General features: G+C 42.0%; 2 protein-coding genes across 9 annotated transcripts; both read left to right on the top strand.

The window, feature by feature from the left end:
* The first annotated feature begins 28,867 nt into the window (after nt 1-28,867).
* LOC131302328 (nuclear intron maturase 4, mitochondrial) lies at nt 28,868-59,659 on the top strand. Of its 8 annotated transcripts, XR_009191700.1 has the most exons (7): nt 48,103-48,300; nt 49,773-49,949; nt 50,431-52,910; nt 53,101-53,287; nt 54,113-54,258; nt 56,069-58,062; nt 58,984-59,659. XR_009191700.1 is itself a non-coding variant. In XM_058328888.1 (3 exons), exons 2-3 carry the CDS (start codon nt 49,841-49,843, stop codon nt 52,731-52,733), a joined length of 2,412 nt encoding a protein of 803 aa, XP_058184871.1. In that variant the 5' UTR covers nt 48,103-48,300; nt 49,773-49,840; the 3' UTR covers nt 52,734-53,118. The 8 variants fall into 8 exon arrangements, 1 of the variants encoding a protein (XP_058184871.1); XR_009191699.1 differs by having other exon boundaries at nt 54,113-58,062; XR_009191702.1 differs by lacking the exons at nt 48,103-48,300; nt 49,773-49,949; nt 50,431-52,910 and adding an exon at nt 28,868-29,007 and having other exon boundaries at nt 54,113-54,465; nt 54,685-58,062.
* Nucleotides 36,678-44,350, top strand: LOC131302329 (probable gamma-secretase subunit PEN-2). Its single transcript, XM_058328889.1, has 3 exons — nt 36,678-36,917; nt 39,701-40,036; nt 44,009-44,350. Exons 2-3 carry the CDS (start codon nt 39,721-39,723, stop codon nt 44,167-44,169), a joined length of 477 nt encoding a protein of 158 aa, XP_058184872.1. The 5' UTR covers nt 36,678-36,917; nt 39,701-39,720; the 3' UTR covers nt 44,170-44,350.
* Nucleotides 59,660-60,168: the final 509 nt, after the last annotated feature.

The raw sequence follows: 60,168 nt of genomic DNA, 5'->3' as shown, positions 1-60,168 counted from the left end.
GGGGAACAGTTCACGGGGGTTAAAACTATAACAAGTTGTGATTTATGTGGCAAAATGTTTATGGATGACTTGATTGCAATGCTAAATATGTAATACCCGTCTCGGATATTTAATATTTTGAATTCATGTTTTAATTGAATTATATGTTTCTGGGGTTAACCGCATGTAGTAAAACCTCGAGGGCCTTGTATGTGATTTGTGGGTTGGAGTATAAGTTGTATATGGTTTCGCTTGCGTGGAATGATTTTCCCTGTGTTAACAAAATATCCTGGGGAGAAATATCTCCCCCTTGCCCTGATCATTTCACGTAGAGAGAGAGAGAGAGAGAGAGAGAGAGAGACACGGCATGAAGAGGGGAAGAAGAGGAAGGAAAGGGAATTGCTTGGGGATGATCATTTTGTCCTGGAATTGAAGTCCTAACATGGTAATTCATGCTTTCTTGTATTTGATTTCATGTTTATTATGTTTAGTTCATATGTTTGGAGGTTGAATTCGTGCTTGGAATACTTGGTTTTGGGTCAAATTCGTGGGTTTTGGTAATCTGTCTTTTGGGGGCCCTTCTGCTAGGAATCAATTTTTGGTGTCTTCATAACTGTAAAAGTACGTTTCAATACGAAGATTTCGGTATCAAGATCATGCAAAACCGATAATCACACAATTAGTTATGAATTTTTGAATACTGGCTGTTTGCTGGATGTGCGATTCTGTGCGTGGCTGTCTTCTTTTAACTTTCTGGGCATGATGAACATTTTGGGTGGCTTTGGGTCTTTTACAGGAGCTGCATATTTAAGTTAAGAAGAGATTGGCGTTGGAATCAAGTAATTTGGTTAAGTATACAATTTTTGGTGAATTTCTAAAGCAGGGTTGGTTGACTGGGGCGAAAATGGTTGCGAATCGGTTTTTCTTTTGATTGTTGGGTTAACCTCCTCTCGTTTCTGAACCTGGGATTTTAACTGAGTGTAGGGCTTGTAGTGGTGCAACTTTGGGTGTTGGTCTCAATATTTTTGGGTTTAAGATGAAAGAGTTATGATTTTTCAATCAATTTTACTTATTCCCGCGTAGAATCTGGCAGCAGCGACAGACTTTGGTATAATGGCCATAACTCCTAGCTCGGGACTCGAAATGACACACCGTTTGTTTTGTTAGAAACTAGACACATAGAGCTTTCCAACGATACATCCCATGCATCATGGGTATGTCCGAGCGATAACAGATTTGCATCTAAAGTTGACCTAAATTCTGCCTTTGCACCAGTTTTTACTGTTTTGTTGCGTTGGGCTGTTTGGTTGAGATTGTACACTTATGGGTCTTTATATTTGATATATTTGGGTGTGTTGGAGTACCTTGGAGTATGGAAAAGATGTGTGAGGTCTCCCGGGTACGTGGGTACTCCCGGACACCTCTAGAGATTTTGGTGACTTTGTGTAATGTTTGCCCCATTAGCTAGTGTAGAAGGCATGTTATGATTTGTTAGTCTAGCATTTGGTTTAACATTTCTAGATGTTCATATGCTAATATGGGTTAACTTGTGGCTAGGTAACGAGCCGGTCTTTTAGGAGGTGCCGAAACCGTAAGTTTGGCATACTCCAATCGAATGAAAGGTGAGTGTGTCTGATATAGTTCTTCTCAATAAGATATTGCTATGGTGGTATGTATATATCTTGCTAATGGTATTTTAGCTTTCAATATGATTATCGATATGTAAATAATGCGGTGGAGGTGATTATATATCAATGATATCATGCTAATCGAGGTTTAGCTATTGATATGGATATATGTGGTGGAAATTTGTATATCATGCTATATGTTGTCTTAGCTAATGGTATGCATGCTTGTTGTATGTTGATTGTACCTGCGAAAGGATTGTGGAGTGAGTCACGCCATGTCGTATGCCATTCCGTCTAATTAACGGAGGTTGGGAGCATGGTTTGCGGGACACAATGCCTTGGGTACATGGGAATGTGGCAGACGTGTCACTGCATGCTTGTGTGATTTACATTCATGCTGTCATTAATTCAGTTATTGTTATGTGGTTGTTTATTTGATAATATTGCTATGTTTGGCGGATGTGGTGGTTATAACTAATATACTCATATGGGTATTGCAGTTATGTTGGTGGTGAATATTCTTATTGATATTCCTTCGGGTATTGTGATATCTTATCGAGCACTTCTATGTCGCACATACTCTGGTTGTCCTTTTTGGATTGCCAGATAGCAGGTGGCTTAGCGTGGGTCCACTACTGGTCAACGCCTTGGAGAGTGCTGAGACTCGTGTTGGGTGATGTCTTTGGTTAGATTGTTGTGTAGCTGATTCGTCTAGAAGTTAACCTACATGTTTTGTAATTAATTGAAGAGAGGGATATTCATTATGACTTGTGAGTTGAGTTTTTGGCGTTGACTCATTTCTATTTTATGTGAGAAGTCTTCCGCTAAGTTGTATTCTGATTGGTTGTAGAGTGTGGTGTGGTCTTTTGTGTAGAACGCCACGTGGCCGCGCCGACTCGGGCCCACTTTGGGTGTCGTTTGCGGGGCGGGGCGTGACAAAATATAGATTGAGAACAAGCACTGAGCAAACTGGACAAATTGCAGTACGCTGCCCCGCAGGGGCATGAGCAAGTTCTACCAGCATGCACTGGTCAAGCCACTGCATGTTGGTTAGACTTGCGCACGCCACAGCAAGACTGGCGTACTCCACTTATCTGGTTTCGCAGTCTTTGTTTGCAACCCTCTGGGCTCTGGAAAAGGACCAGCGCACACCCAGGACAAACCATGCAGTTTAAACAAGCAGGATATATATATTTACAGACAGATGAAATGGTTTGAAGCCATAAAAAAAAAAGGAAAAAGACAGAAAACCCCTTAAACAGAGTGGGAACATGCAGCAGGCCAAGATCACACTAAGATGCAAGGGCCAGCCACTGGGTCGTGGGACAACTGCCGTACACCAGTCATACGATGCCGTACGCAGGTGTGACCATTATCCAGTGCATGGCTTTGCATTCATCTGGGCTCTGGAACATGACCAGAAGGATCCCAGAGGCCCTCTAAACAGATAAAGAATAAGCAATAACCACTATATCTAAACAGTTCTAAACATACAGAAAGCAGTAAACTGGTTATTTAGCATGCAAGGGTGATTGACAGAAAGGTAAAATGACGGGAATGGTGATCCATGATCCCCACGCCAGTAGTGCTCGTTCTGCCATTACTGGCGTACGGCATAGAAGTACTGGCGTGCGCCATGTTCCATCTGATACGATTGTTATATTTTACCACTTTAAGGCCAGAACTAGTATTGTTTACCAGCCTGGGCCTTACTGGTTCCCCTCAGGGGTCGAAAACAGAAAAGAACGTAAAGGTGGTATACCTCTTGGTATTGAGGTTTGAAGGTTGTGTTGAGCTTTAGAGGTTGAAGATGGAGGTTGTATGGTGACTGAACATCAGTGGGTGTATGGAAGTGGACTTCTTTCCTTTCTCTTTCAATAGAAGAAGAAGAAGAGAGGAGAAGGGAGCTTTATGCTTCTTAATGAGGCTAACCTCTTGCAAATGAATGCAAGGGGGGTATTTATAGGGGAGAGAGACTGAGATCAGTCTGGTGCTAAGGCCTGTTTGGCTGGCTTAGGTCAAGAAGAGAGCCTTTCCATGCATTAAATGCATGGGACTAGTTGATAGGGGGTGTAGGAGAGAGGGGGAGCGGGCCTGGCCGATATAATCATTAGGGGCTACTGTGGCCGACGTCAGGGTGGCACAAAAGTCTCGTCCATGTGGCTGAATAAAGTTGATTTGACTGGGTTTGACTGGCGTGCGCCACATATAGACCAGCGTGCGCCAGTGATAGCTGAGTCAACGGTCGATGACTGACACGTGGCAGATAACTGGCGTACGCGTCCAATACACTGGCGTGTGCCAGTTGGGTTCTGCTGGGGCTGTTTGGCTCTGGTTTGAAAGGTTTGAAATGGGTTTGAAAAGGGGTTTGGGACGCTCAAAGCTCAAACACACCTTCGTCCTCAGACTGTTCTCGACTGTAATCATCATTGGGGTAATAAAGGATCGACAAATAACGTTATCTGGACAGTCCAGAATGGGGTGTCTACAGAAGCCCCCCTTTGACGGCACTTGAGGCACCATCGACTGGAGATAAGTAATGTCAAAGGTTTTTCTAGACACCCTCTTCGAGGCTATTCAGAATATGTGAATTTTAAAAGACCTGTTTGATTTGACGTTTGGACGGATAGATCGCCGCTTCGTTGTCTTTGATAGACAGATCACGCAATGTGGACTTTCCTAGGGAATGATCCTTTTGCAATAGCATCGACTCTTGTTTGGGAAAAAGACTGTGGGACGGGTGGACCGTCGTTGATTTGAAACTAGACGGATAGATCGTCGTTGATTTGAAATTGGACGGATAGATCGTCGTTGATTTGAAATTGGACGAGTGGATCGTCGTTGATTTGAAACTGGACGGATAGATCGTCGTTGATTTGAACTTGGACAAATGGATCGTCGTTGATTTGAAATTGGACGGATGGATCGACGCTGATTTGAAACTGGACCAATGGATCGTCGTTGATTTGATTGTGGATGGGTGGACCGTCGTTGATTTGAAATTGGACGAATGGATCATCGCTGATTTGAAACTGGACGAATGGATCGTCGTTGATTTGATTGTGGACGGGTGGACCATCGTTGATTTGAAATTGGACGGATAGATCGTCGCTGATTTGATGGGCCTCTACTTGGGGATAACTTCCACTCGGGTACCAATGGGACTCATGGCATTTTAGAACACCACTTGCGAACGGACTCCGTTGTATGGGGTGATTTGGGCCTCAGGCCCAACATGTACTGGCGTACGGGAGCATAGCACTGGCGTGCGCCACGTTTCAACAAAACCCGAGCCCAGACCCGGCCCAGATCCGGCCCAAAGCTGCTCCCACGTCGTATAAACTTCTGAGACGGTGCAGAAACCGCTCTTCTCTGGTTTTGAACTCTGGAAACTGTCAAACCTTCTCAAAATCCTTCAATCTCTTCCTCACTCTCCCATTTTTCCCAAAAATCCACACCTCTTCACCCATCTATGGCGGAACCCGGTGGTGGTGGCGGCAATGGCAATGCCGGCGAGGAGGGAAATCGGCCACGGGGTAGTGTCGAGACTCCGGAGTCTCGAATCGACGATCAAGCGACTGCCGAACATTCATCGAGTGTCAGTGTAGTGGTTGCAGGCAGCGGCGGCGACAGTGGTGGCCATGCAGCGGCGGTGGCTGGTGGCGATGAGGGGCGTACGCCAGGAGGGATACGGCGTACGCCAGGATCTGTTGTGATAGTGGGTCCACAGGTTCGTCGATTGGATCCAAGCAGTGGGGTAGAGGGTGTGGTGATTACCGGTTTGGGCTCGGCTGGAGCTGGCGGCAGCGGTAGGGGCAGTGGTGATGATGGTGGCTGACCGGGGACGCCACCGAGGGATCCGGCGAGGGGCAAAGGTCCCGTGGTTGAGGAGGGTGTATCCGGAGAGGCACCCATGGAAGGGGTTGAGTTTCGGCCAGACGTGGGGTCCTTGGTGCACGTACCCATTACTCGGGGGGACTTTGCAGAGTTTGTATCGGAGGAGGAACTCGGCCGTTTGCTCCGAGAGAACCCGGGGGTGGTGGCTGCAGTGCTGGCAGCAAGGGAGGATAGGGCCCAGCAAGTGGAGAAAGCGCAGGAGGAGGAGCTCCTGAGGGAGGAGGCCGAGAGGGCCAGGGCCGAGGAGGAGGCCTTCGTGAGCGAGACCGGGGCAGCAGAGGAGGCTCAGGGGGAGGTGTGGTCCTTTGAGCGGGCGGTGACGCTCGCAGAGTCCATACGGCTGGCGCCCCGTGCCAAGTTTGACGCAGCCACGTACGTTCTGCCCGAGCCACACGTGTTCATCCCGTCCGGGGTCGAGAGCCTTGCACCCTTGAGGGAGAGCTACGACGCGGAGCTTGTTCTGAGAGACCCCCAGAGGCACTTGTCCGTGGACTGGGCGCAGGTATTCCTTTGGACTTGCTTTGATATGCATGCCTTGTCATTTGTAACAATACGTAGCTTTGAACTGCTGTAGCTTAACTTGTAATGCATGTAGGCTAGAACCTTGAACTGTAACTTGACCGAGAAAGTAGAACTTTGAATAGCATGCCTCGACTTTTGAAACTTAACTTGAATGATAGAACACTTGAAGTAGTTGAATCGACTCGTAAAATGCCCATGATTTCGACAAAATCGTTGGTGCCCTACTTGAATGAACCATAAGCTGCCTTGATCAATAAGACTGTCCTTTGAACTTGAATTCGACTAAGTAGATTGCCATGACACGTCGAACGCCCGGATGGCATGCCCAATAGCTTGAATTGACCATATTGATAAACTAAATACTTGTGAAATCGACCGAGAGGTGTGCCTCGAGAGAAATAAAGCCTTCGGAGCCCGAAACTAGACTGAAAAATACCTTTGAATTGATTCGACTGATAGCAGAGCGGGATAAGATAATATAGGTGCCTGATAGTTTTGTTCGACCTTTTACGATACTGATGAAACTCTTTCTGTTGCCTGTCTTTGTTGTACAGAGGGGAGCAGCCAGCACTCGGGGCCATGGAGGTCCTGCGAGCTCTCTGGAGTTGTACCGGAGTTTGCCCGAGCGAGTCAGGGCCTTGGTCGACGCTGTAGGGTTCCGTCCATTTATCCTTACGCTGACACCTGTGAAGAGCGATCACGCTCTGTTAACATCGCTGGCCGAAAGGTGGTGGGACTCCTCGAACACCTTTCACTTGCCGGTTGGAGAGATGACGGTGACTCCGTCTGACTTTGCAGCGCTCACTGGCCTGAGGGTAGGAGGAGAGCCTATCCCGCTCGACTCAGAGATTCACAGGGATCCTGAGGCTCTGGCATGGTTTTTGGGGCAGGCGCCGGCGGGTGAGGCGGAGACCGTCCATTATGACAGTTCAAGCGGTATTTGCATGGGAGGGAGCCGGAGTCAGACTTGGAGGCGGAACAGATGGCGAGGGCCTACTTGTTGTACTTGTTCGGGGCTACCTTGTACCCGAACAAGCGATCCACGGTGCACCTGTCCTACTTGCCGGCCCTCTATGACTTGAGCACAGCGTCGAGGTTTGATTGGGGAGGAGCAGCACTGGGCACCTGCTATGGCTTCATGGGGGCGTTCTCGCGCGGAAAGAAGGCGACGGCCGGCTACTGGAGGGTGTGGGAGGTAAGAAACAAGGCTTGTCGTTTACTTCCCGCTTTTCCATTTCTTGCACTTTGTATTTGATTTGCATATGAATTGTATTCTATGCTTTTGATTGTCTGACCATTTGTAGTTATGGGCCTACGAGGTGCTGAAGATGTACCCGCCAGAGAACAAGCGCCCGAACCTGCGGATGCTCCCTCGTGCCATGATTTGGGGTCCCATGTATAGCGGTAAGAAGAAATCAAGAGGGAGCCTCCTAGCCTTTCGAACGTACCTTGACGAGCTGTCCGGTACTCAGGTATGCAACATGTCAAATTGATTATCCTGCCCCTTTTGAATTGCTTTAATGCTGTCGCTGATGCTTTACAATCTGTGCTATTGTCCTGCAGGTAGAGTGGAACCCATGGAGCAGCGCCGAGCCTGAGCCTGAGTACCTGGCACAGAGCAGGGTGGTGATTGGGAGCCGGGTGCTGTTGGAGTCGGCCTTCGAGTGGCGGTGGTACCTGGGTGACCGGGTGACACGGCAGTCACTGGGCGCTCTTGACTTCCAGGTTCCGGGGCCACTGCCACCTCACGCCTCTCATACGGACAGGTACACTTTGGCCGAGCTGAGGCGCTTCACTGTTCCGACCGGGCTTGCTGCTTTTCTGAGGCCCGAGCGTGACTACGCTGTCTACCGGAGGCAGCGCTTGGCGAGGCCGCTTGGGGTGTTGGAGCATGTTGCCGTGCAGAGCGAGGCGCTTGAGGCTGGTGAGGAGAGGCGGAGCCGGGAGAGCAGGGCAGCTCGCCCGAGAGAGAGGAGTGACTATGCCACCGCAACCGGGCTGCCTCGGCTTTCTTGGACCCTAGCAGTGCGGGACGCCAAAGGGGAGGAGGCCGTAGTTCAGTTCGAGCCCGCCAGGACAGACCCAACAGAAATCACAGGGCCGGTAAGACATCCTTCTTCCCTTTGTAGTTTCCGTACTTTATTTTCGGCATGTATACTTGGCTTGCATTCTGACTTTGCCCAAAATCGTAACACAGGCCCCGATGGAGTGGGTACGGGAGGCAGCTCGCCTGATGAAGGCCATGGAGAATGAGTTTCATAAGATCGCCGGCGGCGCCTCTTTACAGTTGCACTACCCACCTCCAGTTCCGGCTCCCGTTGAGCAGCCTCAGGTATAACTTTTCCCCTTTACTTTTGACTAGAATTTGCTTTCGACGTTTCCTGCACTCAGCATTTCAATATATACAATATGCACAATGTATGCTAACTTGAATTGAACGACTATGTAGGGACATGCTAGGGCGGCCCCTAGGAGGAAAAGCGTGCGGCCTCCCCCAGCAAAGAAGGCAGCTTCGAGCTCCTCCCGGCCAGCGGCAAGGGTGGAACGGGGAGTGCAAATCACTCCGGCCAGCGAGGAGCTCCAGTTCCGTCGGGAGCTGAGGAAGAGACCTGCAGAGAAGAAGCTTGCCGAGGGACCCTCGCAGAAGAAAAGGAGAGAAGAGGAAGAGGCAGAGGAAGAAGAGGAAGAGGGGACGTCCCTCAGCAGCGGCTCTGACTCAGCGAGCGACCCCAGGTTCCGGATAGACCCTCGAGAGGTAGAGGACAGCGAGGAGGACGACGACGACGAGGACCTTTTTGACGACTGAGGGCTACCACCGAGCCTTAGTCAATTTTGCCGGTACTTGCCACTTTTGAGTAGATACTTTTATACTTCAACATTTTGGATGGGGCCTGCGTGCCTCTTGACTTTGTGGGCGAGTGTGCCCTGACACTTTTTAGTTCTGCCCAGGCCGTTGCGCCGCTTCAATACTTGATACATTCCTACCGCTGGTTTTGACACAGTAGTATATAACACATGCATTTTCTGTTTATCGCTTTTTCCTTTACTTTTGATGAGACTTTATAAAGGAAAAGGATAAAACCCTTCACTAATATCTAACATGCATTGGCGAATGCTCTGAATCGACAATAGACACTTGTATATGTACATGATTGACTTAGCTCGAAGAAAAGACGGACAGAAAGGCCCTAGGATACGACACGTATCCCAGACACGCGGGGGATACGGGATTTTTGGGCGTTAGCAAGCTAAACTCCGAGATTCTTCCCGGGGAAGGAAACTGACTCTTGTAAAAGGTGACATAGGTGTATAGAGACTTGCACAAACCATCAAGACCGGCAGAATTGCCCCGGTGCGAGGAAAACACCAAAAAAAGAAGCTAAAAATGCCGCAAAAATGGACATAAGACGCAAAAGAAGACTTGATATGGTCCCGGACTGAAACCAACACCCCCATACAGTCACATAAGGCCTATGTAACACGCATGGTATGACAAAATTTGGCAAAAGCCCTGGAAACAAGTTTTGACCTCCCGTATCCTTGGTTTTAGCTTGAAACGGGCCACCGAGGGTCCAAAATCTTCATTGAGCGTGGCTTTTGGAATCCAATGCCTTGCCATAGCCTCAAATGATGTTTAAGACTTGTAGGAACCATCAAACGGCCAAAGCCAGCCCTGGAATTGAAAACGAACATGCGGAGGCAGTAGCTGTTGCAAACTGGTTTCTGGTGAAACTGACTGGCGTACGCCAGAAGTTAAGGCCCGTACGCCAGTAAGTGGGGGACACGGACACGCCAGTTATATACTGGCGTACGCCAGGTTTCTGGACGCCAGACCCACTTGACTAACCAACTGTCCTTTTTCGGGGGCCATTTTGTTTTTTACCTCCACACGGTTTGCACACGGCTTCTGAGCTCTCAGGGTGCAGTGTCCTTTGTAGGTGCATGGTTTGGAAGCTAGCATGATGCTTTGATGGTTTATTGGTGATGAAATGGCAAGGCCAAGGCCTATAAAGCAGAGGCATTGCATTGTGGTCTTCAGGACTGCATTGCTTCCTCTTTTCTCCAGTATACTCCCACACCTTTCATGGATAATCCCCTTCCAACTTTGCTTAGGCCCTGGTTGGCGCAATTTCTAAGTGTCGACTGGCTCAACTTTCAATATCACGGCCTTGCTTCATTCTGTTTTCTTCGGCATGTGCCGCTCCGCCCGGCGCTCCTACGGGCTACTCTCAGATTCTGGGACCCTGACGTCCATGTCTTTCGTTTTGGCGATGACGAGATGTGCCCGACCGTTGAGGAATTCCAGGCGTACCTCCAAACCTATTCGTCCTCTACACTTGTCGTCCCGCCTTATCAAGCAAGCATGCCTAAACTGCTGGCCAGCTCGCTCAACATTTCCCGGGGTTTGGCAAACGCTATCCTTGAAGTTGGCCAAATGAATACCATGCGGCTGATCGAGGTGTACAGTCCAGACGGCGATTTAGATAGCGACGAAGCCCAAGCGCGCCGCCGTTTTGCCTTGGTAATTTGCCTGCTTGCCGCCTATCTGCTCGTGCCGGCCCACGGGCAGGTCAGCCCTTCTCTTGTGAGCGTTGCTGCACAGATGGGGGCACGGAGGAATGTGGTTCCTTTGGTCCTGGCGGAAACTCTCCTGGGTTTGGATTTGGTGTATATGGGCCAGTCGGCCGTTTTCAGTGGCAGCCCGCTTTTGCTTCAGGTAAGCTCACTCAGCTCACCTTTTTTCGGTTTTTCACACGTTCTCATTTTACCCCGACGCTCGGCTTAGGCTGCTCCCTAGCTCCTTACTTGTCTTTTCGCTCAGGTTTCATCTGACTTCTTACTTGTCTTTTTTTCTCTCATGCAGTTGTGGCTGTCGGACAAGTTGAATCTATTGCATCCTCCGATGGCGGGTTGGAATCTCTTTCCGAAGAGGATTCATCAAAGGGAGATGCGCTACCTTGACATGGACACAGAAGGCTGGTATGAGTTCATGCGGCAAATGCAGCTTGACGAGATTGCTTGGAGGTGCCCCTGGCTGGACCTCCCGGACATGGCCATTCACTCCGATGGGTTCGACAGGGTGGTGATCGCGGGACTGTCGAGCTTTACTTTCTACATTCCCGGCCGTGTTCTTCGACAGCTGGGCGCTTCTCAAGAGAACCACCGCATCAGAATTGGGGACTTCCGTGTCCCGAATTTCAACGCTCAAACACTCAACGGTTACCAGAGGCGCTGGGGCCTTAGAGCCCTTCAGGCTGAGATGCCCAATTTTGCAATAGGGCTAAGGAGTCGCTACAGGCAGTGGCTAAGAGCCGAGGTGAATACAAGGGAAAATATTGACTGACTCCAGGCCACTCTGCTATGCTTAGAATAAACTGCGAGCCGTTAGGCTTCTTAAGCATTTTGTTCTGTTTTTCATGCTTCAACTGTTTTCAAGGCTTTTATGCTCAGCTTATATATTAGAAGTAGTAATTTGCAATAAAAGTTGAAAGACAGCGGATTTCCCTTTTCTGATTCACTTCAGTGCAACCTTGACTTGTGCTCGACCTTCTCAAACCGCGACGCGTACCCAAAATGTCAAACCTGGATCGAAATTTTGATGGAACGTGACTGAATCTCGAGGTGAGATTGCCTACGTATCCCTTTTCAGGGAATCAGGTCAGAACGTAGTTCAGGCTAAGGTTCGCTCGTGTATTTTACCTCTCCTTTTATGCTCTAACTTTTGCCTAGCACCACCTTTTCAGGTTTTCGGCCTAGCGAGCTTTCGACTTTTGCCCATTTATTTTTGCCTAGAACCGCTTCCTTAGGTTTTCGGTCTAGCAGGCTGCTCTAACTTTTGCTTGGAATCGCTCACCCTTGTGGTTTTCGACCTAACGAGCATCTCTCAGGGATAGTAACGCTTGAGCTGATCCAGGTTGACTAGGGTGTTGAATTCGTTGCCGTCGAGGTCGATGAGCTTAGCAGCACCCCCGGATAGGATGGTCTTGATGATGTACGGCCCGGATCGCCTCGGTCTGAACTTCCCGCGGGGATCAAACACTGGGGCGCGAATTTCCTTTGTGACCATGTCTCCTTCGACCAAGCCCCTGGACTTCACCTTTTTGTTGAATGCGCGGGCAATTCGACGCTGATACCCCTGAACGTGATACAAGGCTCGGAGCCTTCTCTCATCAAACAACATCAGTTCGACAAACCTCCCGCTCAACCACTCAGTTTCTTCGAGACCGCTTTCGACCATGATTCTCAGCGACGGTACCTCAAGCTCGATGGGAAGTACTGCCTCCATCCCATAGACTAAGGAGAAAGGAGTTGCACCAGTTGAAGTGCGGATAGACGTTCGGTACCCCCAAAGGGCGAGAGGCAGCTGCTCATGCCAATCCCTTGCAGACTCGGCAGTTTTCTTGATGATCATCTCGACATTCTTGTTTGCAGCTTCGACCGCTCCATTTGTCTGTGGGCGATAGGTCGTTGAATGGTGGATCTCGATACCGAATTCATCAAAAAGTTCCAGAACCCTTCCCTTGAAATGACTTCCGTTATCGGACACAAACGCCTGAGGAACCCCGTACCGATAGATGATGTTCTTTCGGATGAACTGAGCAACCTGAACCGTTGTCAGCGTCTTGTAGGATTCGGCTTCGACCCACTTGGTGAAGTAGTCTATTGCCACTAGTATGAACTTATGGCCATTTGAAGCGACGGTCTGATCATCCCAATAACGTCGATGCCCCAAACAGAGAACGGCCACGGTGAAGTCATGCCATACAGTTTAGATGGAGGGACATGTTGCAGGTTCGCGTGGATTTGACATTTGTAACAGCGCCGGAGGTAGTCGATGCATTGAGATTCCATTGTGGACCAATAATAGCCCTGTCTGAGGATTTTCCTAGCGAGCATGACGCCGCTCATATGAGGCCCGCAGACTCCTTCGTGAACCTCTTCCATTATCCTTGTCGCTTCGACGCCGTTGACATAGAGCTTGTGCATCCCGCAGTGTGACCTTCGATACCGCTTCCCCCCACAGATGATGTATTGAGAAGCTAGCCTTTGCAGAGCAATCCGATCCTTTTTCGTGGCCTCGGTAGGAAATTCGCCACGCTCCACAAAGTTCCAAATGTCGTGGTACCATGGCAGGCCATCATCGACATCATCAATGGCGTTGATATATTCGTAAGCAGGCAAGTCCCTCTGTTCAATCACAATCGGCCGCAACTTAACACCTATCGGAAGTTCGATCATTGAAGCCAAAGTCGCCAAAGCATCGGCGAACTGATTCTTCAAGCGTGGGACATGGGTGAAAGTCACCCTATTGAAGCGAGGAATCAGTTCTTCCAAGTCTTGGTGATAAGGCTTCAGCTTTTCTTCACGAACCTTCCAATCTCCATTGGCTTGGGAAACCACCAAGTTCGAATCGCCAATTACTTCCAACTTCTCGACCCCTAGAGCAATGGCTGCTTCCATTCCGACGATGCAGGCCTCGTACTCGGCTTGATTGTTGGTGACATCGAAATTCAGTTTGAAGGCGAGCGGAATGTGAGCGCCGGCGGGCGTGATTAGCAACACTCCAATCCCAAATCCCCTCTGGTTAGCAGCCCCATCAAAGTAGAGCGTCCATACTTCCTCGACCACTGTTAGAACCTCCTCGTCGGGGAAAGTGAAATCCACGTCTTCCGGGCCGTCGATCGGGTGATCGGCTAGAAATTCGGCCACAGCTCGCCCTTTTACAGACTTCCTCGTGACATGTTGGAGTTCGAACTCAGCTAGCAGAAGCAACCAACGTGCTAGCTTATGGGTGAGCGCAAGCTTCTCGAATAGATACTTGATAGGGTCCATCCGAGAAATCAGTCTCACCGAATAGGCTAGCATGTAGTGTCTAAGCTTTCTGGTAGCCCAAACTAGCGCCCAACACGTCTTTTCCAGAGGGGTATAGCGCTCTTCAGATCCCACCATCTTCTTGCTCAGATAGTAAACAGCCTTCTAGACCCCATTGCTTCTTTCCTGTGCTAGCAGACATCCCATGGCTGTCGAAGAAACGGACAGATAGAGAATCAAAGGTCGACCCGGCGTTGGCGGCATTAGTACAAGCGGGTTCTGCAAATACCTCTGAATAGACTCGAAAGCGGCCTGGCATTCTCTGTCCATTCGAATGGGACCCCCTTTTTGAGCAAATGGAATAACGGCCCGCAGGTTAGAGTCAACTTGGAGATGAACCTGCTGATGAACTGGACCTTCCCTAGAAAACTTCGCACACCTTTTTCAGACTTGGGCGGCTCCATCTCAAGAATCGCTTTGATTTTGGAAGGATCCACTTCAATTCCCCTCGCGGTGATCAGAAATCCCAACATCTTACCTGACGTGACCCCGAATGTGCACTTTTGTGGATTCAGACGCACGTTGTATTTGCGAAGCCTTTCGAAAAACTGCCTGAGCGAGGGAAGATAGTCCTTTTCCTCCTTTGCCTTTACAATCATATCATCGACGTAGATCTCGACGGTCTTATGGATGAAATCGTGAAACAAGGTCATTTGAGCCCGTTGGAAAGTGCACCCGGCGTTCTTCAACCCAAAAGGCATCTTCACATAGCAGTAAGTGCCCCATTCTGTGACAAACGTCGTTTTCTCTTGGTCCTCGGGTGTCACAGAGATCTGGTTGTATCCGGAGAATCCGTCGACAAACGAGAGCAAGGCATGCCCCGCCGTGTTGTCCACAAGCACGTCAATGTGTGGCAAGGGAAAACTATCTTTGGGGCTTGCCTTGTTTAAGTCCCTGAAGTCGACGCAGACTCAGACCTTTCCATCCTTCTTAGGGACAGGCACGATGTTGGCCACCCACTTGGGGTATTCTACAACCCGTATAAATCCCGCATCGATCTGCTTCGTAACCTCCTCCTTGATCTTCTGAACCCAATCCGGCCTCATCCTGCGGAGCTTCTGTTTGATGGGGACAGCCCCAGGCTCCAACGGGATTCGATGCTGCACTATTTCAGGATCGATGCCGGGCATATCCTTGTGAGACCACGCGAAAACCTCAGGAAATTCCTTGAGAAGCTCGATTGTTCCGGCATGATTTTCCGGGGATAGATTTGCACCGATTTGCATCATGCGGGGGTCATCCTCGTCTTTTAAATTTACAAAAATTACTTCTTCTTTTAGAGGCTGAGCACGCCTTTCGTCTTCCTTTTCGATGAGGGAACGCAACTCAGCCGGGATGTCCCTGTCGAAGCCTGTTCCTTCATCGTCAGGGTCGACACAGTTTATATAGAAGCTAGCAAAGTAGTCAGAAGTAGGGTCATGCATTTCATAAAACCCAACAGGGTTGCCAAGTACAACAGACTCGAACTCGAAGTAAAAGCTACGACGTTGAGGGCCAAGAGGCACAAACTCCGACTCTGAGCTAGACTTAGACTTGACAGACTCTGTGTCAGATTCAGACTCATCTTCAATGCATGTTAGACGCGGAGTGAAAATGCAATTATTGAGACTTCCCTGTGCCTTCACGATGAGAGAGGTAGGATCCTCGAGAGCATTTGAGGAGTCGGGCCCGAGCATCAGCACTTCAACTTCTTCGCCCTTGCCAACCAAACCTACTTGGGAGAACAGCATCTCCAGACCCCCTTGATCAAAAGCTTTCAGCCAAACAAACTCTTCCTTGGTCTAACCCAGCTGTTTCTCGAATTCCTTTTTGGCCAGTTTTTCTTCGACCGTCTCCTCATCGGACCAGGTGTCCGCAGCAAAGATTTCAAATCCCGGCAGCCAAGTGGAAGTCTCCGGATCCCAAAACAGCTCTATCTGTCCCGAATAAGCAGAGCCTCCTTCCTCTCGCACAAAGTAGCTGTCGGGGTTACCAAAAAGGGTTCGAGGTTTTCCCGTGTCTTTCCTCTTTTCGGCGTCTTTGGCCGGCGGAGTGTAACCAAGACCAAAGCGACCTTTGGTGGAAGGAAAGACAGGGAACTCAGCGATCCCTTGTTGGTTGACCCCGAGTCCTAGGCCCGGCATGAATGACATCTTCCTCATTATTTCGAGGATAGTTGAGCTTATGGTGAAGTCATCATCCATGGCGATGGCGAGGACTGAGCCAGATGTGTCGAAAGAGAATCCTCCGAAGTCTGAGTCTTCTTCCCCGTGCATAATGCCCAAGACAGGTGTGCCGTCATCTGTGAGCGGGCGGATCCCAGAGTCCGCGCAGATTGTTAAAGTTCCGGTAGGCAGCCCCAGCATGACTTTTTGGTGCAGGGTTGAAGGTACGGCCATGATGTCGGCCCTATGAAGCCATGGCCTGCCCAGCAGCAGGTTAAAGGTGGCAGGGACATCGACCACGTGGAATTCTACGTCCATCTCGAAACCTTCAGCATCCAGTTTCAGCATCAAAGTTCCTTCCACCATGCGGCGAGTGCTGTCGTATGCCTTGACGGCCAGATTGGAGGGCGTTAGGTCGCTCTTTGAGAACCCCAAACGATAGGCAACCCTCATTGGGCAAACATTGATGGCCGAGCCGTTGTCAATTAGCACGGTTGGCACCCAATGTCCCCGGCACTTGACGGTGATGTGCAGTGGGCGGTTGTGAGCGGTTCCTTCGACGGGCAGATCCCTTTCGGTGAATGTGACAGAGTGCTTAGAGAGAAGTGGCAGCACGAGGGTAATCATGGCCTCGGGAGTGATGTCGATCGGTACTGTGAGCCGGGCCAACGCGGAGGACAGCTTTTCACGATGCTCCTTTGATGACGATATCAAACCCCAGATAGAGACAGCGGCCGGAATCCGTTCGAGCTGTTTCAAAATGGCGTCTTCTTCCGGAACCCCATTCGGAAAGAGCGGATCAGTCCTTTGAGCTGCAGGAGCAGTGGCTTTCTGACCGGGCGAATTGGACGAGCTTCCAACCTAGAGGTTGGATGGCTGAAACACTCGGCCGCTCCTAGTGACGTTGGCCACATCCCACCAAGAAGATGAGTCAATAGAATCCCACAGATCGGCCGGTACTTCTTCCAGCTTGCGCTTTCCTTTGTCCGTTGATGCCACCGTTGCAGACGAGTCTGTCCCCAGAGTGTTGTCCCATTCCAAGTCCTCCATCACTAGACCTTCCCAAAAGGCAGGATCCTGTGCAGCCTCTTCCTCAAATGGTGCCCCCGGGTTAGTGACGAACGGAACGTCCCAAAATCCTCCATCGATGAGAGCAGCATTAACGGTCCACACTTCGCTCCCCATGTTTAGGTCAACAATGTTGTCGACGTCCCAAATATCAGCAGGCGGGGGGGTCTTAACGGTTTCTTTCGCATCCCAGAGGTCGGCCGGAAGCGCATCCAGGACCATGATTGAGCAGTCATCTCCGGGAGCAAAAACAATAGGGCGAGGCTGTTCCACAGAGACAAAGTCGAGAGTAGGATCAAACTCATGGATGCGACGGTCGACCGTGTCAGCAATAGAATTCACCAAAGGTAACATGGCGCCTAGTGGGCGACGGATATCGGGCACAATCTCCCCTTCTTGGAACTGGTCCCAGTACTCCTCACTGATGTCGTTTTGGTTCACATCGGTCTCGAGACCCCGACCCAATTGCCATTCATCAGGCTGTGGATCCCACACGTATTCCTCGGCTTCCACTTCGACTTGGTTTAATTCGGGCTGGTAAAAGAGCGCGAACAAAGAGAGACCATCCAGAGGGTCAGCTTGCGCCGCGTTCCATTCTCCCTCCCACTGATCTAGCCATATTTGATTGACCCGTGGGTGCGCGGGAAACCCCATGTTATACTGTTCGGTCCAATCGTTGCAAAGCTCTTCCCACTCCTTGGCTTTGTCCTCCATGGCCCAACCGGCCGCCATCATGTTAATGCTTGGTTCGGAGGGAAAGGGTACAACCAGCCTTGGGTTGATGGTTGAGGTAATATGGTCGGTGGGGTTGAATATGGTGGAGCTGAGGTTTATCTGGTTCACTTGAGGGTTAGGGTCATGTTTGGGTAAGGAGTTGGAGATGACATTGGGCTTTGTGGGTGGAGTCGGAAGGGTGCCATTGTCCACCAAATCCTGTATCGCATGACGGAGGCGATAGCAGGAGTCGGTGTAATGGCCGGGCATTTGGTGATACGCACAGAAAGCGTTGGGGTTATGGCTAGGGGGTGGATTTTGAGGAAGCGGAGTTGGGGCTAGAGGCCTGAGGTGTCCGGTTTTGATTAGCTTCTCCAATACCGAGGAGAGAGGTGCCTCGAAGTTGGCGAAGTTACGGGGTTGATTGCGGTTTCGGGGTCTTTGAGGGGTTTGAACTTGGTTGATGTCGGCAATGTGGTTAGAGCTTTGGGCAGAGGGGTTGTTGGCAAAGTTCGCGTTGGCGTAGCTGTTGCCACCGAACAAAGCAGTGCTGTTCCCGGTGTATGCACGGGGCTTTGATTTTGAGGCTGAGGTGGAGGAGGAATTGTCGCTCCTGGGCAGAACGCCGGTTTGAAGGGCTTCTTCGATGGCCAGCCCGGAGTCATAGAAGGTTTTGAAGTTTGCGCCCTGAACCAACACGAGGTTTTTGGCGAAGTCGGGCTGCAGATTACGGGAGATAATGCGGATCTGATCCTTCTCGCTTGGGCGGTCGGGCATGAGAGCGGCCTTGGCTCTCCATCTTTGGATAAAGTCTGCAAAGGACTCCTTTGCAGTCATCTTGGTGGATTCCAACTCCCGAGTGGTCATTTTGAGTTGGGCGTTGTAGCTATACTGAGCATTGAAAGCCGTGCCGATGTCCTCCCATGTCCGCCTCTTGGAGATGTCGAGCGACAGGAACCACTGGAAGGCGGGACCGGCAAGAGTTTGCGAAAACAGCTGAGCCATGGCATCCTCCCCGACGCCGTGCAGCTTCAGGGCTCCATGATAGGCCAACAGGTGAGTTTTCGGGTCTCCAGTACCGTCGAACTTTGCAAAGTCGGGCATTTTGAACCGATCGGGCAGCCGGGCATTCGGAAATGGGCAGAGGCGGTCCATGTCTAGTACTCCTGACCCTTTTCTTTCGGATTTGGCAACGGCTTCTTCCAACTTGGCCATTTTGGCGACTAAGGCTGCCATTTCTGGGCTTGGGGCGGGATTCTCAACTAGTGGCTCCTCTTTGGCAGCGGCTCCTTGCTCACGCCTTTCACCGCCTTCCCCTCCTGCTACAAGGGGAAGTCGCTCCTCGATTAGGGTTTGAAGATTGGCCATAGAGGCGTCGGCCTGGTCGGCCCTTTATTGCATGATGGCCAGGTTGCGCTGCAGATCGGCTAGCACGGTTGCGAGATTCGGAGGTGGGACATCCGCCATGGCTAGTACTTCTATTTTAACAAGCTTGGGAGATGCTGGTGGAGACGGAGTAGACGAAGGAGACTCGTGTGGAGTAGTCGGTAGTGAATCCTCTCGTGACACAATGCACGCCAGAGCTTCCGTTGCGGTCGACTGAAAGACGAACCCCAAATCAAATCCTCAAACAGACTCGACGGACGGTCCCAAGTAGGTTTGGCTCTTGATTTCGGAATTCTGCTTTGGCATTGGCGTGACTAGACAGCAAGATATAAGAGCTCAGTGACAGCCTGCAATCATTTTATTTGAAAGAAACGATAAGAACGGAAAAATGCCAACGTCGTCGGTGTCCTCCTAGACTCTAGAACTAGGGGGAGTCTGCTTCACGACACTCGGACAGTTGCCATAGAATCCTCGGATTTTCTTTTCGACGGTGTATCCTCGATTGAATCGAATGTTACTAAGAGATGCCAAAACAGCCTAAGTCTTTGACTTCTTCCCTTCTCGAAGTTTCAAAGTTTGATTTTTGGAACAACTCGGTGTAGATGGCATGATACCGTAACCGAAATGGCGTAAGCAGCACTGTGCCGGAGCCTGGTGTAAGTGATTAGCACTTTTAACCCGAGCGGTGTAAGCATCATGCCATTCTCTCTGTTGCTCCTAGTTTTCGGTTCTGAAACCTCGAATGGGGTTTTAGACAAGGACTTAGAAAATATCGATTTCCCGAAGTCTCATTGATTAAGGACTTGAAAATTTTGGTAACGTGCAACATCGAGATGCACGACTCGTCATCGGTCCAAGGCAACGCCGAATGGGCGCAAGACAGACTCGATAAAAGATATCCTAGAAGCCGCCCTAGCATGCTCCTACGCAAAAACGGTCATGAATGTATGTACAAGCATGCGATATGGAAAGCGGTAACACTTAGACAGGATATGGGGTTAGAAGCAAGTAATCCTACCCTGTGGGTTCCTTTCTTAGGTTGAAAGGTTCTAGTGCTTTGTAAACGCTGTAGAGGCCGGTTTTGGCTTAAAGGGGTTCCTCTGACTAGAGCCGCGATATACCTCCCATTGCAACGCGTGGAGCTAAGCAATGGTCGAACGGTAGTACGACTCATCATCGTCCAAGGTTGTTGGGCGTTCGAGGACCCCGGGCTCCAGTAAACTGTGCCGGTTACCCAAAACACCTCAACGGGGCTGACCAACCATCGATACGAACGGAGAATGCCGAAGAATGATTCAATGAGAGAGAAATGCAACGCTTTTGAAAACAAATGCCTTTTGAAGCTTGGCTCACTTTTGTTAATTGATATTTGGAGAAAACTACACAAGAGAACAATAGTAAAAGCCCCAGTTCGGATTGGTCGGATGCTGAGATCCTGTTACGTTACCATTCCGTTCTTCAGCAGCGCGAAGCGTGCTGTTTTGACAAGCTTTTGAGAATTGTTCAATTATGTATTAATCGCCAAATATCAATCAACGCAATGGTCCCTAGCAGAGTCGCCACTGTGGGCACGCCACCCGGAAATTTTGCTTGTGAAATTGGGTGCGGCCCTTTTGTGTTTGGAAAAGCGCGGCGAAACGCCTCGATTCAGAGTCGCCACTCGGGTTTTAGCGGTGAAAGCACCCAAGGAACCGAACTCGAAAACGTTTGCCATGTTTGTTTGATTTTGGAAAAGGCTTGTAGACTGGTCCATCGTCACCTTTGATAACTGAGGTTCGGGAGCCAGGTTACGAGAAGGGAAGGGTTTTATGGCACCCCCTCTCACCCAATTCGGAGATCGGTCTCTACTCGGGCATTTTATAAAACGTTTGCATTTTTCTCTCATTTGATCATTTTTTAGCCAGTTAGAGCGGGGGAACAGTTAACAGGTGTTAAAACTATAACAAGTTGTGATTTATGTGGCAAAATGTTTATGGATGACTTGGTTGCAATGCTAAATATAGATTGAGAACAAGCACTGAGCAAACTGGACAAATTGCAGTACGCTGCCCCGCAGGGGCATGAGCAAGTTCTACCAGCATGCACTGGTCAAGCCACTGCATGTTGGTTAGACTTGCGCACGCCACAGCAAGACTGGCGTACTCCACTTATCTGGTTTCACAGTCTTTGTTTGCAACCCTCTGGGCTCTGGAAAAGGACCAGCGCACACCCAGGACAAACCATGCAGTTTAAACAAGCAGGATATATATATTTACAGACAGATGAAATGGCTTGAAGCCATAAAAAAAAAAAGAAAAAAGACAGAAAACCCCCTAAACAGAGTGGGGACATGCAGCAGGCCAAGATCACACTAAGATGCAAGGGCCAGCCACTGGGTCGTGGGACAACTGCCGTACACCAGTCATACGATGTCGTACGTAGGTGTGACCATTATCCAGTGCATGGCTTTGCATTCATCTGGGCTCTGGAACATGACCAGAAGGATCCCAGAGGCCCTCTAAACAGATAAAGAATAAGCAATAACCACTATATCTAAACAGTTCTAAACATACAGAAAGCAGTAAACTGGTTATTTAGCATGCAAGGGTGATTGACAGAAAGGTAAAATGACGGGAATGGTGATCCATGATCCCCACGCCAGTAGTGCTCGTTCTGCCATTACTGGCGTACGGCATAGAAGTACTGGCGTGCGCCATGTTCCATCTGATACGATTGTTATATTTTACCACTTTAAGGCCAGGACTAGTATTGTTTACCAGCCTGGGCCTTACTGGTTCCCCTCAGGGGTCGAAAACAGAAAAGAACGTAAAGGTGGTATACCTCTTGGTATTGAGGTTTGAAGGTTGTGTTGAGCTTTAGAGGTTGAAGATGGAGGTTGTATGGTGACTGAACATCAGTGGGTGTATAGTAGTGGACTTCTTTCCTTTCTCATTCAATAGAAGAAGAAGAAGAGCAAGAAGAGAGGAGAAGGGAGCTTTATGCTTCTTAATGAGGCTAACCCCTTGCAAATGAATGCAAGGGGGGTATTTATAGGGGAGAGAGACTGAGATCAGTCTGGTGCTAAGGCCTGTTTGGCTGGCTTGGGTCAAGAAGAGAGCCTTTCCATGCATTAAATGCATGGGACTAGTTGATGGGGGGTGTAGGAGAGAGGGGGAGCGGGCCTGGCCGATATAATCATCAGGGGCTACAGTGGCCGACGTCAGGGTGGCACAAAAGTCTCGTCCATGTGGCTGAATAAAGTTGATTTGACTGGGTTTGACTGGCGTGCGCCGCATATAAACCGGCGTGCGCCAGTGATAGCTGAGTCAACGGTCGATGACTGACACGTAGCAGATAACTGGCGTACGCGTCCAATACACTGGCGTGTGCCAGTTGGGTTCTGCTGGGGCTGTTTAGCTCTGGTTTGAAAGGTTTGAACTGGGTTTGAAAAGGGGTTTGGGACGCTCAAAGCTCAAACACACCTTCGTCCTCAGACTGTTCTCGACTGTAATCATCATTGGGGTAATAAAGGATCGACAAATAACGTTATCTGGACAGTCCAGAATTGGGTGTCTACAAGATTACCCAAAAAAATGCACAAAGCGGGCCCACGAAGGGTGCTGGCGGAAAACCCATTCTGTCCGAATGAGCAGGACAGAATTTAATCTCTTTATAGAGCAGTTGGTGTCTCACTTATACTCCCATGCACATGGGCATGATTTAATTCCCGCAAACACCCATTCCCCTCTCCAAGTCTGCTAGGATATAATAGATTAGGTTTAACAAATGACAAAAAAAAAAAAGAAAACAAGAAAAATTATTACATGCTCTTGGAGAATCCACATGTAGTACTCCTTCCATCCCATTGTAGATGTACCCTGCGAGAATCTGTTCATTTTCAAACTTCAAAAAATACATTTTTACGTATTATTTTTTTACACCAAATTAAATAGTTCATAAAGAAAACATTAATTTAGTGTAAGAAAAATAAAAATATAATATGTAAAAATATATATTTTTAAGGGTTTGAAAATGAAAGAACTCGATATTTAAAGTGGGTCGGAGAGAGCATTTCAAAAGCCTTTTCCACCTCATATTAGTATGGCCTTCAACATGACATGTCTGACTCTACTATCTCACACTGATGTTTGGTAAAGAAAACCTCTGGACTCTGGAGGCACCAAGAGCACTGCATAATCCATATGTTTCATTTGTTGGTTGTTCTGGGGGGATTTCAATTTATTAAGAGAACATAATTATTACACTTGTTATATTTTACTTTCTCTTTTCACCTATTAAATTTTCAATAGCATATCATTTTCTTTTCGCATTGTTAGTAATAAAGATCAGTTCATAAATGAAGGATGAAAGAGTAAACTCCTTTAACCCTTCTGCTGGTAAATGTTTCTTTCTTGATGTATTTTAATACCATTGTTGCAGCAAAAAAAATTTAGTAGCTAAGAAATGGGGCCCTCCATAACATCTGGCTTATGGAAATGAACAACAATATCAATTAGGGGGTGTCAAACGAGCCTGGTCGCGGCATTTGCTACGTGTCGTATCGTGTCAGCCCGTTTACTTAATTGTGTCATGTTGATGTCGATTCATCTCGAACAAAGTTTTGTCGAAAAAAAAGATATTCATTTATAATATACGTAAGTATATATTGTAATATGCCTAGTACTAATAACAGTTTTCTATGATTAATAACATAGCAAGTCGATTTATTTAATAAATAAATAATTAGTACTTGTTTTGTTGTACACCCCGTGCTTGTGCCCGGCCGACTTCCATGTTGTGCCCATGCTCGGACCGTCTAAAATCGTGTGTCGTGCCATGTCCCATTTAAAGGTTGTGTCGTTCCCGTGCCATCCTGACTTGTTTGACACTTCTAATATCAACCATCTATGTTGTGCCGAACATGAAATTGAGAATATAACAAATCAACAAACGATAAACGAAACACAAGGATTTACGTGGTTCCGCTCAAGCACAAAGCAAGAACGTACTCCACGGGGAAAAGAGCAAGAGGATTCACTATAAACAGGGAGAGAACACAAAGAGCCGGCTATACCCATAATTCTACTTGAAACACCAAACAGATATCTAGAGACAAATCTCTGGTAGAACCCAAAAGGGAGACACAAACCCTTGGTGGAATTCTAAGAGATGAACAAAACCCTAATATCTAAACCTTTGAACAAAATACCATAATACTAGTAGCCCCCAAACCCCTTATTTATAATAGGGTACAAAAACAAGAACAACATAATTAACCAATGTGGGACAAAATATTCAAGGCATTCCCAACAATTCTCCACCTTGACTTGAATTCCCTCGAACTCAACACTATAGGCAATCCTCTCTTTCAATCGCTCATCTCCCCAAAAGCCCCCCACGGGGCAATCACCAACGGCACAAGCAAGCAAGGCTCAAGCACACCTGTTTGACCTTGTAAACGTGACTCAAGAAACCCAGATGCACATGTCTCCAAATTGAGCCTCTGTCTTCCAACGGGCACCTCCCACCCAACGCATCCCTCCTGGATACACACGAAGATCTGCTCAAACTCCACACGGAGTTAATTACTGACTCCACCATGGAGTTAAAAACTCATACAGAATCAACCTCAAATTCACCAATGAAGAACCCAAAGATGTAGCACCCACAATTGTACTACCATCAAGCACATAGAGGTTATTCGATTTCCAACCCTTCATCAAAACACGAGCACCCTTCAAAACCCTCAAGACTCCACTTTCAGCGGTATGCTTCCAACTCAAAGAGTCAAGAGTACCCAAAGAGATAAGGTTCCTCTTCAAATCCGGTATATGTCGAACACCAAACAACGTCCTCACAAACTCATCATGCATTCTGACTTTAACTATTCCAATCCCAACAATTCTACAGGGCATATTATTCCCATAAGAACTATACCACAGTTGACCGATTCATAAGTATCAAACCGATTCTTATTCGGACACATGTGGTAAGAACATCCGGAGTCCAGAATCCATTCGGTGTATTCGAACAGACATCACCAACACTCACAGAAAGAACCATAAGTAAATCGTCGGAATCCTCTTCAACAATACCAGCAACAACATTCTCTTCAAAATTGTCCTTATTTTTCAACCTAGGACAATTTCTCATCATGTGCCCATATTTCCTACAATAAAAATACTTTACTTCCTAATTTGTGGAACAAGAGCCAGAAATCCCTCTACTACCATTATCCCTCTCAAAAGGTCTTCCTTGCGCCACCAAACCATCAGCATAAACCTCACTTTCACCGGATACTTTTTTCCTTTATTCCTTTGAATATAAATTAGATTTAACATCCTCCATGGAAATCGTATCTCTCCCGTAAAGTAGGGTAGTAACAAAATGCTCATAAGACACATGCAAAGAACATAACACAATAAGGGCTTAATCTTCATCATCAATATTTTTTAAATCCATAATAATTCAATTTAACTCATCTAGATGGTCTTTTACGAGCGTACCTTCCCTCATACGAAACGTATAAAGGTGCTACTTCAAATACAACCGGTTGGTAAGAAACTTCGTCATATAGATGCTTTCCAACTTCAACCAAATACTGGCAGTCGTATCCTCCTCCCCGACCTCGCGAGGCACATCATCGGCTAAACACAACTGAATCGAACTGAGCGCCTTTACATCGAGATCCTCAAACACACTATCTTGCATATCAACAAGCTTCTTCGATTTCCCCAACAAAGTCTTGTGTAATCCTTATTGAACAAGCAAGGCCTTCATCTTAGTACGCCATAAACTAAAGCTAGTGCTCTGCCCATCGAACTTCGCAATTTTGAAACGAGTCGCTATTGAAACGATCACCAATTACACAATACAAAACGGAAAACAAAAGCCTCAGATTGAAACCCGGAGCTCTAATACCAATTTGTTGTGCCGAACACGAAATTGGGATTATAACAAATCAACAAGCGATAAACGAAACACAAGGATTTACGTGGTTCTGCTCAAGCACAAAGTAAGAACGTACTCCATGGGGAAAAGAGCAAGAGGATTCACTATAAACAGGGAGAGAACACAAAGAGCCAGCTATACCCGTAACTCTACTTGAAGCACCAAACAGATATCTAGGGACAAATATCTGGTGGAACCCAAAAGGGAGACACAAACCCTTGATGGAACCTTAAGAGATGAACAAAATCCTAATATCTAAACCCTTGAACAAAAGACCATAACACTAGTAGCCCCCAAACCCTTTATTTATAATAGGGTACAAAAATAGAACAACATAATTAAACAATGTGGGACAAAATATTCAAGGCATTCCCAACAATCTATATATCCATTCAACTTGTTAAAATCGTGTGCCATGCCATGTCACACTTAAATGTTGTGTCGTGTCCGTGCCATCTGGCTCATTTGACACCTCTAATAACAACCATCTATATATCCATTCAACTTCTCTAACGGGACCTACTGTATCTTTGAACTTATTGCAGATTATAAATTTTTAGTTATCAGGAAATGCCACAATTAAATCATATTTACTATCCACTTACTCTAAATCAAACATCATTTTACTTCCATGCTGGAGTACTTAATTAAATGAAAGTTGTAGAGACCCAAATTTTAATTAATTAAATTAGTGGGGTAATTTAATTTACTTGTGAAACTAATTGGTATATTAAAATTCCTAACATCTAGATAACTACCTAGTTTTAAAAAATATATTTGTGACGATTCAAACTTTTACATTACCTCAAAGTAAATAAGGCACCAAAATATTAAAACAAGTGAATGAAGCTGTTCTGATTTCTGAAGCCCACTTGTTAGAAATGAGCACCACTTGTTCGTTGAAAAGCTTCTTCAAAAGTACACCCCCTGTCCCATTTTGATAATCCCTTATTCCTTTTTAGGACGTCCCAAAATATATGTCCACTTTCCAAAATTAACTATTGAAACCTAGTAAAATTTTATTATTATCCTAATATTTGAATTGAGTTATTACTATCTACATGCGTCTACATCAATCAAATCATGGGCATAATTGGAAAGATAAATTCTTTTTGATGTACTCATTACGTTCCCTTAAAAAGTTGAAACCCCAAAATGGGACGGAGGGAGTTATTTTGCTTTCCACCGTAGCTCACTCTTATCTCACGTGTGTACTTGTAACTGTTATTGTTCTGGGTGTCATCTAACAGGTTATGTTGTGGGGTTGTGTAGTTTTTTATATTTCTATGGTGATTGGTCTTGAGCACTAATGTACACGTTTTAGTGTACATTACAATCCTTAAATTAGTACTTTGTTAGACCTATTTTGTATTCTAAATAATCTTAATTTTAGTTATTTTTATGTTTGCAGGTATCAAATAAGGTTGCTTAATAAATTGAAATCTAGAGACAAGAATAAATAATAAACTTGGAGTGATTTAAAATAAGAATTTGTGTAGCTCAAGTGGCAATGGCTAAGTGTACAAGAAGTAAAAGGTCTAGAGTTCAAGACAAGAGAGTGAAGCCTTTTATGCTTTTTATGTAATTCTTCTTGATTGCATCACCATGAGGAGCACTGAATCATTTTTTCTTAGTTCTAGAATCCCAGGCAGCCAACGAATTATTTTTCTAAAGACTATGTTCTCTTTGCTTCTTAAAAAGAATTTTTCAAAAGATTTTCCCTACTTTCAATCATTTCTCTATCTATCTCTCTCCACTTATTACCAATCCAAACTTAACTATTCCTCTTCCCAATTATCTCATCCCATCCTCCTTCTCATTTCTCAATAACTACACACATTTATTTCTACCCATTCCCCCATTGACCTACTTGGACTTTCCTACATCTTTAAAAGCAGAAGAAATGAGGAGGAAAGGGTGTGCTGGTTTTCCAGGAAAACCATTTTGCTTATTTCTAAAAGTGTTCTTCTTTTTACTTTGTGGAAAACCAAGCATCAAGGATATATATTTTCATTACTTGTAAGTTTATCTTCTTAATGCAATTCAATAAAGTTGTTTTCAATTATTGTCTTTCATTTCAATTATGAGTAGCTAAATTAGTTGTTAGGGCTAGGATGGAATTACATGTTTAAATATATATTTTATTTATGTGACTTAATTTCTCCAAACAAGAGCATAGTTTAAATTGTTAAGAGTTCTTCTTGTTCACTTGCCTATTTTTTATCGAGCCATTGAAATTGGATTTTCATTGTATTTTGTTGGATTCAATTTATGATTTGCAAAAAAATGGATATAAATTGTGTTTTGATGGATTCAATGAATGTTTTGATTTTATACATCTGTTTGGCGAAAGAAGAACTAAAATAATAAAAGCTAAGAAAAAATTGTCTTGTATATTTTCCACAATAAAAGAGCTTTGCTACCAACTTATTGTGTAGAAAAATCGGAGAATTGAGAAACATAAATATTATAGATATGATGCATGTAATGTATTCCAATGCCCTAGTATTTTTATCATCACTTTAAGTACTTTTAATTCTTGTAAGCTTATTTTTCTCAACCCAAACAAATATTATTGAACTAGATTAGGAAATTTAAGTTTGGATTACAAGAGCTATTCAACCGCGTTCCATCCGTAATAATCCCTATGGGTTCGACCTTGCACTTGCTAAACTATACTTAGGTATGATTCGCGCACTTGTGTGTACATTAAAATTATCAAGCACAGTGGTGGTGAAGGGAAAAAATAGATTCTAAAAATGCGGTTTGCTGACTTGTCGAGTTTTGCGGGAAAAAGTTGATAAGATGGAGCAAACTACAAAGAATCAGTCATCCTGGGATCTATTCTTCATTCACAGTTAGTATTGGTAAGGCTCTTGTCTTGCCTATCTAACTCTTGCATATTGATGGTGAATTCTATTTAACTATTGGGTGTGTGGGGAATGCCTGAAATTAGTTCAAATCTTATTTGGTCATTTTTATTCATGCTTTATTGTGCTCTACGTGATGTTTCAAGTTTGTAGTTGGGAAAGAATAGCGATTTTACTGATCATGTGTTGTAGGCTTCACATAAAGCATTGTTGGAGAAGTTATATGGGGGTGCAATATTTTAGATGGTACAACATTACAGTGTTGCTACCATTGTTGTTTGTATTTTGTATGCGTGAAGTAAAACATGTCACAAAAGAACACCTTTACATAATATCCAAGGACTCTTTTCCTTGCTTTTTTAAAGTATCAATCATACTATCCAGCGGCCGGCCGGCCGGACTAACTAATTCAGTTATACATCTCTTAAGCAAATTATAGCTTTTCGTTAAAATCTTGATGTGAATTTTTATTTCTATTTAGGAAGAGCTATTGAGGGGTTCCCAACTCACTCAACCTTTTCTACTCTAGAAGCATTTAGCAGTGTCACTGATAAGGATGTTGGGAAAGCAACTTTGGCGAAGGGCTTAGCGTTTCTAGTTGACAAATCTTCTAATCTTAATGAGACAAAACCCAAAACCCGTGTCAAGCTTAAGAGGTTACTTGAACTTCGTATAAAGAAGAGGGTGAAGGAGCAATATATTGATGGAAAGTTTCAAGACCTCAAGCACAAGGTGGTTGTCGATCCAGAAACTCTTCGGGATGCTTATGATTCTATTAGAGTGAACTCAAATGTTGAGAACGTGGATCATTATTGTTTTGTTCATTACAACACCCTTCTTGACAATGATTTTAACCAGGTAATCTATTTAATTATATCACAAGTAGGCTGGATCGAATCTAGTTTTCATGTTTTTGGTATTATTAATCCGTGCAAAATAGATTTGGTTTTCCCGTAATATTTACATTTGATGTTCAAGTACCATAAATGCTACTACTAAGAATGGTGGCCAAGTAACCATAAATGCTAGGACTAATCAACTGAAGAATGCTTATATTCTATTACAAACAGTTTTTTTGTGCAAGAATCCCATTTTTGAAAACTTTTGCAGTCAATGTCGTTGTTTGACATTCCTGATTCTCTTTCATTCGTTGCTAGCTTGTTGCAGATGAAACTATTGGCTACACACACAAACAAGAAAATTTGGGCAAAGATGCAAGGCCTTTCGACTGCAGAACAGGAGGTATATTTTAGTTTTGATTTTTAGCGAATACCTAACAGAGAGTATATCTTCCTTTATATCTATGAGGAGAAATTTCTCGAAGTTTGTCATGGCTTCATCAATGTGGTATTAAGTGCTATCAAATTGTCATTCATTTCAAAGATTAGTATGGAAATGAGTCATGATACCAACTAGGGTACAAAATGGAGACAATTAAATTTACCATAGTCTATTTTGAAGTGAACATTGTTGATTGCCCAAATTTTAAGGAACAATTATATTTGCATTGCTTTGATGCTAAACTTAATTCTATACAGGCCCAATTTATCTATGAAGAAGTTACTTTCTCATGAATACTTTGTTGGAGTTTGTCCCACATTGATTAATTATCTCTTCCAAATACTAGTATATAAGCATGGGCAGCCTCTCCACTCATTGCCAAATTGGTTTTGAGTTAGATGCTTTAACATGGTATCAAAGCTAGGGTTTCGGAGAATTTGTTCCCCTTTATTTGTGCCATTAGTCCACCGTTGTTGGTTGTGATCCATGCGTTATGGATCATTTGTTTAACCCTCTACGTGCGAGTCGGGGGTCGCACATGCGGGGGAGTGTTGAAGTTTGTCTCACATTGGTTAATTATCTCTTCCAAACACTAATATATGAGTCTGGGCAGCCTTTCTACTCATTAGCAAATTGGTTTTAAGTTGGATGCTTTAACATACTTCATGCAAAAATGATAGCTCAGTTCGTTCCCAATCACTCCCATGGCAGTTGCTCCCTTTGTAACTGGCATTTCTCTTTTGAATGCAACATAAAACCCATTCATCTATATCTGAATTCCTAAATAAACGGAAACATCGGATAAAACATATTTACAATTATTTATGAACTAGTAAGTGAAATTGAATAGTCCTCTCCTTGTGCAACATGTATTGTTGAAACCACAGCTGCACAAGTGATGTTACTGAATTTCCAAATCAGTCTCGACTCCAATTGGAGCTTCACCAACGTAGAACTCTAAATAATTTTACGTATGAATCTTCCATTTACTAACATGAAGATTCATGTAAAACACAAGAGTTTAATGGGGGGAGAGAGAGAGAGATTATCGTGGAGTTCCTATGCATCAAATGGATAGAGGTCATGATTAGGAATGATGTGTGGATAGGAAGGTAAGCATGAGTGTGTGACGCCTTATGATAGAGGATTGTTGGTTCAAGTCCAAACCTTGAGGGAGGTTCCATCTCCCATGTTCTCCATATGAAGGAAGAAACCAGAGAAACAAAAGGTAAGGTTTAAGTGAAAATTGTTATGGTAGGGTTTAGTTTCCAGATTTAGCAAGCATGATGAGTTAGTTTCTACACTATATTGCTGGTAAGAGCATCTCCAACTGTCTCATTTTTTCTTCCTTTTTGCCGCTTAGCAGAGCCAAACCCTAAAAACACTCACCCAACTGACTAGCCTCCCACCTCGGCAAAACCCCCTTTGCTACAGTAACTCACCACAACAAACGAGTTAGGAGCCCTTGCCCCCCCCCCTCTCTCTCTCTTTCTCTCTCTCTCTCTCTCTCTCTCACACATACACACATACACACAGAGTGTTGGCTCCAACATCATTGATACTGTGCACGATTTTATTGGTGTAGGTTTGATTCGTGCTTAATTTTTATGAGTTCGGTTCCAATTTGACAAAATTTCTGGATCATTTATAGGTTTGATCGTTGGATATTGCACTCAGTAGTAGATTTTGTTTAGGTTTGCTTCGATCAAGTAGGTGCCAAAATAGTCGCATAGGACTACACTCCACAGGACTTTCAATATCTCCTTGTGATTCAATTTTAGCGAGGTGGCTATAGCCTGCAGCATGTAGAACCAAGCACTGAGAGCATGCTAAAAACCAATTTACTGTTTTCCTTTGTTAAAACTGCTAGTTTTTAGTTAATATTCTTACCTCCTATATTGGAATACCCTCGGGACCTTTCTGGACATGTCCCACAATCCAAAAACATATAGAACGAAGCACTGGTTTGTTGACTCAAACCTGCGCGCAGTAGTGGTATACCGACGCGTATAGGTTTAGTCTCGACCAATGGTTGGCCTTTGCATGGGTAACTAGGTCTTGGCCTCCGTTTTTATCCTCATACTGTTTATGGGGTGTTTTGTTCATTTTGTGACTTTGTAGCCCTTTTAAACTGTCTGTGACTATATATTAACTGTCATATGAACTGCGTGGTTTGTCCTGGGTGTACACTGGTCATTTTTCAGAGCCTAGATGGTTGAAAATAAGAACTGTGAGTTTGAATCTACTGGCGCGTGCAGGTCTTGGTGTAGCGCACATAGGTTGGATCAGCATGTAGTGACTTGATCAGTGTATGCTGATTTCTTCCTGTGTATGACACTCCAAAATTGGGCTTTCCAGTCTGTTTAAACTTCCAGAAGAGTTTGTTTTCATCCTATACTAATTATTTCAATAAGCGAGCATGTCATCTATCACATCCTGCAAATTTGTTACAGTTTAAATCCCCATAAACTGTTCCCCTGCCCTAACTGGCCAAAAATTGATTAATGAGAGCGAATCGCAAATGTTTTACAAATGCCCGAGTAGAGACCGATCTCCAGATTGTGCAAGAAGGGTGCCTTAAAACCCTTTCCCTCTTGTAACCTAGCTCCTTAACCTCAGATATCAAGGGTACGACGGACCAATCTATAAGCCTTTTCAAATCAAACAACGTAGCAAGCGTTTCAAGTTTGGTTCCTTGAGTGTCGGACATTCAAACCCAAGTGGCGACTTTGAATTGAGTGTTTCGCCATGCTTTCCAAAAAGGGGGGCACCAGCTTATCGTGATCAATTTTCAGGGCGTGTGCCCACAATGATACGTTTTCCATATACAACAACTCTAAAGTTATGCTTAACGAATGTTACAGGATTGAGAATGTTCAACAAAACATTGGGATGTGAACAAACATGTTTTAGAGTAATTTAAAAATGTTTTGAGTGTATTAGAAATGATCGGAGGTCAATACAATCGAGAGGGGTTACAATGAGCCAAAATTGCCTCCAAGAGGTCTGGTATCGAGTGGTATCGATACCTAGTAGTTTCGAGTAGAACATTTCCAGATTTGACAAGAACATAAAACCCAACTCAAACAACGAAACAAGGCACGATCTAGGTACATAAACATCACATAAATGCATAACGAGAGTAAGAAATCCCTACCTCAAGTTTGGAGAGAAAAACCCCAAGATTACCCAAGTCCTAGACTCCAAAATCTTCAAGTTCAACCAAATACTCCTCCTCCAAGCAAGACCTACGAAATTCAAGCTCAATTACAAATTACGAAGATGGAAGGTAAATTGGAAGTGGGTTTGTGTACAGTTCTAGTTGTTTTGGAGAATTTTTGATTGAGAAAGAGAGAGAAAGAGAGAGATTCGGTAGAGAGTAGAGAGAAGAGAGAGCGAATGGGAGATGAGGAGAATGAAGAAAGTCTCCCGGAGAAATTATTGAGGTGGAGGAGTAATCCTCTACTTCTCGCACCACACACTCACATGTGCACCTCTCCCCTAATTACTCTTATACCCTTCCATGAACGCGCCAAACCGTATATCTGCACCGTCTATCTCGACGGGCCGTATGATTACAAAAGAAAAATACGGGCCTCAAAATACGGGTCTCTACAAATTTGCAGCGGTGGTGGCATCTGTGGTAATGTTTGGGGTGAACCTGATAGAGGCTGTGGTGGTTGGCTATGGTGGGGTGTCGATGTGGTGGTTGGTCTTGGGTGAGGGGTGGCGAAGGCACTGTGGCGGTGGAGGCAATGGGTGGCAAAGGCTATAAATTTGGGGTAGGGTTTTCTTTTCTTTTTTAGGTTGGGCTTTTGGCCCGTTAGGTAATTTGGGCTTTTGGCCCGTTAGATAATTTGGGCTTTGGTCTTGGGGTGTCCTGTTAGCTTCTTGCTAACAGGGTTTTTATGTTTTTTTTTGTCTTTAAAAAAAGTGACACAAAATGTAGTGATAGGTTGAGTTTGTTCTCATTGTATGACGCCCCCTTGTGGTTGAGCTTGTCCTCTGTGTTTGATGCTCCTTAGTGTGTTACTATATGATTTCTTTTATGTATCATTAATATTCATGATATGAGAAACTTTTTTGTCGATAAAAAAAACGTAATTATCACAAGGTTTGGCAAGCTATGTGTCAATTCATTTACGCCATTTGAAAACCCATATATACCATAATTCAAAGTTTGTTAGAATGACAAAATCATGAACCCTAATTTCATGCTCCAATCTATGGCATATGAATTGAACTTAAATCCACAGCACATACCTGAGAATGATGAAGATGCCATAGCCTTTACTGTATTTGTATGTTTTTTCTGCTACGAGATCGATCATACCAATCTCAAAATCACAAGTTTGAAAATAATGTTGTTCCAGAGAGAGAGAGAGAGAGACTCTCTTTTCTAGTGTGTCTAGAATATGTGTTTAAGTGAGCCAAACACATGTATATTGGACGAGGGTAAAATCTCCTCTAGTGCCCAATAAAATGGCCTTGCCTATTATGGGTCCCAATTAATCATATAGTACCAGGCCCACACTTAACAGAATATATACTAATAAATTAGGTGTACCCAAATAACCCATTACAAAATGGTGATTACTAACCAAATGGGTCTACTCAAATATTTTGATAGTCAAACTAATCCGGAACTTTTAATATGAATGACTATGCTAGTCCACAAATATGGAAGAAATCCAACTTTTTCCTACTTCGATAGCATATGTCATTATGTAAGACTTAAAAAGTGCTAAATATATCAGCAATATCCGGATTAGCTAAAGAGTGGCCACACCAAAGACTATCAAATGTTAGTTAGCACCATAACCCGTTCCTTTGTCCATAAGAGGTAAATAAGTATTCATGTAAGTGAATGCATCGACAGGATGCAAAGCACACAACAAAACATTTACTACTCATGACATATGTGGTAGTATAGAAATGTTGTGAAAATTACACAAGAAGTGATTAACACATCAATTTCCACAACATCCATGTGTCCGCCTAAGACACTATGCCTACTAAGATTCAGTCAAAATATCTCAGATTCTAGCACCAATAATGTCATAATGAACAAAATTTGACAATAATATATGGCAACAAGCTTATCATGGTATGCATACGTGAATTTTCAAGAATAAGATCAGCCAAATATCATCATTAAAATAGTAGCAGCTTTTACACTCTAGCCTCCCTTGTACTGTTCATCATCTTTTATATCTATAAAAAAAAATTCGTTGTTCAAAAGAAAAAAAGAAGCATAGTAGCAGCTAATTACAATATACAGAATTGCCACTAAGTAAAAACAACAAAAGACTCAACTAATCCCATAAGAGTCGCATGCTTTTGAAACACTTTAGGAGCCAAACTTTTAGTTAGTGGATCAGCCAACATTTGCTCTGTAAAAATGTGTTCAACATTTATGTAAGACGCCATAATTTTCTCTCGAACAAACAAGTGCTTTGTGTCAATATGTTTAGTGCTTGAAGAGCTCCACTTTGACTTTAACTCCATTTCCCATGTTTACCATCAACTCCCTGTCATTTGACTAGGAATTCCTGCAAGCAATTGGTATTATGAATTGTTACCTTAGTATCTAGCTACCAAAAAACTAAACAAATCGAGTTAGGATTGAGACAACTTTGACAAAAACACAAAACAACACGACAAAAAATACTATGACACAACATGATACAATGCCCACCCGTAGAGAATGTCATGTATTTCCATCCAGTCGACTAACAGTCCAATAACAGATGTGGCCCAATTTTCTAAAATAGACGGGGTACAGTGTGATTTATAGCATAAAAGGGATAATAGTATAATTTAAATAAAGTCGAGAGGGACACCCAAACACTTACACAAACTCTCCTACATCATATGTGAGCCCCCACACATATTAGAGGTATGTAATATGTGTGAACCCCATAAGTGATGTGAATGAATTTGTGTAAGTGTTTGTGTGTGATTGTTGTAAGACTGTTACCCTAAAACTTTCCCTTGAATCGAAAGTAGGAAAGGAAAAATTATATTTTTGTGGATAGAGAAGGGGAGAGTGAAGAGACCCGTGCCTAATTTTATTTTATTTTATTTTATTTATTGATGTTGTTATGTGCAATTGTAATTAGATAATTTTGTGAGCAAAGTTTTATTTATTTATTTATACGTATGTGTATGTTTGGTTGTGCGGGCTCGAGTTTGCGGCCATAAGATGAGAGTGTTGGGGGCCCACTTTGAATAGCTTTCACAATTAGTTGCTAATCATTCTTATGGCACATGGGTCACAATTGAAATACTTATTAACTAATAGGACTTGAGGGAGTACCTAAGCAACTAGTAGGGTATGGGGTGTAATTTTTACACCTAAAAGGCTAAATGGTACCCGATTCCCCATTTTTTTCCTTCCTTCTCATTTTTCTTTCCCTGCGTCTTCTCTCTCTCTCAAACTCCCCACAAACCCTCATTGTTAACTCCTTAATCGGAGCCCAAAATTCGAGAATCTCGCATAAAAGCAAGAAACAAACGTGATCTACGGACAGAGGGCTACACATTGAACCAAACGAAATCTAAATCAGCCAACTTTGGAGTTCCTAGCAATTTCGCCATTTTTGGAAGTTTCTCTCTCTTTTGAGGTAGGGTTTTCTACTATCTACTTTAAAATGCAAGTAGTGGGTTTGGGAACTAATTATTTTCATGTATTCAAGTAGTATACTGACCTATGGAAAGAAAAGCCCTAATATAATCCAAGTGTGTATGATATATGTGTATCTTGTAGTGATCGTGGTTTTGATGGGGGGTTTTGGTGATCTTCTAGCAAGAGGTATGAGATGTCTCTGTTTTCTGCAGAGACCTGACTTTGCACGAATTTTTAAGAGCGTCAATCAACCTTCAAATGATCTGATTTTTGGACTGATTATTCTCTTTATTATCTACTATGGGTGTGATTTTTCGTGAACATGACTCATTTGGAGAAAATAGATCAAATCCAACAAGTAGTGGTAGCCTGTTTTTCCTTCCTGCGAGCTGTCAACTTTGAAACGACCTTATTTCTTCTACAGTTCACATTTTTGAGTGATTTTTGCGCACAAAGCTAGAAAAATGTCTTAGCTTTCAAACCCAACTGGTCTTATCGAGTCTGATGAAGTTTTGAGTGAGTTCTGATCATTTTTCGAGGACTGGTTCGTTCAGGACCAGCACTGATGTTCCTTTCAAAAATGCGAAAGGTAGACCTTCCTTTGCACATCTGATAGTACCGTTACTTTCCTAACAAAATTTCGCATAAGAGGGGTGAAGGAGAGGTTCATAAAGTGTTATATTCTATTTTATAGGAATTTTTAAATGAGGAGATACTGCATGCTGAGTTTTGGGCAGAATGAACGTAGGATGCACCCTAGACTAACTGGAGTCTTGTGACAGCTTGCTGGACTTGTTCTCAAGAATTGGTGCGTAAATGCAAATGTGATATGTGAGTATGTTTGAGTAAATGAAAAATGTGATTTGTGGGTCATTGTTATACGCTTATAAGATGTTTGACGTAAAGCGAAAAGAAGAAGAAGAAGATAAACTCGTGCTTGTAACTAGACACCATAGCTTATGATGATTGAACTTATCTTTACCTTCTTACTTTGTTTGATATTGTTTAATCTCGATGTTTTTATTTGAAGATAGACATTGATGGATGTAGTGTTTGATTGGGGGCATCGAGAACATTATGCTTATGGGTATTTGTGATTCCTATTGTGAGGTTATGTTTATTCCTAGCTTACTTGAAACTTGAAAGCAATATCGTGGGTGCATAGATGAATTGTTAATATCTTGTAAAAAGCACATTTTATTTTTCTAGTGTCAAGTCTAGTAATGGGTAATGTGTGGAAGAGTTGTCTTGAGTCTCTTGACTAAGGAAAAATGATGAGGTACATTTAAGCCTAATAGCTTGCACTCCGATGTTTGGATTTCTTTGGGTTTTGTTAAAGTTAAGAATTTGAGAGTTGAATTTACCTATATGTAGGGTTTGGATGATTTGGAACTGTTACTTCTTATGTGGGCTCATGAGCCAAGTATTGGCGGCCGACTTTGCCATTTTATGCTTATTGTGTAGGTGGAAATATATCATGACTTTATGATAAGTTTATAATTGTCTAAGCGAATTCTAGATTATGACTTTGTTGAAATTATGATTAGTAGCCCGAGAAATTGGTTGTGAATTTGGGATGCATCTTAGAATGGCTCCTGGGGTGAGTGTGTCGGTCTATAACTCTTGTGATTTTGGATATTTGAGATGAGCTCAAGCTCGGTTTGGTTATGACTTGTTACGTGGTAATTTGGATTTGCTATCGTATTGTATCGGATTATTTTTATTGTTATTTTGGTTCGACTTGAGATAAGCTTTCTTTCGGTTTGGTTTGGGTTCAGTATTTGAAAATTTGGAGTTATAACCTATCGGATTGTTTGTTCATTTTTATTATTTGGGTTTGATACATAAGGCGTAAATGTTACTATGTATTCATTAGTTCTTTGGCATGAGGTATTCAATTGTTATCTTTTGGGTTTATTAAAAATCGTAAGTTTGCATGTACTTATTTACAACTCAAAGTGTTAAAAAGGAAATAGAAAGAGAACATGTTGGTCTTATGCAAGAAAGGTAAGGGCGCTATGTATTTAATAGTTCTCATTTGGACTTATTAAAAGGTAAGGGCGCTATGTATATAATACTAGTTCTCATTTGGACTTATTAAAAGGACAGTATCATCCGCTGGCAACTTGTTTTATGTTTGAAGGATTTTGGTTCCATTTTATTTCGGACTTGGTTTATATTTACTACGTATTTTGTTGAGCAGGTAGAATTTTGAGTTTAGTAGAAATGGGTGTAAGTGTACAGGCATTCATATTTTTAGGCATGTTATTTGCATCTTTTAGTTTCTAGTAGAATATGTGTGGGCGGTCGTGCTCACCCCTACCATACAGATTCGAAGGACAAGGATAAGCTTCGATGGACACGGTGGTGGAGCTAACTTTCGTGTTTAGACGAGTTGATCTAAGTAATGTTTTTGTAGGCTTTGATGATTATCTTTTGACTACTTGTATATATATTTTTTACTATGGGCATTTAATGATAAGTGCTAGATTCTACTCTAGAAATGTTTTGCTATGTTTTTTTTTCTTAGCAAATTGAAAAAAAAAACTTGTACTTTATAGTGTAGGTGAATTTTTTAAGAATTAAGTTGGATTTTGGTGCCTCAGTGGCGAATTGAAAATTTTGAAAGATTTGGAAGTGGATTACTTGTTGCTATTATCTTAATTTTGGTTGGACTTATAATTCAATGCATGATGGAATGAAAAGAAATCGGTTTTTTTATTGACTTGGTGATAATATTCTTTTTATTGTCCATAAAATGATATAATCGCTTTAAAACAGATTGGGTCGTGACAGAGAGAATGGAGAAGTCAGAGAACAGCGACCGATCTGAATCAGCAGAACCGATACTTCCTTGCACCCACCGCGACACAACCACCAACCAAATCAACCACCATCACCACAACAACCCCCCTAATTCCTTCCCTTCGTCATCGCGACGGCCTAGCTGGCCCACCGTCGACGGATCTCTCGGCCTGTCGGAGGAAGAATCGACTGCGTACGCCCGAAGGTTCTTCAAGTTGGGATTCTTTCTCCTTCCGTTTCTTTGGGCCGTCAATTGCTTCTACTTCTGGCCTGTCCTCCGCAACTCCCATTCCTTCCCCCTCCTTCGCCGCCGTAAGTTCCACCTCCGCACACATTTTATTTTATTTTTGTTATTTATAACTCACATGTTTGGACTTACGCGCATAACGACTAATCTTTGAGACCCACCTTCAGAGAGCCCAATTAAAGTCGGAGCTCGCTTATGTGTACCTTCACTAATCTTGGGGCCCACTTGCTGGAGCCCAATTAAAGTCGGAGCATGCTTATGAGCACCTCAACTAATCTTGAGGCTCCGCATGCGGGGATCCCCTTTAAAGTCGGAGGAATTGCTCCACTAACCCCAAAGGAATTGCTAGCAAGGTTTCGAACTTGAGACCGGAGCAAACCCTTAGGTCTCAAGCCTTGACCACCATGCCAACTCCTTGGGTAGCCCCACACACCTTCTCTATCGTTTTATATGTACTTCACACGTATCTATTATACCTGTATATCTCGTATCTACATTAACATTTATGGATTTTTATGGATCACTTGTCAGACCACTGCCGACCCTTGACTCGTATTTTTGCTCAAGTTTTCTGAAGTTTTAGCAAATGCGTCATTTGGTATGAAGCAATCGAAAGGAGAAATTCAAGTCGAAGCATAAATATAAGTAGAAGCTTTGTTAGAAACATTTGAGAAAGAGAAGTAGCCTGTTGAGTAAAAATTGGAGGTCAAAAGGGATTAAAGGTTTTCCTTAATTGGGTAAAACTCGTTTTGAGTAGTTATAGGTCCAGGAGTGGAGCAATGTTTTGGGCGGCGTATATAAATTGTTTTAATGTGGGTTAATATTTTAGTAAAGAGAAGGCATGCTCTAATCCCGAACCTAATATGGTTTTTGTTTTAATGTGGGTTAATATTTGAGTAAAGGCATGCTCTAATCCCAAACCTAATTTGGTTTTCATTTTCAAAGTTTCACCTTTGATGCAATTTGTGTTTTAAAACTTTTATATTGAGAATATGAATTGTGCTAGGAACGTAGCATTTCAGACAGTGTTAGTAGTGGGGAGATTACAGAGTTGATATTCTTGTACAATTAGGCATATAAATTCAAGAAACCATCCACTATTGAGGAAGATGATTATATAGATTTATGCAAGGAGAGATGGCATCGCTTTTGAGGTTTCAAGGTGCACCTGATAGGAATGCCCTTGCAGGGGCATGAAGCTTATTTGTCATGCCATGCAGCTCTGGGCGAGAGTATTCGGTTAAGACTTAAGGCTAGAAAGCTAAGAAGAACGGACACTAAAGAGATGGTGACGTTTCTGTGTCCGACACCGGCACTCCTCAGAAACGTGCCTGATACTCTTATTTGTGTCCATAATTAGAAAATAAAATTCTTAACTTGGACGTGTGCCCAACACTTTTTGCAAGGTGTCCTACACTTGATTTGTTTTTACGACAAAGGGGGAAAAAAAAAGTGTAAACAACACTTCTTAGATGCTTGCTAACATGTGATTATAAATAAATAAATAAATAAATATATATATATATATATATATATATATATATATATATACAGTCATTTTCAAATGAGGAGGCCCTTATTTTATTTAAAATAAGGACCTCTCCATTTCTCCCATTTTTCAATCGAATTTCAGTGATCCGAGCCGCTCAATGTGTTCAGAACGTGATTTAAAGAGTACCCACGAGGAATCAGCAAAAAAAAAGTCCAGGAAGGGCTTCATCCGAGCAGTTTTTATTTGAACCGTTCGATAAAAAACAAACAAAAACTGCTCGGATGAAGCCTTTCCGGTCAATTTTTTTTTTGCTGATTTCTCACAAGTACTCTTAAAATCACGTTTTGAACACATTGAGCGGCTTGGATCATCGAAATTCTATCGGGTGGGAAAAAGAGGTCCTTATTTTATTAAGTTAAGGTGGTCCTTAGGAGAAGGGAACTAATATATATATATATATATATATATATATATATATATATATATATATAGTATATTGGAATTTGCAATATTATATGCAAAGTTGGAAAAATAACAATGGCTATGATATAATATTTAAATCCACTTGAAATTTGAATTGAATTATTTAAAAAGATTTGTTGAGAATTCCTTGTCATGTTGTTGCCCTTATGTAGGGATTTTTTGAATCCTATGTCAATCTAGATTCTTCATAACTTATTGTATCTTATCTACTTTTGAAATTGGACATAAACTTATGATGATATATTTATGCGTAACACTCATAACAGTCTATTTGGATGTATAAAATTGTGTGTATCTCTACTTTTTAGCAAAATAATGTATCCGCATGTCTAAGTCCTGACGTATCTATGTCCCGTGTCCTATATGTGCTTCTCAGACGGAAAGTATAGTCTCTTATAAGAAGTTTGGATTTATGCTTAAGAGGTCGTAGCTATTTTTATTTTCTGTGTCGGCTAACATAGATCATTAGGTTTTGAAAAGTCTCCGTGGAATTATATGATAGTCCTTCAAGATTTGATGTCATAGGCTTTGGATTTATTGAAGCGGTATGATAAAAGGGATGTGTAATGGAGCTATAACTGTTGCCGACCTGCAACACTTGAGTAATCATTGAATAAAAATGAACTACATACTGCTGCACCCCATGTAACCCATGAATTACGCGTGGGCAGTTAGCTTTTCCTTTATCAACAACGGTTTGGGGACTTCTTTGTTTCGTATCGCAGATTTCATTCAATGGCATCCTTTTGCATCGCTCCACCATTGACGGAGCTCTTTGGATGGCCACACCATCGGCTTAGTATCACAAGCATGTAAGGTCGTGGCTGCCTCTCAGTCACTATATGGCAGCTCAACACCTCAGGTTTGCCTTTTGACATTGACGGGGCGTTACCTGTAAGTAATTGAGGCGTGCCAAGTCTTAGACACGAGTTTACAGGTGCTTGATAATTCTGCATGTTTACGCAGACTAGGCACATGATAGTTGTCCCTTAAAGTTAAATGCGTCTATACTTGGTTAAGTTTCAAGGTGCTTTCAGGGTTGTGATAAGTCTAGACTCCAAACAACGAACATCATGCCTAAAAAACTGCACTACCCTTTCAATGCTGACAACGATCTATCACAGTTGGCCCGCCCTTAACCTCACCTCGTGAGAGAGCAGCATCTTCATAGTCTTTTAAAAGATCCATGTTTTGTGGTGCAATACTTCTCGTCATTTCTCATGGGGCATGCCCTTGGACTATCTTGTTGGCTTAGATTTGGATATTCTGGTCTTTTCATATTTGGACTTTACCCCAACAGATTATAGGAGGATCTATGTGGCTTTTGAGTTGAGTGTTTTTTGGAGGAAATGGTGTAGAGCATTTTCATATGGTGATACAGATTGAATTTTTGGCATCTAGTCAACTGAGTTCTCGAAGTACAAAAAAAGTCCACCATTGAGACATACTATTTGGTTAAGAGACATACGCTTTGCTTTCTATTTTGGCTATTTAGGATTCGATTTGGTATCAACAATTCAATTTTGGTTTCCACAGCATTTGAAACCACAGCTTTCACCTTCCGAAGAGAAAAGAAAAGTAAAACCCCCACAATCATGTCATTTAAAATGAATCAGGTAGTAAATTGGTATACTAGAAAATTGCATCGGTCGTGAAATGACAAACCAAACCAAGCTTTATGTCTCAATCACTTGGGGTCGGCTACATGAATCATTTTCCTTCATTGAGCTTTGTCAAAATTTCACTTGGGGTCGTTAAATGACAAAACCCATAAAATTTTATACTTATACCATCTCAAAGCTTTTTCTTTCTTTCTTTTTCTATTTTGTCTCACAATTTTGAAAAACCCTGGACATTGTTGAAAAAAGATGGTTATATATTATGTGGCTAAAAAACTGTCGAACACATCACTCCTGATTGATTGAATCATTTACATTTTTCGGATCCATTTACTTTTTTGTCCTCCATCCCTTTATTTGACTGCAGACGGCCCTGGTCTTTATGGACTTTGATCCACTTTCTATGCCTTTAACCTTCTAGGATTTTAACGAACTTTTTGCAGATGTAGTTGGATCAGCAATTGGTTTCACGGTGTTCGCAGCTATCATCTCATCGTGGGCCCTCACATTTTCCATTGGAGGGGAGCGTCTCTTCGGCCATGTTTGGGATGACTTGTTGATGTACAATGTTGCTGAAAGATTTGGGTTGACAGGTTGGATCTAGTTGCATGCCTCCAGTATTCATATGCCTGTGATGTCGTATCTGAAGAGTTCTTGTATATTCATTCCCTGAAGCAATATACTCATTTGTACCTTATAATGAAATTGCGACAATAGTTAGAAACATATTTAACTTTGCCTGAAAGGGTACTGGACAACATGAACACGAGTTTCTATCCCGAAAATGTCTGAATTCCTTGAATTCTTGATAGCGTCCAAACCGAATGTCACAAAGCTAGCAAGTACTAGTTCTTGTTTTAAAAGGTTTTGTTGGAAATTTGAAATAAGGTGATTATTTGTGATCTACTTCAATTTGGCATGCTATACTCTAAAGTGGGGGAGGTCCGGGCAATGTGATTCCTGTGATGTGAAACACCTTGGCCTTGGGGGTGGTAATTCATCTGGGATTATCCTTAACAAAGCTAAGATAAATTTAATTTCTGCTGAGAGCTGTGGCACTCTGCTTCTAGCCAATGCTCATGCTGTGTTTGGATCATGAAATTGTAGAAGGATTTACCCAGGAAATCTAAGAAATGCTTTGTATGCTATTGGAAAATCAAGATACATTATCAAACAGCACAGTTATTGAGATGCTTCTGAAATTCCGAAGCAAATAACAACTAAGTTAATGGTTCCTTTTCTTCTATCATTCTAGAAACCAAAATAAGTATTTATTTTTTAAGAAGCTAATTTTAAATTCAAAAATCATGTGTTTGAGCAAAAAAAAAATTTAACAATATGGATTTTGTTTAATAGATCTTATTGAGATCTTTTAAACGGTGCAAAAAAGATTGAAAATTTATTTTTCATTTACTTTATTTTTTAGTTTGAAAATGTGAAATAAGTTTATTTTTTAAGAAGATTTCTGGAATGGATTGTGTAAATATTTCTGATAAATACACTTACCATCAAATTAAATCCAACGCTTCTACATATATATTTTTATTTAGGAAGCAGAAAAATAACTTGCATTAAAACAAATTAAGAAGTCTTTATATTTAGCCAAAACATGGGCTTTGCGAACAACTTGCTTCGGAACTTTTGATTACCCAATTTTCAAATACCCTCCAATATAGATGTAAAGTAATAATGGCTAAATTTTACTACCATTTCCTCCTGCATTACCATTCATTGTTCAACTATCATGATGAAACAAGAAGTGATTCGGTCAATGACCAATATAAAAACAAGTCCCCTAACATAGAATAGATTAGGTTAAACCAATGGCGAAAAAAATATATAAATAACCAATAAGAAAAATAAAAACATTTACTATTTGACCTTTTTTAAAGTTTACAATGCCTTCTTTTCAGAATTTGGTCTGATTTTTAAATATTTCCCATACTCTCATTTAAATAACTCAAAAATAAGGAAATTTTCCAACAATCACAAAATCTCCAAAGGGCGAGAAAATAAAAAATCGTGCTTTGCAGTTTAAAGAAAATTTGCTGTAAGTTTTGCTACTTTTTCAACAATCTCATAAAAATATCAAAAATTAACAAAGTTTGACCTTGAAATGAGAAAATAACAATTAAACAAAGAAAACAAAAAATTATTATTATTATTATCATTATTATTATTATTATTATTATTATTAATCATTGATGCTTTCTTAAGCTAGATCTATTTTTCATTGGCTCTTTTTTTTTTTTTTTGCTTTTTCTTATTTTTTTCACTTTATTTCACCTTTTAATTCTTTTCTTCTGCAAATTTGGGAGTCAACTACAAAAGAAAAAAAAATCATCTTTAAATTGAGCAATAAAAATTTGATGCGGTTAAGGATCGAGGTATGCATGTTGAGCATGTACACAAGACTAGCTAAACACCCAAGTTTACTTTATATACCTATGCAAAGTGAGAAAATCATGGTACACCAGAATCGGTAAAGTGCAAGGTAAAATACATTTGAACTTTTGGGTCGGTATATTTCCCGAGCCACTGTTCATAGCATTCACTAAAATATAATTGTTTCTCTCTCCTCCTCCTCCTCCTCTCTCTCTCTCTCTCTCTCTCTCTCTCTCTCTCCCCCGTTCTTCACTTATCTCTTTCCTCTTCTGCTATTTCACTCTCTCTCTCTCTCTAAAATCCAGCACCACCAACGCAATCGATTCTGCATACGACTTGATCCGGAATCTAACAATCGTCACCCGAGCATTTCCATCAACACCGAGTTCCCCGGCGTCGTTTTCTGGCTCACCACCATGAACCACCACCAGCGGCGGCGTAGAATCTCCAGACCACTACAAAACGCGCAGATCTCGATGCGGGTGTGCAGCTTCATCTGGGAGTTCAGTTCACGTTGAGCTACTATGGATTTCCCCAAGGATCCGACGCTGACTCGTGAAGAATGATCGAAACTTATCTGCAAACCCTAGCCAAAGTCGTCGGAACTAGGAAGGCCAGTTTGCCCTCTTCTGTCAACTGTTCATTTATTATAATATCAAATAAATAGATATACTCCGTATGCATTATTTTATCTTGTTTAATGGGAATGGAGAAGAGGAAAGAGAGGTTGCTGCAGTGTGGAAGGGAAATTTGGATAGGTAAAGTAAAAAAGGTGCTTTTTGGCCAGGTAGTTTACCTATTGTTGATGTACATGCTCTAGCCACCTATTTTTCTTTTAAAAAAGTTTTTATTTTATCTTCCTTAGAGAAAAGTTTTTTTACTCTGCTAATCAAAACTTATTACTGTTCTAATTTGGCTCATTTATAGCAATCAGGGAAAAATGCACAATTTTGAATGAAAAAACTATAGATGTGCTTTTATTTTATTTTATTTTATGTAATCATCTTCTAGAGACTTTTTTCAATTACATATGTAATGATCCGCGTCATTTGACATACTTAGCATTAGCCTCACTACATGGTTCAAAAATTATAACTCTACTTGATAGCATATGGTAGGCATTTCTTATACAATCATTCTACAATCACAAACACTTACACAAATTCAATCACATTCACATTGGGGCCACACACATAACACCTTTAATGTGTGTGGACCCCACCAAAAGATGTGAGTGTGTGTAAGAGTTTGTGATTATTATTTTTTCAAACAGAAGACCAAACCAGTTCATTAATATCCGTCATATGGCAACTATAGATAATTCAATTACAGAGCAAGCCATACAACGGCAACTGATAACCAACTAAAACAGAGAAATAGAAAACAACTGCCGGTCCAAATCCTAAGACGACTCCGTTGAACTCCAAAGCATAATTGAATACTCCAATATGGAGCCATTACATAAGCAGGAGCCACTACTTGCTTTACACCGAAAAATATATGGATCAGCAAACGTGGAACATGTATACAGACACCAGACGCATCGGGATGACGGAGCCATTACATAAGTGTTTATAGTTGAATAATAATTATTTCTCATATAGTACCAATCAATATTTCCATATCTAACCGATGTGAGACTAGGAATGGATGTCACAACATATATTAAAGTATGAAAAATTATGCGTGATTTAGATTAAATACATAGTAATATTAACTAGGGAAGTGATTTTGGAACTCTATTTTTTTATGATAGCATTTCAAAACTTTTCTTTTAGTGTAAAAATTACACATAGCAAGACACACTAAAAGACAAATTTTAGAGTGCTATTATAAAAAAGTGAAGTGTCAAAATCATTTTTCAATTGACTGATTGTAACATGGTGTGGTAACTAGAAGTTCATAATAATTTTTGAAAGATTACTCGGAAATTATCCTGAATTTCTAAATCAATAGTCCAAATTCACTTAAAGTCAATCTAGACCAACGATTTTCAAATTCAAGATAATTTCAGGTAATCTTTCATAGTACCTAGAATTTCCCTCGGGATATATTCTGCTCTTTCTCAAAGCGTTTTTCATTGTCTCGATCTGGGTATAGAGTTCAAACAATTAGATACGGTAGGTCCGCCAGAAAAGTTGAGTAGTAGGTTTTTTTTTTTTGAAAGGCAGTATATAGGTAGGTTGACATTGTCATCAATCAAGTAGAACTCACATCTGTCTTTGACTTGGAAACGGTACACTTAACGAGGAGTAATTTGCGAAAAGCATCAAATTCTAGGGTTTCCTCTGTAATCCTCCCCCCATATATCCAACTCCTTCGCGATTACAAACTTCCCAAACTCGAGCGGGTACGTACCTCTCTCTCTCTCTCTCTCTCTCTCTCTCTCTCTCTCTCTCTCTCTCTCTATATCTCTGTTTGCAATTTTCCATGCTTAATTTAGATGCTTAAAGGCCTAGCAAATAACCACTCCTTGAAATGATTATTATGATGTCTGATTGAAACACCAGCAGGCAGCAATGAATCAGTGAAACATGAGTAACCATTTTGGGGGGGCCCTGAAGCAGTTGCGTTCTGGGTTTTTTACCCAGGGCAGTGGTGGTTCTGATTTGATCTTTGTGGTCTCCTGAGTCATGCCTTTTAGTGCTTTTGTAGTTGCTTGCTGTTGTTGAATAAATTCTGTTTTGCCAAATAAAAAAACATAATACTACTTTTCATTTCAAAGTCATATGAACTAATTGTGGGCTTAGTAACTGTTTCTTTAAGCTTAGTGATATCTAATTGTTTCCGATTACGAGGAAAATTAGTTTTAGTTGTCATTAAACCATCTTAAGTAGTTAAGTACTTTCTGGCTCTGCCAATGATCATGAAATACGATTTAAAAGTGCACGGAAAAAGAAGGGTGTACCCAATGCACAAAGCTCATGCATAAGAGGGGTCTGGGAAAACACAGTGTTACAACATCGGTTAAAATATAAAGCAATCACATAGGCGTATGTTGTGTGTATGTATTAAGTTGTGTGTGTTTTAAGTTCTTGTAATGTTATCTATTTAATTTCGTGTACAAAAAATATGGATATCACTAGTTTTGGTGAGCAGAGAGGGCAGAGAGGCTGTTTTTGAGAACCTAACCTGTGTCCTTCAAGTCAAAATGGCACAGCTCTAATACTGCGCCAGATCCGCCCTTCAAAATGCTCGAAAGCAATATGAAAATTGGATATAGCAGAGTGTGTGTCAACATGTAACTGTTTTTTATATAGGTATAATTCATGCTGCTATGTCCCTTCGTCACATAATTTCACGTGTGTGAGTGTGAAAGCGACCTACGAGAATGTCTCTAAACTACGGATTGAGAGCGAAAGTGGTCTACTCTATGAGGATTATGTGGATTAGGTAAGGACTCTGGGTTCTTATACTTGATGCTCAGTGCAAGAACGAGGCAACAGATAAAAACAAGTGAATGAAGCTGTTCTGATTTCTGAAGCCCACTTGTTGGAAATGAGCACCACTTGTTTGTTGAAAAGCTTCTTCAAAAGTACACCCTCCATCCCATTTTGATAATCCCTTATTCCTTTTTGGGACGTACTAAAATATATGTCCACCTTCCAAAATTAACTATTGAAACCTAGTAAAATTTCATTATTACCCTGATATTTGAATTGAGTTATTACTATCTACATGAGTCTACAAAATGGGACTCTGCAAATGGGACGGTGGGAGTTGTTTTTCTTTCCACCGTAGCTCACTCTTATCTCACGTGTGTACTTGTGACTGTTGTTGTTCTGGGTGTCATCTAACAAGTTATGTTATGGGGTTGTGCAGTTTTTTATATTTCTGTGGTGATTGGTCTTGAGCACAATGGTGGTGAAAGGAAAAAATAGATTCTAAAAATGCGGTTTGCTGACTTGTTGAGTTTTTGTGGGAAAAAGTTGATGAGATGGAGCAAACTACGTAGAATCAGTCATCCTGGGATCTATTCTTCATTCACAGTTGGTATTGGTAAAGCTCTTGTCTTGCCTATCTAACTCTCGCATATTGATAGGTGAATTCTATTTAACTACTGGGTGTGTGGGGAATGCCTGAAATTAGTTCAAATCTTATCTAGTCATTTTTATTCATGCTTTATTGTGCTCTACGTGATGTTTCAAGTTTGTAGTTGGAAAATGATAGCGATTTTACTGATCATGTGTTGCAGGCTTCACATAAAGCGTTGTTGGAGAAGTTATATGGGTGTGCGATATTTTAGATGGTACAACATTACAGTGTTGCTACCATTGCTGTTTGTATTTTGTTTGCATGAAGTGGAACATGTCACAAAAGAACACCTTTACATAATATCCAAGGACTTTTTTCATTGCCTTTTTAAAGTATCAACCATACTGTCCAGCGGCCGGACTGACTAACTAATTCAGTTATACATCTCTTATGCAAATTATAGCTTTTCGTTAAAATCTTGATGTGAATTTTTTTTTCTATTTAGGAAGAGCTGTCGAGGGGTTTCCAACTCGCTCAACCTTTTCTACTCTAGAAGCATTCAGCAGTGTCATTGATAAGGATGTTGGGAAAGCTAATTTGGCGAAGGACTTAGCATTTCTAGTTGACGAATCTTCTAATCTTAATGAGACAAAACCCAAAACCCGTGTCGAGCTTAAGAGGTTACTTGAACTCCGTATAAAGAAGAGGGTGAAGGAGCAATATATTGATGGGAAGTTTCAAGACCTCATGCACAAGGTGGTTGCCAATCCAGAAACTCTTCGGGATGCTTATGATTCTATTAGAGTGAACTCAAATGTTGACTTAGCTTTGGGGGGTGACTGCATCCCTTTTGAAGCCTTGGCAGAGGAGCTCTTGTGTGGCTGTTTCAATGTTAATGCCAATGCTTTCTCTATCTCGACAAAGGGTGCACAGAAAGAAGTACTTGTCCTTCCTAATGTTAAGCTGAAAGTTGTTCAAGAAGCCATTAGGATAGTTTTGGAAGTTGTTTACAGGCCCCACTTTTCTAAAATCTCGCATGGTTGCCGAAGCGGAAGGGGGCATCTCTCGGCCTTGAAGTACATAAGCAAAGAAATCTCTAATCCGGACTGGTGGTTTACATTGCTTATCAGCAAAAAACTTGATACTTATGTCCTAGATAAACTTGTTTCCACAATGGAGGTTAAGATAGAAGATCCAAGCTTATTTGCTATCATCAAGAGCATGTTTGATGCCCAAGTACTCAATCTTGAGTTTGGAGGTTTCCCAAAAGGCCATGGTCTTCCACAAGAAGGGGTTTTGTCGCCAATTTTAATGAACTTATATCTCGATCTGTTTGATCGTGAATTTTATAGAATCTCAATGAAATTTGAAACTTTAGACATGGGGTTTGATAACGAACAAGATGGTTCCCACTCCAAGTTGCGCAACTGGTTTAGAAGACAGATGAAAGACAATATCATTGAACACAATGGTGTGGAGACATCTAGGATCAAGGTACATTGTTGTCGCTTTATGGATGAGATGTTTTTTGCCGTTTCTGGGTCCGAAGATGTAGCTCTTGCTTTCAAGTCCGAGATGCAGACTTACTTGGAGGGTTCTCTCCTCTTGAGTGTTGACAAGCAGACAGAAATATTACCGTGTATTGATCCCCATGGGATACAATTTCTTGGCACTTTAGTTACAAGAAGTGTTAAAGAATGTCCTGCAGTAAGAGCCGTTCACAAGCTAAAGGAAAAGGTACAATTGTTTGCTTCACAGAAACGAGAGTCTTGGGATGCTGGGACACTCAGAATAGGGAAGAAATGGCTAGCTCACGGGTTGAAAAAGGTTAAGGAATCCGAGATCAAGCATTTAGCTGATAATGAATCTCTTTTGAGTCAGATTTCCACATTTCGGAAAGCTGGAATGGAAACGGATCACTGGTACAAACTCTTGTTGAAGGTATGGATGCAAGACACCAATGCCAAATTCATTGATAGTGAGGAATTCATCTTATCAAAGTGTATTGCTGAACCATCGCTGCCCCAAGAACTAAGAGATTCCTTTTATGAATTTCAAAAGTGTGCAGAAGAGTATATTTCTTCTGAGACAGCTTCACTTATTGCCCTTTTGCCTGATTCTAGCTCTTCGACTGAATCTGTCACAATGACCGAGATTATTGCTCCAGTAAACAGTATAAAGAAACGCCTCTTAAGATATGGGTTGACAAATTCCAAAGGATTTTCATGTACATCACGCATGCTTATTTTACAAGATAGCAACCAAATAGTGGACTGGTTCCAAGGGCTAGTTTTGCGATGGTTTAGGTGGTATGGTGAGTGCCAAAACTTCAATGACATAAAACTTATTATCTGTGATGAGGTTAGGAAGTCTTGTATCAGAACACTGGCAGCAAAGTACCGAATACATGAAACTGAGATAGAGATGAAATTTGATTCAGAATTGAGCAGAATCCCATCAACCCCAGAGTTAGAACATGAGCTGGCAAATGAGAAATCAGATTCACAAGCAACTGAATGCATGTATGGAATTTCTTACAGTGGCTTGTGTTTGCTGTCCTTGGCAAGAATAGTGAGCCAATCAAGGCCTTGCAATTGTTTTGTTATGGGGTGCATGGCTGTGGCACCATGCGTTTATACAATTCACGTGATGGAGAGACAGAAGTATCCTGGTTGGAAGACTGGGTTTCCAAGTTGTATCCATCCGAGCTTGAACAGAAGGCGAATTGGCTTGTGTAAGCAACATTTGAAAGATATGTATCTCGGTAGTATATCACTCCAATCTATTGATTTTGGTGCTTGGAAATGAAACTTATGCGATAAAGATGGTCTTGAAGCTGCACAATGCATTGCCTATTGATGCTTCAAGTATACTAATTTACAAGTATCATTTCGGGATGATTGATGATTGATGAATCTGGTTAATCTTCTTGTTGAAAGAAGAGACTCCTGCTACATTTGTAAGCATCCTGGCTTTGTTACTCAGGTTGTTAGATTCAACTTCGTGATATGTATTTCAGCAAAATAAGATACCTTTAGTTGATTTTTTTGCAGTGATTTACAAAATAATGTTTCTTTGCATATCACCTGTTAGGTATGTCAAAATATGTCTATGCACTTCTATACTTTTTGGGCTTTGGCTTTCAATAAATTTCTGGACATAAAAATTAACGCAGGGCAGCCTTCGGGAGTAATGCGATTCTTGACTTGGTTTTGGTGCGAAGAGCTGAAGAAAAGAATTTCATATTCACCAAATGACATTGCAGAACACGCACTTCGGAAAGTTCTTCCAGTGAAATGCTATACGGCAATCTCGTAGAGCATATTACAAGATTCTGTTGCCTCCAATATTAGTGAGAATGGGTAATTCAGTTTCTTTTCCTTATAGCAGGCTTACGTGTAGTTAGACTAGTGTATACGATATCTTGAACTCTGGTGCGTACCACTGGTACATAGAATAATGTTTTTTGTATAGTGTTCACCAAACCAAAAGTGATAATGCCAAAATACAAAAGAGAGAGAGAGAGAGAGAGAGTTAGATCCAAGCATAGCCATAGATGTGGAACTCTTTTGAAATAGGTAAGTCAGACTTTCTGGACGACAGGTTCGTAGCGTTTCGGAATCGTAGCAAGTGACATCCTCGTTTCTTTAAACAAGATGAATTCTTATCATTGCGCTGGTCATGCAAGTGCATCAAGTTTCTATGCACACCACCCAAAACTATCATTTCTTTTTTCTTTGATTCACTCGTTAAGTTAAATGTGGATCAAAATGCAAGATTCTTTTCACATCAGCCAAAACTTGCATTTTTTCCCCTTTAATTCACTCGTTGAGCTAAACGTGGATCATTATTGTTTTGGTCATTACAAGGCTCTTCCCGACAATGATTTTAACCAAGTAATCTATTTAATTATATCACAAGTAGGCTGGATCGGATCTAGTTTTCATGTTTTTGGTATTATTAATCTGTGCAAAATAGATTTGTTTTCCCCGTAATATTTAGATTTGATGTTCAAGTACCATAAATGCTACTACTAGGAATGGTGGCCAAGTAACCATAAATGCTAGGGCTAATCAATTGAAGAGTGCTTATATTCTACTGCAAACAGATTGTGCAAGAGTCCCATTTTTTAAAACTTTTGCAGACAATTTTGTTGTTTGACATTCCCGGTTCTCTTTCATTCGCAGTTCGCTTGTTGCAGATGAAACTATTGGCTACACGCACAAACAAGAAAATAAGGAAAGGTGGGGAACTGTTGATAAATTGGAAGTAAATAATGCTCTTTGAGATAATTTGGGCAGAGATGCAGGGCCTTTCGACTGCAGAACAGGGGGTATGTTTTAGTTATGATTTTTAGCGAACACCTAGCAGAGAGTATGTCTTCCTATATATCTATGAGGAGAAATTTCTCAAAGTTTGTCAAGGCTTCATCAATGTGATATTAGGTGCAATCAAATTGTCATTCATTTCGAAGATTAACATGGGAATGGGTCATGATACCAACTAGGGTATGAAATGGAAATGATTAAGGCTTTGTTTGGTTGTGAGTTTAGTTTAGTTTAGTTTTGGTAGTGGGTGGAGAGAGAAATAAGGTAATGATTGAAGAGAGAAGTAATGATTGGAGAGAGATAGAGAGAGATGAGAAAGTAATAATTGGAGAAATATGGTAATGATCGGAGAAAGAAATAGGGTAATGATTAAAATCTAAACTAAAACTAAAAATGAAATAGCAACCGAACACTACCTAAATTTTCCATAGTCTGTTTTGAAGTGAACATTGTTGATTGCCCAATTTTTAAGGAACAATTATCTTCGCATTGCTTTGATGCTAAACTTAATTCTATACAGGCCCAATTTATCTGTGAAGAAGTTACTTCCTCGTGAACACTTTGTTGAAGTTTGTCCCACATTGGTTAATTATCTCCTCCAAACACTAGTATATGAGCATGGGCGGTCTCTCCACTCATTGCCAAATTGGTTTTGAATTGGATGCTTTAACATGGTATCAAAGCTAGGGTTCGGAGAATTTGTTCCCCATTGTTTGTGCCATTAGTGCATCGTTGTTGGTTGTGATCCATGTGTTACGGATCATTTGTTTAACCCTCTACGTGCGAGTCGGGGGTCGCGCCTGCGGGGGAGTGTTGGAGTTTGTCCCACATTGGTTAATTATCTCCACCAAACACTAATATATGAGCCTAGGTGGCCTCCCTACTCATTGCCAAATTGGTTTTTGAGTTGGATGCTTTAACATACTTCATGCAAAAATGATAGCTCAGTTTGTTCCCAATCGCTCCCATGGCAGTTGCTCCCTCTGTAACTGGCATTTCTCTTTTGAATGCAACATAAAACCCATTCACCTGTATCTGAATTCCTAAATAAACAAAAACATCGGATAAACGTACTTACAATTGTTTATGAACTGGTAAGTGAAATTGAAAATTCCTCTCCTTGTGCAACATGTATCGTTGAAACCACAGCTGCACAAGTGATATTACTGAATTTCCAAATTAGTCTCGACTCCAACTGGAGCTTCACCAACGTAGAACTCCAGATAATTTTACTTATGGATCTTCCATTTACTAACAGATTCATGTAAATCACAAGAGTTTAATGGAGAGAGAGAGAGAGAGAGAGAGAGAGAGAGAGAGAGATTCTGTCATGGAGTTCCAATGCATCAAATGGATAGAGGTCGTGATTAGGAATGATGTTTGGATTGGAAGGTAAGCATGAGTGTGTGACGCCTTATGATAGGATTGTTGGGTCGAATCCAAACCTGGAGGGAGGTTCCATCTCCCATGTTCTCCATATGAAGGAAGAAACCAGAGAAACAAAAGGTAAGGTTTAAGTGAAAATTGTTATGGTAGGGTTTAGTTTCCAAATTTAGCAAGCATGATGAGTTATGATCAAGTGTTGGGCTATGTTGCTATTTATACTTATTGAGGGATGATTGTAGTTTGAGGATGAGGCTCCGACAGGGAAGTTGACGAGTTTTGTACTTGGACCTACCATAGAAAAAAGAAAGTCCTTTCTTTAATCTTTCGCTATTCAACGTGCCTGCTTATTAGCATCATGCATATCTGTTCTTGTTTTACATCTTGTATACAAGTTAATGGCTTGTTTTGGGTCAACATTCTTCTACTTAGGGACAAGGATAGCATTCAAGAAAGATGACTCTCCGAAAGACATCACGTTCAAATACAAGTTTGGGCTCTCTCCCTCAGTTGTGATTAAACATAAAGAAACTGGGGGAAATGACGGCTTTGTCTGGGGAGGTAACTGTTTAGCATATATTGTGGGAGAGTTGGAAAGAGAAGTTACGGACCTATGAATCTCCTTGCTAATGAAAGTTCCATCTGTCATTCGCAATGGATCTTGGAGATGGTCTAAATTAATCATGCTTATTATGGCTCATACTCATTGTCCTTTCCAAACGTAAATCTACTGAAGGGAATAGAGTTTGGATTCCTGCCGCAAATTGAGTCTTTTTCCTGTCAAAACTGCATGGATTGTTCTTTGGGGTAGTACTAGTAGAGAGAAGGTCCCTTGATAGGGTTCTTCTATTTGCAAGTTGTCGCTTGCATAAATAGTCTACCATGGATAGAAGCGAATGCTAGGAGTCTTTAATGCAAGGCCTCTTGTCTGTTTGTATTATGACCATTGATAAGGATTTGAGGGAAAAGATTAGCCCACAAACGTGTAGTGGACAAAGCTCATTCAAATTGGTTTTTGTGCTTAGATAGGGTCTAGTTCTTGGCCTTTAGTTCTTGTGTGTAGCTCTTTTGTTTTTGAACGTAATGTTGATACCACATGGTTGGTTAGTGGGAGACAAAAGGTGTTTTCTATAATTCATTTCCGCTTTTTATTGGCTTGTGACATCATAGAAGATGGTTAGGAGAGAAACCATAAGCGAAAGCATTTTCCTTGACAATTGCATGGCCTCTTCCCTTCCATTACCAAGTTGATGAAAACAGCACCTTAATGTAGATTCTTACATCATTCTCTTCTTAATTTCTCTCTTTCACTTCTACTCTCCTCCCCATAAACCCCTTCACTAATCCACAAATTCATAGTCAAAACCTAGCAAATTTTGAACATTTTCTACACTATATTGCTGGTAAGAGCATCTCCAACTGCCTTATTTTTTCTTCCTTTTTGCCGCTTAGTCGAGCCAGACCCTAAAAACACTCACCCAACTGACTAGCCTCCCACCTCGGCAAAACCCCCTTTGCTATAGTAACTCACCACAACAAATGAGTTAGGACCCCTTGCCCCTCTCTCTCTCTCTCTCTCTCTCTCAGCGTTGGCTCCGGTGTTGTTGGCTCCAACGTCGTTGATACTGTGCACGGTTTTGTTGGCGTAGGTTTGATTCGTGCTTAATTTTTGTGAGTTTGGTTCCAATTTGACAATTTCTGGATCATTTGTGGGTTTGATCGTTGGATATTGCAATCAGTAATGGATTTTGTTTGGGTTTGCTTCTATCAAGTAGGTGCCAAAATCTATGTAGCACCGACACTCCAAAAGGGCGCTGTGTCCACGTATTGGACACGGGGACACGCCCAAATACGTATTGGACACGCCACGTGGCGTGTCCAATAATTTTTATTATTTTTTGATAGGGAACACGGCTGGGGGCACACCGGGGACACAACTGGGGGTCAAAATGTAATATATATATTTAATTTTGAGGGGTTAGTATGAAATGATTCAAAAATATTTGGGTTAAACTGTAATTATGCCTTTATTTGGACCATGGTAATCTTATACATTCATATAGGACATGTCTTCATTAATAGACATGGAAGAAAAGAAAAAATATATGTATTTATACAGAGGGCTTCAGCTACGGACGCTCTTAGAATGCCAAAATGCGGACTTTGCTTCCTAGCCGTTGGATCTTATCCAACGGCTTAGATAAAGGGGAGAGATGCGCGGGTAAGAAGGGATCATGGGTTGGGTAAAAAACGTTCGCGGGTCATCCGGGTCTTCTCAGTCGGATCCTAACAAAATCCCAGTCCCCTCACTTTCACCCGTTCAGCGTAGACGAAGAGAGAGAGAGAAGAAGAGAAGAGACGACGCCAATGAAGACGATGACCAGATCGAAGTATCTCACTCGAACCAGAAGAAGAGGAACAACAAGGTACCACCAAGCGCTCTCTCTCTCTGGATTTTCGGCGATTTAGGGCTTCGACCCAAATTTAGGGCTATGTTGGTTCGAACTAAAAAGCCCTGTTCTCTCTCTCTCTCTCTCTCTCTCATTAGGGCTTTTTTTTGTTCGAACCAGATCTGTTTTGGGTTTTGATGAATTTGGTGATTTCTGTGTGTGTATTAACTTGTTTCATCTTTCTCTCTATCTCTCACCAGAAAATTTGGGAAAAGGTTTCGAACCAATTACGAAGAAGACAGCCATAGAATTCTAATTTTGCAAATAAAAAAAATCCTAATTCTAATTTTTCAAATAAAAAAATCCCTAATTCTAATTTTTTTTACATGAATTCTGGTATGGTGTTAGGGTACGGTTTCATTTTGATTAGTATGACAATTACTGGAGAAAAAGAAAACAGACGCACGGTTGAGTTGGTTATACTCATCTGTCCTTTTCATTGTTATTATTAGGAGAATAAGACTTGTTTGATGCAAACCCATGTAGCTATCTGGTCTAAATTTGCTATAATTAGAACCATCTTTGGAATTTTGTTGATTTTGGCATAAGGCAAATCTCATGATTCTGATGTTGAAGGACTTGGAATTTTTGTCTAATGGACAAAATGTATGCAGAGTGGAGATGCAGTAGTTAGCCATAATTGTAGTAGTTTTAATCTTCTTCTTATTTTGACTCTTCCAAACTATGGTGGACACTGTATGCAAACCTGCCCTTCTCAATTGCAGTATCTTCATATATGTACTAGTAGGAGACTAGCTGCAGATTACATAGACGTCTTCTTCTTCCTCCCATTTCAATAACATAAATGAAGGCCCTCCTTGCAAATGTGGGATACCAACGCCTATAAGAACTTTAAAAAACAGAGGCTAATCAGGCTTGCGTTTTTTTTTTTTTCAGGCTTAGTGAGCTTATGCAGGTCTGGCTATGGGAATTTCAGAGGCTCGGTTAAGAGTAATGTTCGAAGTGAAGTGCTTCAAGGAAAAGATCAGCTAAGTTGCTTTGTTTTGAATATAATAAACCTGGTAGGGAAGATGATCATGCTAACTGGGTTTCTTTTGTGACTGATGGTGCTTGGCATGTGGGCACACAGATGAGAGCGGCTGCTTGGTTGTTGGATGTTGTAAATCAAGCTGTTATGTGCTTTGCTTCCTCTGCAACTGCTGTTGAAATTAGAGTAGGTTACTGGTGTTAGAGTGGGCCATTAAGGAGAAGCTGGAGACAATATGCATGCATCAAAACGAGTTGCTCGCTCTTTGTGCACGGTTTAATTGATCATAGTAGTGCTCCTTTTTGTGTTAAGCAGCTTTTTCTGATTTTTGTTCTTTATGTTCCAGGTTTAGTTTTGTAAAAGTTGTTAAAGTTCCAAGACACTGGTTAAGTCTGCTCATAATCTAGCAAGGGCGGCCTTACCACGTATGTTGTAATGTTGGTTGTGTGGCTTGTTTATATATGCATTGAAATTTGGTCGAAAAAATTGGTTGACTAATAGAACAGGTTACCCATCATAAACTTTGTTTCTTTGGCACAATTACTAGTAATATGAGAAAAACAGTTCCTTTGTATTTCAAAATCATATCCTGTTGTGATGGAGAAAGTTCTCAAATTTCTTTTCAACGAAATTGTAAAGTTGTGACTCCTACTAGATCCTTCAACTTTGCTATTTCCTTTTTTTCCCTTACCAAATACAATGATCAGGTAGACTGCAGGTTTTGTGTACATGGTTGTAAATCTATCACCTTTTTCAAGCTACATTTAATGGTTCATTTGGCAACATAGCACCTGAAGCAGGAATGTTCTTGTATGGACTAGGGGCATAACTTTTTTTATTATTATTATATTAGGTCATAACACTTTTTCAAAAATGGCATAACAAACCACTCGGCATAACACTTTTTAAAAATGGCATAACAAGTGCTATGCCATTATTACAAAAATGACAAAACATAACCACTTGAAGGCATAACAAAAAAACCTTTGGGAGGCATAACCGGTATGCTATGGTGTCCCCTCTTGGTTGGTAGACACCATAGCATTTGCCTAATAAAAGATGTCATTCCCATCTTTTATGGATGGGAATGACTT

This window comes from Rhododendron vialii, chromosome 10a (genome assembly GCF_030253575.1).
Source record: "Rhododendron vialii isolate Sample 1 chromosome 10a, ASM3025357v1".
Taxonomy (NCBI): Eukaryota; Viridiplantae; Streptophyta; class Magnoliopsida; order Ericales; family Ericaceae; genus Rhododendron; species Rhododendron vialii.
Note: the sequence above shows the minus strand (reverse complement) of the source record. Positions and strands in the feature narration are given on the sequence as shown.

Excerpts from the sequence above, each read along its gene's own strand:
- LOC131302329 (XM_058328889.1), top strand. The coding sequence starts at position 39,721 with ATGGAGAAGTCAGAGAACAGCGACCGATCTGAATCAGCAGAACCGATA. Across the intron at positions 40,037-44,008 it reads CTTCCCCCTCCTTCGCCGCC|ATGTAGTTGGATCAGCAATT; the intron begins GTAAGTTCCACC and ends AACTTTTTGCAG.
- LOC131302328 (XM_058328888.1), top strand. The coding sequence starts at position 49,841 with ATGCGGTTTGCTGACTTGTTGAGTTTTTGTGGGAAAAAGTTGATGAGA. Across the intron at positions 49,950-50,430 it reads TTCATTCACAGTTGGTATTG|GAAGAGCTGTCGAGGGGTTT; the intron begins GTAAAGCTCTTG and ends TTTTCTATTTAG.